The sequence below is a fragment of the Ixodes scapularis genome, unplaced genomic scaffold (genome assembly GCF_016920785.2).
Source record: "Ixodes scapularis isolate PalLabHiFi unplaced genomic scaffold, ASM1692078v2 PGA_scaffold6__148_contigs__length_123643588, whole genome shotgun sequence".
NCBI lineage: Eukaryota > Metazoa > Arthropoda > Arachnida > Ixodida > Ixodidae > Ixodes > Ixodes scapularis.
The window spans coordinates 64,545,287-64,606,234 of record NW_024609881.1 but is presented as its reverse complement, the minus strand read 5'-3'; the positions used below and the strand labels follow the sequence as shown (position 1 = coordinate 64,606,234).

Here is a 60,948-nt window from a genome sequence, read left to right as displayed (position 1 = left end):
AAACAACCCACCAGCGGCACTCGGCGGAAACGAGTCTTCAACTAAGTGTTGTAGACGATAAAATCGAGTTAGTCACCACTGCAAATTATCAATATTGAGATATATTCAGTTGCAAAATTTTACAAGCTGAAACAGCAGTTATCACGAGAAAACTCGCACGCACCTTGCGAGCATACCCCATGTTCATTGGCGGTACAGCGTTCGATGCGTGCTCCATTCACAAAAAATGTTCCGAGCACAGTCGAGAGGTTGGCGTTGAGGAAACGCCTTTTCGGTTTACGGACGCAATCCACTGCCGCCTGAAACCGGGGTCATGTGGAAAGCGATGGTTGCGACCGAGTAAGACCGAGAGAGACCAGACCGTTTTTTAAGCCTTTTGCTACTTCTTAGGACCGGATGCGCTGAAGAGCGGAGCTGGTCCTAAGAGATCACAAGAGGCTCAAAACCCGGTCTGGTCTCTCTCGGTCTTACTCGGTCGCAAGAGTGCGAACGGATGACACAGACACAGCGCTTTGTCTGTGATTTTCTTTATCCGGTCTCTCGTCCTTTGCACTGAATTAATTTGTAAGAAAAACAACGACCAAAAACATGTTTTTCAATGTATCGTCGGGACACATGTCGGTGTCTTTTCGTTTTGCTTTGTTTTACTTTTTTAACTGAGACCAACCGTAACAACCCAAGCACTCGAGTTCACATAAAAATAATAAAAAAATATTAACATTTTTTATCAATATATTTTATGGCGACAGGTAGCTATGCGGTTTGGTTTTTTTTTACTTCGTTTATTCTTGATTTTAGGCGCGTTTGCAAAAATAAGGCAAACATTTTGCGAAAGTTGGTTTGCTTATATTGAGCATATTTTTGATAAAACTTGTAAACAAATTTCTTTCAATGATATTACCACCTCTGCATGCAAAAATACACCATTTGCGTTGAAATGACTATTTTCTACTATACAAAGTGTTTAATTTTATTTCAGACAGCTTCATAAAAAAAATAAAAAAATGTGAAAGGTAGAATAATGCAGTCTGTGAAAATGAGGTTTATGTCCAGGGGAACGTAATATAGAGAGCTAATCGTCACGATAAATGGAATAAATAACTAAAAACATGTTATTTACTTTTAACTAGTCAAAATAAACATGGTTTCCATTAGAAACTTGCGGAGCGACATCTAAAACTTGGAACCATATGTTTATTTTCTTAAAAAGTGAATCATTTTGGGTTATTCAATTTATCGTAACGATTAGCTCATTAGTTTACTTTGCACGCCTTTTTTTTACATAAATTTGTTCGAATTTAAATCAAACACACTGTAAAATAATTTCGTACTACGAAGTGGTTATCTCGTGTATGAAATAACAATTGAGTACAACCTTGTCCGACCGACGGAAGTCTATTTTTCAGCCGGCCGGCAGAGTAACATTTCAACTTGTATTCTCCGAATCCTTCACCCCAAGGACTCAGACTTTGGAGTCAAGACTACGGAGCCCGCGGTCCGCACGCGGACTGCGACTCACTGGGACGCGGTCCGAGTGGCAACCGTCTGCGAGCTCTCATTCCCATGTCTCGAGCTCCAGAATTGGGACATGCGCCATAATAATTTCATGTCGCCAGTTCATTTCCGCTCGAAAAGTAGCTCTGCTCTTATAACGTATTCATACAGTTTTTTTTCTCTTCTGTTTCCATTTGCCTCGTGCTTTGTTTTAATTTTTGCTTCCCATCTGTTTATTAAGTTAGTCACCTGTGTAATTTTTGTTTTTGTCTACATCTACATAGGCTGCAAGCTTGAGCCCTCGGCTGCACGAACTCGTTCGGGAGTCTGCAGGAGCAGCTGCCAAAGATAAAGCAACGAGCTTAGGATTCTCGTCTTCGGAAAATATCACTATACTGAAATTATAAGTACTTTCTCAGACTGCTGCTATCAACAATCATTAGGAGAGCAAGAACTGTTGAATGAAGATTATTAAAAAAACGTTCAGCCTTTCCACTTTCGTGAAGAAGGAAGACCAGCGGAGCTGTATTCGATACACTGTGTGCTTCTTCTTCGTCGTCGTTTGTTTTTCGCGCCGCTTCCTACGATGAATTCCCACCAACACGCCCAACCATCCATTCTTGTATTATAGGTGGAAAGGTTGGCGCCATCTACGAGCGACGGCGAAACCATACTGGTCGTATGCTTGCCGCCGTCGCTTATAGATGGCGGTAGCTGTCCAGGCAGGTTTGTGTCGACATGCCGGACACGATCCTGGGGAATCTAGCCATTAACAGCTCCACTGTAAAAATGCCAGCAAGTCGGCGGTGCCGAGCAATTTCAGTTTTTTTATCACATCAGGTAAGAGCCCAAAATAGTCTCTTAAACAAATCGGAGCTAAAGATGTCACTGGCAATTCTGTGCGTTTACAGAAGTCAGAGAGCACGAGGTCCCTTTTCTAACCGGACCGCAAGTTTGTCTGCTTCTTGGAGAGGAACTGCGATGATGTCGGAACACCAAGAGCTGTTATTGGCTGATTGAAAAAAAAAAAAAAAATATATATATATATAGTGGATAGGCATCAAGGCATCTAGCATTTAGGTCTACCCGCTATCCTTTCAATCAGAGCCAATCAGAGCTCGGCGTCGTTCTGACGTCACCGCAACCCCGTGCGCGAGAAGCAGACGACTTGCTCAGACGCAGCCGTCGCTGCCGGCTGATGGGACAAAATCAAGCACAGGTTAGAAGTTCAGGGCGAGGGAAAGAAAGGCTGGGGAGGGAAAGCAGATAGATTGCTGAAGAGGAGAGGAGGAAACATCCCCCTCGCGCAAGCATTCCGCCTGCTTCCTCCTCCCCAGCCTTCATTTCCCTCGCCCTTCAGCACAGAAACATGACGAACACCATGAGGGTGCCCTTTTCGACGCTGTTTGACTGGTGCCTTCAGCTCGTAGCGTCTGCTGCGTCTGAACTTAAGGTGAAATACCTGTTGGTGAGCGCGTCGGTAATGCTGTAATTTTAGAATTTTTTCATAAGGACAGGGGACGGGACAACACATCCTTCACCCGCCTTACTTTGGCCCTCAGTGTTTTTGGGGTGGCCTCCCTGGTCCCCACACTGAAATGAATTTGTGACACCTGCTTTCTCTTAATTATAAGAACCTAAAAAAAGAAAAAAATTAACTAACCTTTGCACAACGTTTGCCTCATTTTCCAAGCGCACCTGAAATCATTAATTAGGGGAAAAAATGCATGCCGTATCGCCACGTGTCGTCACATCAAACATTATTCAAAACAATGTATTATTTATTTATTTATTTTATTTAGTAATACTGTGAACTAGGGCTCCGGATGTTACAGGAATCTGAGTTAAAAAGAACAACACAAAACGACACCGGCACGTGGCAGGACGGTCGATTGAAAAACACGTACTCCGTAAAATCACAAGCAATATAACCATAATATCAGGCTTCGTTTCGCCCTGCAATGAACAATAGGGATGCTTCTCAAGAGCGTGTTCTGTAATAATAATAATAATAAAACGAAATACCCAACGCCTTTTTAAAGTGCTACGCGGAGTGGGTTTCTCAATATCTCTTTATTATCTTCAGTGCTAGTTTAGAAAAATGCAAAGCACCATTAGATTGGTTATCAGCGAGGGTCGTGCCGGTTTGCATATCTGGAGATAAACATTCAGTTGAAAATGATCGGCCCATTTCGCTCACGTGTGCATGTTGCAAACTACTAGAGCATATTTTTTTAAAAAAGAGTTGTTTTAGAACACTCCAATGCCGTTCTTTCAGTCCAGCATGGGTTTCAAAAGTCCCTGTCCACTGTGATCCAGCTCACTGAAACATTGCATGACAATTCACCACGTCTGTGAATAGTAGAGGGCAGATCGATGCAATGTGCCTAGATTTGTCGAAAGCTTTCGACCGAGCACCCCATCCTGAGCTTAGAAATAAATTACTGAAACTAGGGATAAATCAAAAAGTTGCCTTGTGGATCAAGGCCTACCTTACAAATACAAGGTGTCACGAAAGAAAATTTACACGGTCTTTTTTACCGCAAAAATAAACTAGGCATCGCCGAACGCTCATTCTCCGCAAAAAGGTAGCACTAGAGGTCACAACCAGATGCTTAAGTTTCAGCCCGATCCGATAACTTAATCAAAAGTTATAAGCGATTTTCTAAAAATTTCAATGGCGGCCGACAGAGTTTTCAAACACATGGGGCTCTATGGCACCAGAAACCGAAAACGGGCAAAAACGGGCTAAATTTTCCAATTGAAATTTTCAGAAAATCACTTATAACTTTTGATTAAGTTAGCGGATGCTTTTGTTTGGGCGGAGAATGAGCGTTCGGCGATGCCTATGTTTATTTTTGCCGTAAAAAAGACCGTGTAAATTTTCTTTTGTGACACCCTGTAGAAAACAATTTGTAGGAATAAGCAAATCAAACTCAGGTTATGTCAGCGTTCCCAAAACAGACCCCTGCGGAACGCAGGGGTCTGTTTTGGGACCCATTTTATTCTTGTGCTATATAAACGATATAGCAGAAAAGGTAGGACCCCCTGTTACGGTGCGCCTGTTCGCAGATGATCGCTTGCTGTATTGGGTTATTTCTTGCCACGATGGTCAAGTCCGGCTAAAATCGGCACTGCCGACGGTAGAAAACTGATGTAAGGAGTCACAAATGAAAATTAACTCAACTAAAACTGTATTCTGTTATAACTAATAAAAAGCAAAACATTGTTCCATTCGTATACAAACCTGAAATCCACCCCTTAGTTCAAGTTCACGAGTTTAAATATCTTGGCATTATGTCATCGGACTTAAACTGGAAAACGCACGTTGACAATGTGTGCTATATACTGCTAGGAGGAAAATCTGTTTTCTTAAGTGCAATCTCAAGCTCGCTCCCCCCGAAACAAGACTAACTGCTTATAAGGCACTAATATGGCCAACTCTAGCATACGCTTCTATAATTTGAGATCCTTTTAGAGCCTACCAGATAACTAAACTTGAAAAAAATACGAAGAATGGCAGCCAGATTTATATTGTCGAAATATCAAAGAAGAGAATCGGTGCAGGAAATGCTTAACGACTTAAACCTTCTACAGCTGTGTGACCGTAGGAAAGTAGCTCGCCTAAAATCCTTTCATATGCTAAAAAATGGTCTTTTTAATGTTAATACTGACCCTCACATAGTTAACTACTTTGAACTTTATTGTTTCTGTCCAGGGCAGATGAGGAGGAAAAAAAAGCAGAAAAAAAGACTGTTGTCGCTTGACAGAGTTTCTCCTCATTACCAGCAACAAGATAAACTATTTTACATAATAGTGACCCGTAAAACAAGGTTAACATAGGAGAAAAACAAACAACATTAAACTGAAAAAAAAAAAGATCTGACATACATCACGGACATTTCTTGCAGGCCATCAAGGATGGCACTAATAAGACTAGAGAAAGAATGAACGAATATCCTTTCTGCTAAAACTCATCAAATCCGTGCCAAATCTATGTGTACTATTTATAACATTAGGCAGCGAGTACTCGCTCGAGAACAGGCCGTAGCCTGTTCTCGAGCGAGGCGTTGACCATGCGTCAACACAACGGCCTGCATATGCAGGTACCCTCCGCTTCATATTGGCGATTTATAGAAAAACAAGTTGATTTTGCCTTGCAGACGTTTGATAGGATAGAAGTTTATAATTGTAATTCTCTGTAATGGGAACTATATGAAGGTTTTTAAAAAGTTAATGTGTGAGCGTTGAACTCCGCATTGCACATAATTCGGATTATTCTCTTCTGGAGAACATGCAAGTGATGCAAATTTGTAACCGTTGTACTACCCCAAACAAGGAAGCAGTAATTATAGCAAGAATAAAAGAGGGAAAAGAAGGTTTAAGAGCGAAAGGGGTGATATATGACGGGGTTTAAAAATAATGCCCACAGCTTTTGAAAGTCTGCCAGCATTGTACTTCGGCGTCCCAGCACATGTACTCATTAATAAGGCAAATAATTATACATACAAAATTAATACTCCTTTTTTTCCGAGAACTATATCAGACTGGAACCTCCTACCTCAAGAATTAACAACAGCAAATACTCTAATCTTTTTTTTTTGTTTTTTGAAAAAGGCCTATTGAACCTTTTTGATCCTGTTCGCTAGTGTTTCATATTCGCGTAAAATCATTAGATCTTTTTTTTTTTTTGGTGTGATGATATTCTGTGTATCCTTGTTTTGTGACTTTTAGAAGATTTATGAATTCAGTGTCCAGTGCTGTGTATTTCTACAAATGTATCAAACACCTGTCTCGCTTGTAGGGACATTTTTCGTGTATTCACGTATGTCTTTACGTGTATGTTTTAAACTGGTTCTTTAAATGATTAAAACTGGCTCAACTTTCCACTTTGATGTTTTAAACTGTATTTGCCATAGTGTCCGTATTTTGTTTATTTTATTAAATGTATTCTTATGCGTTGTACACTCCTGTAACTACCTCAACAGGCTAACAATATGCACAAATAAGAAATAAATAAAGAAATAAATAACAATATTCATTGCGTGTTCAGGAACAGTCAGTAGCCTTTTTGTTAAAAAGGAAAACACTTAGACAACGAATAAACAAGAGAGGGAAATCAAGGCGTAAAGAGGCATAAAAAGCGACACGAAGACAAGACGACCAAATACGTTAAGGCAAACATTAAAGGGATGCTGCAACGAAATTTCGGAGCTTACTGTTTGGTCTATTCGTGATCAAGGGAGCGGCATCACATCGAAAATACCAATATATTGTTAAAAAAGTCACGAAAAGGAATTTTAAAACGAATTAAACGCTTAGCAAAGAGCACTTGGTGGATGTCGCTAACGCCTCGTATGTAGTGCCCGTCTTGGAACCTTGACAGGTAGTGACGATAACTGTCTCGCCCCCGGTAGCACGAGAGACGAGGGGAAGGAGGAACTCCCTTCTCCCTGAGGCTCTCTTTTGTTTATCCCAGACGTCGTTATTGTCCCTCACAAGATTATAGCCCGTCACTCAAAGTTCGTATAAAAGCAGCTTTGGGGTTAATTGCGGAGGGCCGATCGCTGGTGTGCTTCGGCCACTTCGTTGGCTGGAACGGCTAGGACATCCTCTCGACGTCAGCCTCGCCGCAGCTTTGCATGTCCCGAGACAATCTACGTCACGATTGCGGCGGATGTCACGTGCTCTCCGCTGGCTGCTCTACGAGTGCTTGCCAGAGTGTGGCTTTTATAACGAAAAATACAGCAATAGAGGCTCAAAATACAAACATGCGATTGTCATATGCAGATATTGTGGATCATATACAGCCTATTTCTGAATATAACGGGTATATTTAAAATTTTGTTGACATATCCCTTTAACGCAGATAAAAAAACATCGAGTCAATCCACAGAAGTACATTCACCAATTCGGTCCAAGAACAACCGTGGCAAAAAATAAAATCAAGAGCACCATCATCACGAAAATAATACGCGGAGAAGGGGAACAAGGAGGACAGAGGACAAACACAAATCTCCAAAACACAGCTAGGTGACTGGTGCGCGACCGAAAAAAAATCCGCGTGGTCTTGGTATGGAACCAGGGACCTCTCCATTTCCAGTGGAGCGCTTTACCAGAAGAGTTAGACGTCAGTAGAGCAAACGGGCATTATCAGCTGCCACCAGTCTAACACCAACCAGGGTGAACGGCTTGCGTATTAAGGTTATGATTATAATGCAATTGAATGCAAAGGTGCAAGTGAGCTGGACACGAATGACGAAATAATCTCTAAAGAAGGGGAGCATGGGGGACAGAGAACAAACATAAATCTCCAAACACAGCTAGGTGTCTGGCGCGCGACCTAAAAAATCCGTCTGGTCGTGTAGGTCGTTTCGACAATTCAGCCACGACCACGTTGAATAAAGTAGGATCTAGTACGCTACTTTGCGGAATCCCGTAGTTTACTTCATGTGTTGTGCTGTCTCTTTCACTCGTAACTACAAATATTTTCCAGTTCAGCGAGAAGTTTTTGATTCAGCGTACAATGCGACCTCGGACCCTAAATTGTATGAGTCCACTCAGGACATGTGTGACTCACAGTATCAAAAACACCACGAATATAAAAAAAAAAAACGCATTGTTTAAGTTTCCAGATTTGCGCTCATGTTCAATGGTCGTAACAAAGTCAAGGATGGAGTGACCCACTGTGCAGTTTCGTGGGCGAAATCCAGTCATTTGTTCTGGTAAAACACGATTTGATTCAAACCACTATTGCAGACGTAAATGCACCATATTTTTCATATGCTTCATGACACAGCTAGTGAGACTTACCGGACAAAGTGAATCTAATGCAGCTCCAGTTTTTCTACACTTGAGTAAAGGAACGACCTTTGCCAGTTTCCATGAATCTGGCAGAGTTTCCTTGCTCCAAATGCCATTGAATATCACAAGAAGGTTTGACTTCGTTCCTGGACCAAGACTTGCACGTGCTTCGTATGTTATTTGGTCATGACCAGGAGTTGTGCGCTTACAAACTTGTCCTTAGTGCCTCATCTAGTTCGCGAATACTGAAATCGCAGGCTAGTTGCGAGTTATTTGAGTTAATCACTAAGGCAATGCTTTTTCTGTGGCTTCACGTGATGCCTTATACTCTAAAGAGGACATCGCTGCCCCCGGTTATGTAAGCGAAACGCGAAACTCATTCGCCACTGTTATTTCCGAAGTACCTGGTGTCAGGGATAAAGCTCGGAAAGGGCTTCACTAAGTAACTGGAGATTTTGAAGAGCTCACTATATTCTCTACCATTTTGACCTGGGTGAAAGGTGAAAATGTTGCAAAAAGCTTTCTCCATCGTTGATGAAAAAGCTTTTGTAAAAGCCGCTTCATTTTAGTGCAGATTCGCTGTGCCTCTCTATAGTCCTCTGCTCTTTCTGATCTCCGGTATCGCCTTTTAGCTCTGCGGCGGATAGCTCGAAGCTTCTCGTATTCACCGTTTAACTCACAAGTTATCGGAAGAGGCACCTTTTTAGTGGCCCTGGTGAGATTTGGTGCTGATAACCCTTTCGGGAATTCTTCAACTGTCCGCGTCTGTTCGAGTTGCCTGGTGTTAAGAAAACGAAACATCTTCCAGTTTGTATAGGGTACCCGGTGACGTGGTTACTTCGGTGTTAACCGTGGATGGTCAATAAGTATTTATTGGTTAGGGGTCACTGGTACGTATGTCTATATCTGTGCCCCAGTTCATGTCATGAGTGATGATTGGAGAGCACAGTGCGAGATCAAGTGAACTGGAATAGTTTACACTTATTAGGTACGTTTGTGAGCCATAATTGAGGATGCTTATGTCGTAGGGATCAATAATATTTTTAATTAGTTTTTCTCTTGTCCCAAGGAAGGCTACCCGAAGTGTATGTTGGGCGTTATGAAGCAGAGTCTTCTGAAGAACGAGTTGAATTCATATAACTTTTGAAAACTGCGTCATTCTATTTCTAGCAACAATAGCTTTAGAATTTCTCCCTCGCAGATTTTTTTTAACAATTTAACCAATCTACGAAGCACCTTCCACCTTTTCCTCTTTATGATTTCACTTCTTCGTTATCCTTCATTCCTTTTAAAAATTTACTTGTGTCAGGTGCCGAAAACATGCAATTACTGTATGCCCCCTTGTGCAAAGCCCCTCATAGACATTGAAGGGAATAATAAACTATACTAGTTTTCACCTCAAGAAAAAAAGCAAGTTTTCCGCATTGTTCCTACGCCACGCGAAGTAGTTCTTACGAGATTCGCTTGTCGGAGGAAGAAGCGATGCTTTTTGGCGTTCGAAACGTTTACGTCTGAAGAAGATAAGGTATATATCTGATCGAAAATGTATCTTAAAGGAACCATGAAATGATTTTTCAACTTCTTTCTCCTGAGCATTAATCCTCAACTCAAAGGCAATTTGAGAAATCACGTCGTTGTGACATGCTTGGGCGCCGGTGCGATGACTCCAAGATTCCACCGTGCTTTTTAAGCACATCATGGAAGTTGTCATTCGCAAGTGATGATAAGTGCCATCACGGCACTCATTGGTCCCCATAAACACGAATCCAAATATTCATCGACTGATATTCGATTGTCGACGAGCGCATACGTCCGAGTGACGCACTCCTCGTGTCCAATGCGTGAGCTGGGGTCGTCTGACGTGCTTGGGGTACCGTGGATGTACCACCGTGAAAAGGCGAAGAGGTTTCGAAGGAAAGGAGTAACAAAATAGTTATCTATAATTTCAAAGTTTCGTACCGAAAGGCAGGCTTTTTAGTTTCTATACGACCTTTCTTTTGGCCCACTAATCGATGTGCGATTAGTGAAATCCCAATCGAAAATCATTTATCCCAGCCCAGAATTCATTACATGGCCCATTTAATTCTCCACATAAGAAAGGAAGTTAATAATGCTCCGCAAGGAGCCAGATTTTTGTTTTTTTCGTGCAGTTTTTGAGGTGGAAACGAGTATAGATGAAATAAAAAAAAATTATTCCGAGAGTTCTGCGAATGTTTCTCTGCTGTTCCACACAGGAAACGGGGTGTAAAATTCAATCAGAAAGTCACTGCGAGGTCGACCGACCCCGGGCTTGGTGACTAGCACCCGCTTTCTAGAGAGCCTAAATTTAATGAGAAGGAGCAACTCAAAACAATGGAGATTTGTCGCTAGTGCGCATGCGCTGGTTGTCGCGTGGCGAGAAGGAAAGCGGGCAGACAGGCGGAGGCGCTTGCATAGGACGCAGACGATACACGATTTTAGGTGCCCTCTTCGCAGCACGCGTTGCAAACGCGGTCCCTAAACCACGTGACCCTGATCGAAGAGCTGAATACAAGCACTCCTGTAATGTAGGCGCACTATACCGCTTTTCAGAGAAAGCAGCGTTCCAGATGTTCAGCTCCGTAACCCTGCATAAATTTCCTCCCGTAGCGCCTCGGATGTTCGTTCGATGGGATCAGCTTTGTTCGAAAACAAGCTCACTGACCTTAAGCACCTAGCAGAGTATTTAACGCGTGTAGCTTGCAAGGGTTCCTACACACCGACTGCGCCCCACAGAGCAAAAGCCATGAAGATCCTTCTGTTCACCGTTGCGCTATGTCTGAGCTTGAGCTGCCTGACCGAAGCCATAAACCGTAAGTGTTAAGTCTTGTTATACGAATGTGATGTTCGGAGATATACTGAAGGAAGGTATAATAATTAAAATCAGCGGCCAAAAAACAAACGAACAAAGAAACAAACACTAGGGATGTCTTTTTAACACATGCCATTTTAGCATTGTCGGTTTATGCTGTACATATATCGTAGCATGACACTTAATGTTACACCGTACCCTATAATATATCCTTATGCCTAAAATGTTAGCATATTTGTTTATTGAAATCGCTTGCTCAATACCTAAAACACTCAGTGACACGAAAACACCAACGTGCTGCCTCTTTTGAGGTATGTCTGTACATAATGTAAAATTATTGCTTGGCTAACCAAGTCAATCGCATGTTTAGGGGGATGATAGGGTAAACGAACCAAAAAATATTTAATTTTAGTATTGAAAAATTTTATGCAGTCTGAGGAACAAAACTGGGAGGCGTCGAGCTCGAACGACCGCCCTCAGCCACTTAATATGGCGCCAAATTCCGCGCCCCTGTTATTTAAAACTGGTCGACGCACATGTTTGTTTATATTAATTAACATTTTAATTAATTTATTTATTAATGCCTTGAAGTACCTACCGCAGGGAAAGTAAGGAACGACACAGGACGAAAAGGAACAAGAAAAAAGGCTTCGGGGTGGATGAAAAGAAAGCAACAAAAGTCATGCATTCTGCTGGAGCCTTTTGAACATTTGTCACAAATGTGAAGACATAAAACTGTGTTTTTTAACATTTTTGAATTTCTTTTTTTTTTTAATTTTGATGTACCTTTACGTAGAAACTACTTATCCGAATACACTAAAATTTACAGCTTATAGTAAATTATCTTGCCAAGAGTTCGAACCTAAGTGTTCCTAGAATTCACTACATTATAATGTTAAAAAAATTAAAATAAAAAAAGTTCCCCTCTTATGACAACTAAGAACAATATTTTGTTTTCTTGCTTGCCGCATGTTCAAACTTATTTTTATAGGTTCAGTTTAAAGCCAGAAACACGTACAAGATACTTACAAAATTAATTGAGTATCGTATCGTTTGTTGATGAGAAAAGAAAAGTACAAGAACTGAAACTCAACCTAAAATTTGAAACCCACTAACTAAAAATATAAAAAAAACTTAAAAAAAAAGAAGCATCAAAAAATTAATCCAAAGGGCGTAACCATTCAAAACGTAAAATTTCTCAATAAAATATGGAGCAGTTTTTTGTGGTACAAAATTAATGCCAAAGTGACCCGTTAACCCTACCATCCCCGACTTAATAGAATAACACAGCTCATTTGTTGTTTTTATCATTCGATAACCACATCAAGCAGTAGTGGGGTAGTTGACTGTTCGGAGAGCAAGTCGTCTGGTTCTTGCGCAGGGGTTCCGGTAACGTCAGAACGACGCCGCGTTCTGATTGGCTTCGATTGGACGCATAGTGAGCAGTCCTCACTGATAGATGCCTTGAGGTCTACCCACTATATTTTTCTTTTCAGTCGACCAATAAGAGTTTGGCGTTCTGACGTCATCGCAACCTCTGGGCAAGAAGCAGACGAACTTGCGCTCCGCTTAAAAAAAAGCAAGGCGTGGTGATCCTGTGCATCTCATTATATGGCTCCGCAGCCAATCAGATTGCGGCATTAGACGATAGGAGCACCGAAGAACCAATCACAATGCAAGAAGCGGGAACGTAATAGGCCCCACCCTGCTGTCATGAGACCATGCTGTAGTGTCGCCTACTGGCGGAAGGCAGCGCCACCTACGCGGAGGACACTTTGAAAGGAAGGCGAAGCCTAGAAGAGAAGACATGGAACTAGCGGACAAGACAGCGCGTAATTCATTTAAAAATGTTCATCCATTAAAATGCTGGGAGGAAAAAACAATAAATACTGAATAGCCAAAAAAAAAAACTGCTGTCGATATTTTATGGCAACGTGTAGAGTTGAATGTTTTAATTATTGGCTTTGCACTCTATTAAAGGAGTCATGAAACGCTTTTTCAACTTTTTTTTTGTTTAGCTTTCCTCCTCAACTCATAAATCGCGCATTGTACCAAACAGTTCAAGAAGTCGGAAAGGGGGGAGTCCCCTCTTGCTCGGAATCTCGCTTGTGTAGCCCGGACACAGCCATTGTCCCCCTAGAAGATTAGCCCGTCGCTCAAAATTCCGACTAGTTGCTTTCCCCACCCCGTTCACCCCGAAGCTGACAGTGCTGTGGAAGCTACGTGCTCGTTGGGCCAGCCACACATTTTCCACGTGATCACGCTCTCTCGCGCATACCGACCCGCAGAGAATGAGGTCAGGTGATGAAAGGGAGGCGGCTGATTGGTCCGGTAAGCGCGTAGCTTCCACCGCAATGTCAGCTTAGGGATGAAGGGATTAAGTGAGGTCCGGTGTCGTGTGACGTGCGCTTGGACCCTGGTGACGCGCTGCGGGGGCCCGGTTATGGTGGCTAGTAGCCCGGTGACGCGCTGCGGGGTCCGCGGATGTATCACAGTGAAAAGGCGGAGAGTTTACGAAGGGAAGGAGGTACGAAATAGTCCGCTATGTTTTGCACATTTTTGTAGCGAAAGTCAGGCTTCTGACTTTCTACCTTTGTTCTTTTGGCCCACTGAACGATGTGCTATTAGTAAAATCCCAATATAAATTGATTTACTCCAGCCCAAAATTCGTTTCATGGGTCCTTTAAGATACCATACTTTGAAAGAATTAGTTCGAAGTGGGATGGGCGTTTTAGTAAATAGCGAACACTTAAGTGGAATATACACATAGTCTTCGGATGATGCTAATGCTATAGCAGCTACTCCTAAATGTTAAGGTAAAGGCAGGTGGTACTCTTACTACATTTGTTTTCAGAATCTGTTACATTGCCAACATTTTATTATGAACGTGTATGATAAAATTTACAAAATAATCTCGACAGACCCTCCAGTACGAGCTCAGGACAAAAACACAGAAAAAAGCAGACTGTCGTGAATACCAAAAAAAAAAGAAAAAAAAGTACACAAATTATATATAATATAGAGACAAAAACAGCTCATAAATTTGCCAGCCAACATAAACGAAAGCTGAAACCGGGTTGAACAGAGCCTGTACAAGAGGTCTCCAGAACAACCAACACCACTAGCAAACAAAAGCACCCGCAAGCCTGAGTAAAAATGCATAAAAGCACCCATAACGCGCTAAAGATATGAAACTGCAGAAGTGAATGTACACAAAGCACTGAGCAGTGATAAGTTGAAGACGATCTGTGTGTGTATGCCAGTTTTTAAACATTTAGTTGTGTCTGTCTTCTGTCCCTTCTAATTTATCCTCAAGTTTCGTTCCCAGCCTCAGGATTTTCACGTCATGATTAATACGCACCAGTTTGCATACACTTGAAACATTTTTTCGCTAATAGTTTTTTTTAATTTTCATTAAAATAGGAAATGTTCCTACTGTCTAAAATGTGGCCACCACTTGCAAGGACCCTGTAGAAAACAAATTCACCAGAAAATTTTTATTTTCACTGAAAACGCAACAAACAGGAGACAGTCCCACTTGAAAACACTTTACATCTAGAAAAACAATTGGGATATTTTAAGGGGCCACAAAATATGTTTTCACTTTGATCAGCTAGTGCTTAGACGATAGAGCTCATCATGTTCACGGAGAATTTTGCAGGTGCTAGCTTTTAATTACACTCACTATTTTGCAAATTAGAAACAACAACAATAACAACAACACAAACATGGATCCTCTAACCTTCCTTTCCTGCTCGACCGATTTTTGTTTTTTCTTGGGAACATAAGGTCACCTGAGCACGATGTGCCAAATGCAGTTCGAAGGCTACCAACAAACATTTGAGTAATACCTTGTGGATACAGCGTGCTTTCTGCTGATGTGCTTTCTATCGTTAACTTGCCTCCGAACTTCGACGTTTTAAAAATAATCCTGCATACCACAGCATCCACCTACTTCCTTCTGAGGTTACATTTTTATGTTATAACATTCCATCTTGAAACAATGGTGCCACGAGTGATTACATATGATTATTTTCTTATATAGTTCACGACAATCCCAAACCGAGCCACTTGGATTCACAAAGCCCCTGCTTGCCAGGGCAAGGCCCTCGGCAAGCTGGAAGGAAGAACCACGCTGTCCTGGCCCAGTGGCTTCACCAAGGTAAAAACTGCCCGTCTCTTCGGTATATCCAAGATGGACATTAACTGTATACATTTATACGATTAATGTCTCGTTATTACAGATTTCAATAGCTTCACAATAGCTTCACCCTTGTTGGTGTTAGACTGGTGGCGGCTGATAAAACCCGTTTGCTCTACTGATGTCTAACCCCTGGTTAGCTCAATTGGTAGAGCGCTCCACCTGTAATGGAGAGGTCCGGGGTTCGATACCCGGACCAGGCGGAATTTTTCGGTCGCGCACCAGTCACCTAGCTGTGTTTGGAGATTTGTGTTTGTCCTTTTTCCCTCTTGTTCCCCTTCTCCAGGAAGTACTCTGGAGCTTCTGGTAGACTTTTTTCTTAAGTTGCCCGTTAAGGCTGGTTTACACACGTGAGACATTTCGACCAAGTGGCTTACAAGTTACAACCTCTGGGGACCTCTTTCGGCGAGAGAACACACGTCATCTATCAGCTGGCCATGGAGCCCTTGGCATTTCCCTACTTTTCTATTTTTGTTTCGTGCATTACGTTTCTTTTTTCTTTTTTTTTTGCCTGAGAAATTGTTGACAATGTTGTAAACGGCCATTTCTAGGAAGTACATTTGACCTCTCAACTACTGCAAAAAAATTAAAACGAAAACATTCGCTTTATGGAAATGCAGTTCCAGGGTCACCTCATAAATGGCGCCAGCGTGCCAGTGTGTTTTTCCGTCTTAAGAAAGGCAAGAACTCGGTCGAAGCAATCGCAAGTGTGTGAGCGGGCCTTCATGTTAGAAACAAATGTTCGAAAGGTCACAAAGGCAATGTTGTTTACAGCAGGATTTGAAATGTTTCAGTTTCAACTCGCGACGTTCTTTGGTGTGTGTGTGTGTGTGGGACCATACCTGTTTTGCCGTATGTGTATACTTCTCGTCAAAATATTTATGTTCGTTATGCTGATATAATTAAAAACTCTAGAATATGCACAAAAGTTGAGGAGAATTTTTTTCAATTCCCGGTTTTCCTACATCGCTGGTTCGTGCGTATGCTATCTATCGAGCCGGCAGCCGTTACATGCATGGAGTGGAACGGGACCAAGGTATGGACCCCTAGCAACATACAGTCTTAAATCTTAAGCCGGGGTCACACTGCTTATACATTGTACAAAATGCAGTCTGCATACAGATTCGAACACGAGTCTCCGCGAGAGCCGCGCTTCGAATGCCGCGTGGCAATGAGTTCAAGAAGAAAACTTGGCACGCGGCATTGGAACCATGGATATTGCGGTTCGCAGACTGTCTTTGTATGATATATCATCACCTCTGGTACTTATATTCACTCACTGTTTAAAAACCGCAGGGAGTTGCTTTCCGTGCTCTCACTCCTTGTAAAAGAACTTGTGGTTGGGCTAGTCGGTGTTGACTGTATTGAACCATGGTTAAAAGCGCTAAAAAAAGACGTACACAAGATAGAAGACAAACACGGGCACTTCACTCCTTGCTTCGTGATGGCTCTCTCCCATGTTCTTATCGACTAATGCCAGAAGCCTACTGACTGCGGATGAATAGTAAGATGCTCAGCGGTGATCGCCACGCCATATGTTCCTTAAGGTGTCAGTCATTTGAGCCAGACTCCTAAATACGCGAAAAGCTTTCGTAAGTACTATTTACAATTTCCGTCTTGCTTACAGGGCTTCTGCGTGTTCCGGGAATTATGAGAATAATCAACGCCTTTGTCCGAGCGGAGCAACAAAACCAAAAAGGTAAAGAGCCACGTCATCGGAGAGTCATATTGTTTGCTCTGTTGCCCGGCTTCAGAGTGGGACACTGCCCAGTTTTCCAGTTTAAATAAGCATAGTGTTTTCCTCAATATCGATCATACAAAGATTCAGAAGGAACAGGGACGAACATGAATTGCGAAATTCAGCGGCATCTGGTGGTTCAAACTCTGTTTTCATGAAAGCGTATTTTACCGGGCATAACCTGCGAACGTCAATGGAAGGTAAGATCTTCGATCACACGCGTAATTCTATCTTCGTTCGTTTCGGTTTCGATGGTGTGAACATAGGAACTGACCAGTAGAAAGCGGTGACCCACAAGACCCTCGATTAAATTTTCGCCACAAACTTGTGCCAATCAATCGTTTGGCACATAGGCTAACTTGTGCCAAGCGATTGATTGGTCCACTCCAAAACAAACGCTTACACAGACCTTGTATCTAAGTCGTGCGTCATGTTGTACTGACGTCTTGGACGTAGAGGCCTCATATACCCTCCATTTGGAAGTATCTTCAACTCCTTCCTTGATTAGCCTCAAAAAGGCCGCCATTATAGTTTGGCACAGATGCCATACATTGCGACGATAATAGTGATCAAAACTCCATTGCAGGAATCTGTTTTCTGCTCACAGGCAGTCCCCATACCCGGTGAGGGCAAAAGATGACTCGTTTGTGGAAAGCGTGTCGGTCTTTATTATATATACTTTAGATGAAATCAGGGCGAATGCTTATATAAACTTTCTATAAATATTCGAGATCAATCAGGCGAGAAGAAAGAAAGCAAGAAAATATTAAAGAAATGGCAGTTGACCACGGGCCATCTATCATGTTGGCTACGCGGGCAATTATATTACGCTATTTTATTATTAGCAGTTTAACTCTGAAAACACTTGTCGTTATTGCACACTTCAACGTTAAACATTTCGAAATGAATCTGCAAGTTCAAATGGGGCTGATATCAAGTAACTCAAACCTGGCTGTTTGGGAAATTTGTATCGTATTGCTTTGAGATCCGCTTCTAGTGCTTTCATCGATAAAAAAAAAAAAATATATATATATATATATATATATATATATATATATATATATATATATATATAGACGCTTTGCAGCAGCTGTGCATAGACGCCGCCATACCTGACCTTCAGTTTCTGTTTCCACTTATTCCATTTATTTCACTTCATCATTACCATAGCAGGCCAGGTTATTGCCATATTAGATTCAACTGTGTCCTTTTCTAAAGCATCGGCCTTTGTAGAGGATCGCCAAATACCGTTTCAGTTTCTCGGCATCTCGGTAAAGCAAGAGAAGGTCAGCAATGGCGGCTGTAATTTGGCGCGTGTGTAAAGCGTCCATATATTTCAGTCACTAAAGGCACCTTGTGTTGCGTGATGGAAACATCATCTTAACTTCACCCTACCATATCATCCCGGCCGAGACGTCAAACTCGTTATTTCCTCGCAGGATGCTGCGTAAATATGACTCTTCCCAACGCCTATGGAATCGACTCGGTGAGTTCACTGCCATGTAATATATCTACTGCATATCATCATTGGTGACTTATTCTGTTTTCGTTTTATTATTTATTTCCAGCTTAAGAAACGTAGAGCGTGACCAATTGGGAGCGTTCCATTTCTTGAAGAATTATTCCCTATTATATGACAGCGGATATCTTACTATCTTCCCAGATATGCGAATCATAGCGAGTGCTCAGTTTTTTCATGTTTTTAAATCTACGTGTCTCTCTTTATCTTTATTAGTGCTTCCATGACGTTGGTCGGGACCTATGCGACGTGTCAGCGGCGGTAAGTGTTTTCGCTTCGGTTGTTTTTATTGCGTTCCTGAATCTTTTTTTTTTTATGGGAATCAGACTGCGCAGTTTATAACAACCTAACACGGTTTTTTTCACGTCAGCGTAAGCTCTGAGGCGGTATATATTTTTTTTTTTTTTTTGCATCCAACACATTCAGCTCCGTAATGTCTTCATTGCTTCTGCAAAAAAAAAAAAAGTTTTTTTTTTAAAGAAGGAACAGAGTAATGGGGGCAAAGATCATAAGTCCTTTGGTGTTTCTTATTGGTTTTTAAGTTGAACAGAAACTCAATGCACACATAGAGCGTATTCAACATCTAGTATCAACAACGTGTCTTGTGCGGGAACATTCTTCTTTAGTCACAATATCACAAAAAAGCAGCCAATGTCGATAGATTGTTTATTATGTTTGAGTTTATTTTCAAGTGTGGAGTGAATTGGTTTTTCGTCTCGTATTTCAATCTTAACTAAACGCGAATTTATAATCAGAATCTGACGCAAGGAAGTCTGGACCGTTTCCCATTTTCATACTAATTTTGCACTTCAATTCATTGTTCATAATTTGCCCACATTGCTTAAAAACTTCGTTTCCGACCACTTTGATATTCACTGTTTAATTAAAAGCAGTGTACGCGTATCTTGTTTAGGTGATAGTGTTCTTGTTTTATTTTATTGTGTTCTTCATGTACAGGGCCGCCGGACCTTCAAGCTTTCTATTGGAAGCTTTTTTGTCCGGTGTCCAAGTGAAATATTTGTTCTGATAAAGTTAAAAATTCAAAATTCGAGGAAAACGGTTCTATAAAATTTAATGAACATCTAACATTTTTATCGTTGTCTTTGTTATCTCTGTTTATATTTACACCAGCACCGCATAGCGGTTGAGTTTAAAGGCAATTAAAATCTGCATTCTTCTTTCATGAATATCTCTTCTTTCATGAATATTGAAAGCGTGGGTGACGTAAAGTTTTACAGGGGACCAAAAACTGTGCCTCATGAGACATGAAGTGTCGGTCGAAGGATATAGAGAGGATTAGAAGAAAAAAAATGGCACGAGGTGTAAAAACTTTGCAACAACCAGCTTTACACAAAATAATAAGAAAAGGAAGTTTGTATATACACATGTTTATTTTGTTTTACTTCGCAGGGCCTGTCGTCGCTGGTGATGGTGAGTTCGACGTTTTCTGAAAGACATAGTTTTAGCACAGGGAGCCACATTTTGGGCCCCTCGCTTAGGGCGCTGCACTGCACAGGCACAAAACTTCTCTGCCTTCGCAGAATTTTTGCGCACAGGGAAACCTTGTCTTAAAGCTCTCTACTAACTGTCTACGCCACTAAAATAGCTGTTTAGTTTTAAGGCGTCACTTGTACTTCCGTGGGCCTCCAGGGTATGTTTATCCAATACCCTAAGCCCTACAATTTGCCACAATGATAATTGTTTGTGCTGCTGAAACAGAAAAGGCCGGCAATAGAGTAGCTATTTTCCGCGTCCAAATGACCACTTCTTCAAATGACAAAAAATGAGATGCGAATATTTTTGCTCGTTTATGGGGAGTGGACAGTGAACCTTGCCACTGTAGAATGAAAAGAAAAAAAAAAAAAGAAAATCGGCGCCTGCAGATAGAAATCTCAAGCATTCACCGAATATGTACATTTAATCTGGAAAATTTACAAGGTGTAGCTCTCTTTCTACGAAAATTGAGACCGTCAATTCTTGTCAGGGTCAACGGCGGACGGGTTCGCAGACGACCAAGTTAGCGATGGTTTTAACTTGTGGCGCCACCTCACAGTAAGCGCAAGAAGCAGACAAAGCAAATCAAACCAAATCAAATTGCTTTATTTTGCCACAAACTGTACATATGTGACAAGGGCGTGAAAAAAAAAAGCTGCATGTTCGCCTTTTGACAGGTTACAACCTCCTCTGTTCTAGCCACGATGGGGGCCATCATAGCTAGAGCCGAGAAGGTATAAAATAAATTTACATATGCATATGTACGTGCATATAAACAAGAACGAAATACAGGGCCGCAAAACTTTTTCACCCTTTTTTTAAGAACAAATAATTTGTGCTGAAAAGGCAAGATATACACCGGAGACGCGGAGAGGAGGGGGGCCAGGATTCTGAGAACTCTCTTGGGCTACGTGTCCCAGGGGGAGTTCAGGGGGAGTTCAGGGGGAGTTCAGGGGGAGCTCAGGACTTCTAGGCTAGCGCTCCTCTCCGACACCCCGAGCCTGCCGTGCAGCATCTTTCCTCATCGGATTCCCAATTACCATCAGAAGCATCGTCGCCAACGGGAGGCCTTTGAAAATCGCCCAGACTTCCAGCTGCGGGCAGCGCATGAGCAGGCAACCTGAATGTTAGGATGCATATACTCCTGTGGGGGCTCTCGATTTTTAATACACGTCCATTCCTTCCTTCCTTACTCTTTTTTTAAGTCAGGGTAGTTAGGCAAAATCTAGGAAGGTGGTCAGTGATATCACATGAGAGGGCCCCAGTTGTAGTGCCTGCATCATGTATATTTGTTATACGTGAGTCGAGTGACGACGCGGAATTTGAAGAGATCCTGGTGGGCATCGTAGGATCATCGCATTTGAGCCCCCATAGGCTGCTATAACATTTGATAGTTATGTGGCTGTAGTAATATTCAAATTCATGTCAATGTTTATATATCACCTATCATTATAAATGGGAGTTGACAAGAAACAAAGAAAATATGCCGGGTTACAAGGAAATCAAAGAACTCGCACTTCTCTCCTGTAGTAGGCCTAAACACATCTAAGGCCGTCCTTTCCAGGCATTCTACAACCAAAGTAACAAAAAAAAAAAAAAAAGAAACTCTCGAGCAGCGTGGTAGATGATGTTGTGCTTAAAATGGCAATGCCTCTTCCTCGTTTTTGAGTCCGCGTTAAAACTCACATTTGAAGCCTTCAAAATTCGGTTCTCCGTCACTTTTTGTAAGCCATGTTTCGGTGAACATGGTCACGTCATTTTTGTCAATAGTCAATGTTATATCTACACCGGCAGTCCAAATTATACAACCGATAGGTACGGATATTTAAAGCGTTTAATTGTATTGTTTGGAAGAGAAGTGGCGCGTACATATAGAGTCCTTCGTTTTCGGGTAGAACCTGATATATCCCGATATTTACACGCCGAACATGTTTCTTGAAAAACGTGTTGAACCCAAGTTTTTGTCCGGAATCCGGAAGTTGAATACCGTACCATTTGGGATTGGTGTTCTCCGAAAATATTCTCTAGGAAACAAAGGGTTGGTAGAAATTGTGCGCGAGATATAGCCCTTGGAAACGCGAACCTAGATTTTCATTTATATTTTAGTTGACCTCACTTTCAAATTTTAACGTTCATTTTCTCGAGCTACATTTATCCAATTCATACGAAACTCTATATGCATAACCCATGTATCATTAGAATGACAAAACATATGTATTTATATAAATAAACTCTACAGGTTCCAAAATAAAAAACATTTTAAAAATAGCTTCACTTTTCTGCGTTATAAAAACGTTTGTGTGTCAACTAAAGCAAATATTGAGACATTAAAGTGCAAAGAATATCTTGATATTGCATTCGAGGAAAATTACATATCGATAGGTTGCACGCCTACTTCATTATAGGACATCAAACTTTTCCCATTGAGTTATGACAAGTCACTGTTTCGTGATAGCAAACACAGATGGCGCCCTCTGCCCAGGAATGGTTTTTAATTGTGTTTGTCGACGCGCGCCGCTCTGAGCGGTACATGAAAGACCAAAATGGCAGACGTCTGAAGGCTCGCGCGGAGCGCGGGCTAGCGATATCAGAACAACAAACGTGACGCTGCATGTGACAGATGCATACGCCCGTACGTTCCGCAGTGCATCGGTAGTTTTTCGATTTGAAAGAGACGCCGAAACAGGCTTTTGCAGCCTCTGATTTTGCCGCGGTGAGGATATTTTGAAAAATATTCCGTCTTTTCTTTCCCCTAAAGGCGAACAACGTATATTATATTATTATTATTATTATTATTATTTCACAGAACAGGGATTATGCCTTAACTTAGGCACACGAACGTCTATGAGAGTTTGGTGTTCAATACGCAATGAATATGAATACTATGCCCTCTCCAACCATAATCTCGCGGAAATTTAATGGATGTATCTGAAGGAGAGGGTTGTGCGACGATACCATGGGCTGCAATAACTCTCACTTTGCATAAGCATACTCACTAAAGTCACACACCAGGCCACTGACTCGGAAGCTTCTTTGATGGGGTGATTTCAAAGACAAAAACGGACCATTTTTGTCAAATGAAGACACTGACAAAAATGGTTCGCTTTTATCCTTGACCTGTTGGAATCCATCCTTCGTCAGGAATGACGCCTTCGTCAGGAATGACGAAGGCCGGACTCCGGCCGAAACGTACAAATAAACCCGTCTGTTGTTGCTGTTTCACCCAAGGTTCTCCATCTCATTATATATAACGTCTTCAGTAGATTTGTTCTGTATTGTTCTCGATATATCTAATGTTGTACAAGGTATTTAATAATTTGTAACTTTGATATTTAATTTATATGCTGTCCTCTTCCAAAGATGAACCGTAAGGGGAGGTGGAGGTCCCCAGAGCAGCTTTTTCCTCTACCTCCCCTCCCTCCCCCCTCCCTTTTTTTTTTTTGGGGGGGGGGGGGGGGAGGGGGAAAACAAAAAAGTGATTCCTTATCGCAAAAAATAAGATTTTGTTTTTGTTATTTTTTTTAGAAAAAAGACATTTTATCACAATAGACAGAAACGCTTAGAAGTGGCTCTAAACATATTCACGGGTAGAGGCCTTGATTTGAAATCTACTTGCTTTCTATTGCAGTGCGTTATTGACAAAATGGCGGCTTTCGGTTTCAACGGTTACCTGTTTACAAACTTCTACCCAACAATCGCCGAGTTATTCAAACGCACTGGTCAAAACTGTGAGTATAATTTCTGCTGTTTCAGTTTCACAACCACAGCTGTTAATGCAACCTCCCTGGGAACCTCCCCTGGAATTGCTTCTCGCTGTAGCAGTTTTCGCAGAGAACCCATTCCGCACGATCAACATACATTCAGCACCTACGTCTTTGCACGTATTGCGTTTTTTTTTTTTTTTTTCTTTACGTATCGGCAGTATGGAGCATAAAAAAGCATCAAAATCCGATACAACGGTACGATGCCAATGTGTTTTGACGGCCGGAGGCATGTTGGACTGCTCTTCATTTGTAGTTCGCAGACATCTCTCCAGACGGCGCTTGTCTCTCGAAAGGTTTTCTACAGCGTGAATGGTAAAACAAAATGGCTAGGTGGCGTAAGCTACCACCCGTTCCAGTGGGTTCAGCCGGATTCATCCATCCACCCATCCACCCGTTGATGAGCGCATGACGGCTTGGGCGGAAAGGGGGGTTTCGACGGAACCGCAGGTTGGAAGATCGCCACTTTACTTTAAAAAGGTACTGAACCGAAATTTGGATTTCGCAAAGTAAGGCCACAGAAACGTTCAACGGGACGCTACAAACTCCAAAACATCACCCATACATCGATATCTCAGAGGGATGGATGCACTTTTGAAAAAGAAGGGCGCGATCAAGCGAGGTCTTTGACGTCATTGTCCTCCAGGAGAATTCGAGAATGAGGGGAAGCAGCCTCGCTTCTGTCCTCCTCGCTTCACTTCACCAGCTCGACCAACACCTCCTTGAAATAAGGCCGGAGCGCTTTTCTCGTGACGTCGCTAAGGAAGGCCACCGGGGGCGCGCGTCGAAGCGAAGGCAACGCGCGTGGATCGACCGTCGTAACGTAGTTTGTGTCACATACGCGTGTCTTATTAGCTAAAATGAAAGCTGCACATAGCAACGGGTCTAAGAAACACTTTATTACACGGGCAAAACATTACACTGCTAAATAATCGGTATGAAATGGCACGAGGTATGCGTAGAAGACGTCTATAGAAAAATGTGATTGTATTAAGTCGAAAACATTGGGTCACGCAATTATTGCTGTAGGAATGCATATTTTATACAGAAATACTTCGACAAAATGGCGAGACACGCAGTGATTGGACACAGAAATACAGATCAGTTAAGAATAAGGTAGACGTAGCCAACGCGGACACGCCTCGACAAATGTCACTTACGACCATGCAAGCTATGTTATCGCGTGCAGTCACTGAATTCAAATTAATGTATATTCGATCGAATGACAATATGGGGTTGACAAATCAGCTTGCGACGCTCGTATAATCACTCAAAACAGCGAGCTGATCAGATCCCGTATCATTTAATCAAAATATATTAACTTTTCCGCGTGGCAGGGATACTAAACTTACTATTTACAGTCAACTAATTTACTTCTCCCTGTGGGCTCGAGCTGCTTAAGAGCAAAATATAACCAATTTTGCATACAATAATACTATTACCTTAATAAGTTAAGATTCTAGTATAAACGCGGCAAAGGCAATAAAATAACATTAGTATAAATAAACACATAAGCACAAACAACGCACTTTCAATAATCACAGAAACTTGTTATTTACCTTCCAGTAAAAACTAGAATATTACCCCGCATATTTACAAATGTCGACGCAATAGCAAACGGATAACGACGAAGAACAAAATTCCATTCTATCACGCGATTTAAAAAAAAATCGACTGCAGCACTTCACTTGCGTCTTACATGACCAAGAAAGCCCATAAATAAAATGTTTCTCACCAGTCGATCGCATCCATTCGTCCCACAAAATCCATCACGAAAACAGTTGAACACGAACTTCAAGAAGTCTCTCTCTGTCGAGAGAGAGGTCATCGACCAGAGCCATCGTTGACTAGTTGCCACACACGTCACTCAAACCGTAGCAGGACTTGTTTCACGAATCCATGTAAATGCTGTAGTATCAAGCGAACACAAAAAAAAACTACCCGAGACTGCGGTGACGACAAAAAAACGACGGGTAGGAGGATCGAAAGAACCACACACACACACACACACACACACACACACACACACACACACACACACACACACACACACACACACACACACACACACACACACACACACACACACACACACACACACACACACACACACACACACACACACACACACACACACACACACACACACACACACACACACACACACACACACACACACACACACACACACACACACACACACACACACACACACACACACACACACACACACACACACACACACACACACACACACACACACACACACACACACACACACACACACACACACACACACACACACACACACACACACACACACACACACACACACACACACACACACACACACACACACACACACACACACACACACACACACACACACACACACACACACACACACACACACACACACACACACACACACACACACACACACACACACACACACACACACACACACACACACACACACACACACACACACACACACACACACACACACACACACACACACACACACACACACACACACACACACACACACACACACACACACACACACACACACACACACACACACACACACACACACACACACACACACACACACACACACACACACACACACACACACACACACACACACACACACACACACACACACACACACACACACACACACACACACACACACACACACACACACACACACACACACACACACACACACACACACACGAGAGCAGTGGCAGCAGTGTGGGAGGAGAGGCTTTACATTGTCAACCCATCTCTTGCTCGTGTGCGCTCCCTGCGGCGATGACTGGATTTTTTTTCGGTTCCCTTCCCTTCTGAAATGTCTCAGCGTTCCCATTCAGGCAAGCAGCAGCTCACACACAACGTAAACTTACCAGAATCGGAGCCCGTATGAGGGAAGATGTCGCCTCGGAAATTCGGAGCCGGTTCATTCGAAAAGTGTAGGGAGCTGCGGGAACGCGCGTAGTCCCGCGGTTACGGGGATAATCATAAATATAAATTTGGTACTTTCAACCTTGATAACCCGTTCTATATTACGTTTATATTATATATATAATCAATTGTACAAGACTGCGCTTTTAAAACGTATATTAATGCCGGATAATCGAGCACGAACACCCCCGCGCCGCTCGAGAAGAAACATTTTTTTCACGTCGATAGCGGAAATGTTCTCACGTAGTTGCGCCATGGCCTTCCTTCCTCCGACATTGTGACGTAACCACTCGGAGCGCTACGGCCTTATTTCTAGGAAGTGTTGGCTCGACGGGACGTAGCGAGGAGAAGAGGGAATGGGAATCGTGACGGGTGCCTTGTCTCGTCGGCCTCGTCGGCCGTGTTCAATCGCGCACTTCTTTTCCAGAAATACGGCGATCTGTTAGAGATATCGCTGTGTGAGTGATGTTTTTGGGTTTTACAGACTCATACCTATCCAGCCTTGTTTTGTGAGCTCTTAATTTCGTTTCAGTATCCCTTTAACGCAATCTATTGAGGTAGTCCGAAAAGGGGAAAGGAGTTTAATATGTTGTTTCCCGGACATCGCAAAAGCCTACGACAACGTGCCACATGACCAGCTCCTCGGCCAACTCAAAGAGCTGAACGTGCGACCAGAGTGGGTCACCCTCATCCACCGTCCGTGCAATAGCAACACGATTAAGACATGGCTGGATGGAACCAACCCTGAGGAGGTCCTGGTAACGAGAAGTCTCCGTCAGGAATGCCAATTATTTCCGCTTTTGTACATGTTGCATGTAGCTCGGCTAGAGAAGGAACTCGTCCGGTGCGGGCTGGGCTTTTCGTTGGTCCACCTGGAAGCTGGGGGAAAAATCGACTGTATAAGGCCGGGATTGACATATGCAGACGACATAGTGCTTACAGCAGAATCAGTGAACGACATGCAGCTTTTATTAGACATCTGCGTAGAAGAAGCAGCGGGGCTTTTTTTGCAATTCAATGTCAACAAGTCGGCAGGAGTAGTACTCGCAGGTTTCTCAAACATAACACTGGGCGACCTTAGACCATGTGAAGACCACATATGCCAGTCCTCAGCGAGTACAAATACTTGGGCACCATCCTGTCAAACCCAGACGACTACTTGAAAGATCACCACGCTCACCTTCGCAAGCAGTCACTCGAGGAGCCATCATTCTCAGAAAACGAAGCCTCTGGAGTTGCAATAGGTTCATTGTGTCTAGGGGTGTGTGAAAGGTGGTGGTGGTGCCTGGATGAACCTTTGCTAACGCTTTGCTATGCGCCCCAGGAGATGTCCAAGCTCAGGGCAAAGAGAGGTTGGCCGCCAGGCGCTTGGCTGCCACGGGAGTGCACCAAATGAAGCCGTGCAGGGTGACCTGGGCCGGTCCTGTTTTGAGACTCGGGAAGCGAACAACAAAATTATGTTGAACGGACGGCGTCGACATACGAACACCTGCCGTTAGGCCAGTAGGGTGTTCCGATACACCCACCTCACAGCACTACAAACCCGCTGGAAAAGACGCTTAAATCAGCCCCAATAACGCAAACATGGTTTCTTTGCTGACCCCGTACAAGCATTGACGGCACAGGAACTGGACTCGGAGATCCGGCAGATGGTCCGAGATCATGAGACACAACAGTGACTCCAGGTGGCACACACCAGAGCCGTATATCTAGAGAGTTTGGTCAATGGGAGGCGCGGGCAGAGCCAGGGCGTGCACCAGATTCGGAAAGAGGGCTTGGCATGCTCTCTTGACCAACCAGAAGCCGAAAAGAATCCCCGAGCGGTGGTAGCGAGAAACCGTTCTGATCAAAGGCCTATGTTCGTAAATTGTTTTAATGAGCGCGTAAGAGTGAAGTTTAGTAACTCTTTGTGGTTGAAAATAGGGTGCACGTGTTATTTTGATCATGATCATGTAGAAAGATGTAAGACACGAATGCGCCGCTCAACTCTGTTTTGCTCGGACAGATTGTGACCGCTCGGACGGCAGATTCCCGGCCCTCGGCGCTTGGCGTACGGATTATGTCGATCGTTCCGCTAGTCGCACTCTTCCACCATCATTTTGGATGAGCGTGATTGAAACATCACGTGTACCATATTTTCAGTCATCGAGAGTTACTCTAATGCAGTTATCAGGTTTGTTTCTCGCGACCATTGCCAGGGTATTATTTCCGGCTTCTGTTTGGTCACATTCGAATTTCTGCAGACGCCCTGGAACACGCCCAGCCCGCTTTCGGCCAATGACGCCTCCTCATTTGTCTCCTATACCTCCCAACGAATGACCAAACTCTCTACATATATGGCTCTGGCACACACCAAGTCGACGGTGGATGTCTACGTGACATACAAGCAGAGCATCGCCCCAGGGACTCGGCTTTACGATAACAGCCTTGGCAGCGGATTGCTTTTTGAGGCACGAGCCGGGGCCCTGCGGACCCTGTCCTACAGGCGGCACTTTGACGCAACTGTGACCGTGAGTGTGTGCCGGGCGTGTGGGGCCCACGATGAAATAATAGCACATATTGTACTTGAATGCACGGCCCTAGTGCTGATCCTTCACAGTTCAGTGGCCCCTATCCTCAGAGCCCTCTGGCGCTCGCTCATGCTTTGGGCTTCAGTGAGTGCACTCACGAACGACATCAAGCCACCGATACAGGACGTGACGGATAAAGCCAACAGCCCTAACGCACAGTGGACAAACTGGGTTCAAACTGGTTGGCTCTTAAGACCTCAAGGCAACGTGTGGAGGACTGGTGGAGAAAAGTACATCTCAGGGGTAACTAAGCTCCCAATGGACCCCGAGGCTTGGTGCACGAATACAGGTCGAACGTGCCCGTCACAAAGGGAAGAGCCGTAACCTCATCATCATCATCATCATCAGGTAAAATAGCGCTGTACATCCTCCGTTCTCAAGGAAAAGGCAGATCCCTGTGGTAATAAAAGATCCATTGCGCGTTCATGCGCCTCAAAAACTCTCAGTGAGGTCATCAGCTACGTCATCAACACGTAATCACGATTGATGATGTAACTGATAACGATTACGGCGATTGGGCAGAAACGACCAATTGAACGGATTGTTCTCATGTTGGGCCCCACAGTGACTACGCTGGACTACCTCGCCTCGTACTGTCTGGATGGCTCCAGCGCCCTTCAGGTGTTTTGTGAAATCGACCCGAGCATCGAAGACTCTGCCTGCGGCACGCCCATTGTGTTCCAGGTACCTGCACCTCAACCTGACGAAAGCATGGTAAAGTACCGCCTGATTATTTTCTGGCATATGTTCTCGCAGGAACAACAACAAAAACAATAACAACAACAAATCAAATCTTCAGGAGAAGATACATGATGAGATGATATCTCTTCATATCACATTATCCCATTGATGAGGGATACTATTATTATCTATAGTAATTACGAACGATCTGATATTCTAACTGAAATTCTTTGGTGTGATTATTTGGGTATTCTTAGTTTAATAATAAATATGACAACGAAGTGCGCACAGATGCGCACTGACTAGAAGAAATGATGTCTACGAAAAAAAAAGTTCATTGCGGTCAGTTCGCAGATATAATAAGGAGGTTAAGAATTGCATTGGTGGAAGACGCTGACAATTAATGTAAAATATATAATATTTTAACTCATTCTGTAACATCTAATCTGCTAAATCTGATGAATGTGCTGTTTTCTATCCTACGTTAATTGTTCAGCATCTCTTATTTTGGAGACACGCAGATATAGAGAAACAAATACTGTGTTTTTGTTTAGGCTTTACAGATTTCATCGTTAAAAAAGAAGTCACGAAAGCTACATTAATGCGGTTTGTACAAGTGAGCTATACGGCCATGGTTGCAACTTGCAACTGCGTGAACAGTAGACGGAAAACCCAAGCGGGCGCGTTTCCGGAGGCCTGCGCCTGTTGCAGGCCTTCGCACGCGCTTCAAGTCCCTCCAAACTTTACTGATTTAGAGGATTTCCATGACGCTCAGTCAGCAAGTTTGTAATTCTAAACCTATATTTATCTTCGTGAATGGAAAAGTTAATGAACGATTCTTAGGTTATTTTCCGACTTAATGCGACGATTGGCCCTCTCTAATATGTCCCCCTTGCCGTATAAGTCGGTATCGTCCCAATCCGGCTGAAGCCTCAAATCGGCTATTGCCTCAATTCGGCTGGAAGTTTCAATTCGGCTGCACTTTCCAGTTCGGCTACATCCTCAATTCGGATAGAAGCTTCAATTCGGCTAGAAGTTTCAATTTGGCTCGACGCTTCAGTTTGGCTAAAAGTTTCAATTCGACTGGACGCTTCAGTTGGAACTGGAACGTGCAGCCGAATCGAAACTTCCAGCCGAATTGAGGTTTCAGCCGGATTGGGACGTAACCGTATAAGTCGCCTGCTCAAACCGCGTTTTGGCAGACTTTCATGTTTCTTTTTTTTTGTTTTTTTTGTTTAAGAAACTTATAAAGCCGAAAAAAAGAAAGGAAGAAAAAAATTGCATATCGAAATCTCGAGCTTAATGCGTTCAATTAACACAGCTCTGGCACGCACTCGCTACGGTTGCACCCTTTATTTATTTCTTAAAATGGTTTCACCTTGCTTTCAATCTATTGACTTTCAGTGCGAGCCGAATGAAGCCTGCCAAGGCGTTCCACCTACGGATGTAAGTTATTTCTTCCGCAATGGTGGAGTTAGGTTACGACTATAGTCGCGGATAAAGTAAGAACGGCAGAGCGTGCCTTTCGAACGCCGGGCCTCCAGCATGCTCCCATGCATGCCTTCCGCCGTGCTTTGGCTGCGCGTGTGTGCTCAACGTTCACGAGACATGGAAGCATTGTCGAAGGTAGCAGCAGTTGCGCTGGAGACGGGACAACCGAAGCACCCCACCTTGCCGTTCTTGTCTTATCAGTGACTATAGTGTGCCTAGATTTGAGAGCGCTCCCAACTGCTCGACCGGAATCACGTGGTTTACGGGCCGCGTTTGTTACACGAGCTGCGAGGAGTCAAAAGCGATGATCGTCTGCAAGCGTCCCTGGATGGATGGATGGGTGTTAATCAGAGCCGTGTATTTAGAGAGTTTGGTCAATAAAAGGCGCGGTCAGAGCCAGCGCGCGCACCAGACACGAAAGAGGGCTTGGCGTGCTCTCTTGACCAACCAGGAGCCGAAAAAAATCCCCTAGCGGTGGTAGCGAGAAACAGTTCTGATCGAAGGTATATGTTCGTATGTGGTTTGAATAAGCGCGCAAGAGTGCAGTGTAACAACTCTTCGTGGTTGAATATAGGATGCACGTGATGTTTTGATCATGATCATGCAGAAAGATGTAAGAAACGAATGCGCCGCTCAACTCCGTTTTGCTCGGACAGAGTGTGACCGCTCGGACGGGAGATTCCCGGCCCTCGGCGCTTGGCGTAAGGATTATGTCAATCGTTCCGATAGTCGCACTCTTCCACCATCATTTTGGATGAGCGTGATTGAAACATCACGTGTGCCATATTTTCAGTCACCGAGAGTTACTCCGATGCAGTTATCAGGTTTGTTTCTTGCGACCACCGCCAGGGTATTATTTCCGACTTCTGGTTGGTCACATTCGAATTTGTGAAGACGCCCTGGAACACACCCAGCCCGCTTTTGGCCAATAGCGCCTCCTCATTTGTCTCCTATACTTCCCAACGAATGGCCAAACTCTCTACATATACGGCTCTGGTGTTAATGGCCATACACTTTGTAACGGGCGGTAGCTTGCGCCACCTAGCCTATACCTGCTCAACCCTTCCACCCCCTATTCTACCCGCCACGCGATAGCCCACGCATGTGCATTAGCAACCAATCTGCATGGGAAGGTTTTCGCAAAAGCACTCAGTGGTATTGGTTGCTTTATCGCACAAATATATAGGGAGTCTAAAGTCACCAGGCTCAATCTAAAATAGACCGTAAAAATCGGCGTCTGCACGTAGCAACCTAAACTTTTCGGCAAAGGTGTATATCACAGGTCGGTTTTTACTTGTAAAATTAGAAAGCGTAGCTTCCGTCTTGTAAAAAAATAGGGCCAAGAAACGTGCCAGGGTCAACGGCGGGCGGCGACGCAGACGACCAAGTCGAGCTGCGGCGTGTGTATGGCGCTCGTATTGATAGATGACGCTACATCTTTATCGAGACTGCTCGCGACCACCGTGGTTTATTAAAATGAACAACATATTTTCGTAATGTTCCTCTGATTTAAATACAAATGCAAACAATAAAATTGAAACTTACAGTTAAAAAAAAACGCGTTTGCATAACGACGGCGCTTTTGCTGCCAACGGATTTCGTTGCGTGTCGTCTGGTTTCTTTCGCTGGTCGGCTACACCTTCGGACGCTGCTCCCGACGCCATCTATCAATACGAGCGCCAAACACACCCTGCAACTCGACTTGGTCGTATGCGTCGCCGCCCGCCGTTCACCCTAGCAAGTTTCTTGGCCCTATTTTTTTTTTACAGAAAGGGAGCTACGCTTTGTAATTCTACACAAAAAAAAAAAAAAAAAAAAAAAACGACCTGTGAAATACATCTTTGACGAAAAGTCTAGATTTCTTCGTGCAGGCGCCGATTTTTGCGGTCCAATTTAGATCGAGCCTGGTGAATTGAGACACCCTATATATATCGTCAAGACAAGAAATTATATATTGTGAACGCTTGTGAGACTTATATCAGTGAAAAACACCCGTCATCAAGAAAGCGAATATTGTTTTCTCTCTTTATGACAAGTTCGTTTCATTGAAATAGATACTACAGGGGACCACAATGTCACATTTTTGTTTTGACGACATTAGGCTTGGGCGGACGTCCGCTCATTGAGAAATTTCGTTTTTCTGAGTTATCGCTTGATTCAGGTGACTTCATTTTGTTTTTTTTCAAATCTTCGCGTTCCATCCCGACCGCTAGCGTCGTATTCTCACGGAGCTTGAGCTCTCTGCGATGTATTGCCTTATCTACACGGGCCGAAAAACACGGTTCTCTTTTCTTGAGAACTCCCCGTACTTCGTGTCACTTATACGATCCAGACGCAGGTGACGCTACGAACTCATTGGACCATGCGTCAGACAGCGTTAAAAATACAAGTCATCGGGCCTTTTCTGTACATTATTGGTTCAGCGATAATAGAACACGTAAACAAAAACGTGACGAACACCATATCGGTGCGCTGTTGACGGTATCATCGGACCGTCAACGTGCATGCTTATTATGTTCACGGTTCCTGATTGGTCCTTCGACGTTCCTATTGGCTAACGCTGTAAGCTGATTGGCTGCGGAGAGATCAGATTATGCCCATGGACTCGCCCCGCGTACCTTAACAGTGATAATCGAAATACTTTGAACGATAGCCGCACCAAGATGGTTTCAGGTAGTTATATGTAAAGAGGCGTTTGGTCTTTTATGAACGGCTGATATATCCTAACGTACATTTTTGGCCTGAGGAGAAAGAGCACACTCTACACAAATAATTTACGATGAGTTGGGGGGCTTTCAAGTAACTAATAGGCGTAATTTTCAACCTTGAACCGAACATAAAAGATGACCAATGTTCGATTTTGCGTCAAACACCTTTTACATATGTTCATGTTGTTTTTCGTGTTTTTTTTTTTTCTTTTCTAGCCGACCTTTAGCCGACTTCTCTCGGACGAATTCGTGGTAAGATTTTCTTTTAGACGATGAAGGATGTCTCTGATTTCCCGTCATTCTTAATATCTCTTTCGTGTTCTCCGTCTTTTTTATTTCTTTTTTTTTTTGGCTGTTTGTTTGAGAAACTAACTTTCAGGGCGCCGAAAATACACAAGGACAAGATACAAGAAAGGAGACGTGAACAAGGCGCACTCGCAACTAGCGTTTATGAAAAAACCACTCTCTTATATACTCATGGAAAACAACACACTCATACTACACAGTCATACTACACAGTCATACTACACAGTCATACTACGTCCGGTGTAGCCCCCTTCGTAGAAAAGTGTGCTCTTTTGCCGATAGTGACACAGACGTGTCACTAATGCAGTCCTTGCCCTTTTCTTTTATTTCGAAGGCCTCGTGCAGCTCCCTCGATATCCGATCGGCGTATCTGGCCAAAAACCTCGTGTCACTAAATGACGGTGTGCAGGAGCAACGGCTGCAGTGTGTGGCGAGGTGTCCCGACGGGGTAGCCCGTGTAGCCGCAGCATGTTCGCGGGCGCGATCATTAAAGCATCTGCCCGTTTGGCCAATGTACGATGCTCCGCATGACATGGGGATTTCGTATATGACGCCCGTAGCACATTCCGTGTACCTGTTGCGGTGCTTCGTATTGCAAGGATCTGCTGACTCACGGGGATTGTTGATTCTGCGACACAGTCTCGATAGTTTGTTTGGTGCGGAGAACACAATAGGCACATCGTACCTATCAGCAACCTTTTTAAGATTGTGGGTTAGTGAGTGTACATAGGGGATTACCACCGGCCTCACTGCTGCTCTTTCACGGGGCTGCCTCCGTGTGCCTTTGAACTTTTTTATTAGGGTGTCCGCTACATCCACCAGAACTCTCTGCGGGTAGCCCGCTACCCGCAGAGAGTTCTGGCGGCTGCAGCGGGCTACCCGCAGAGAGTTCTGGTGGATGTAGCGGACACCCTAATAAAAAAGTTCAAAGGCACACGGAGGCAGCCCCGTGAAAGAGCAGCAGTGAGGCCGGTGGTAATCCCCTATGTACACTCACTAACCCACAATCTTAAAAAGGTTGCTGATAGGTACGATGTGCCTATTGTGTTCTCCGCACCAAACAAACTATCGAGACTGTGTCGCAGAATCAACAATCTCCGTGAGTCAGCAGATCCTTGCAATACGAAGCACCGCAACAGGTACACGGAATGTGCTACGGGCGTCATATACGAAATCCCCATGTCATGCGGAGCATCGTACATTGGCCAAACGGGCAGATGCTTTAATGATCGCGCCCGCGAACATGCTGCGGCTGCACGGGCTACCCCGTCGGGACACCTCGCCACGCACTGCAGCCGTTGCTCCTGCACACCGTCATTTAGTGACACGAGGTTTTTGGCCAGATACGCCGATCGGATATCGAGGGAGCTGCACGAGCCCTTCGAAATAAAAGAAAAGGGTAAGGACTGCATTAGTGACACGTCTGTGTCACTATCGGCAAAAGAGCACACTTTTCTACGAAGGGGGCTACACCGGACGTAGTATGACTGTGTTGTATGACTGTGTAGTATGACTGTGTAGTATGACTGTGTAGTATGACTTTGTAGTATGACTGTGTTGTTTTCCATGAGTATATAAGAGAGTGGTTTTTTCATAAACGCTAGTTGCGAGTGCGCCTTGTTCACGTCTCCTTTCTTGTATCTTGTCCTTGTGTATTTTCGGCGCCCTGAAAGTTATCATGAACCAACTAGCCCAGATTGCCATTCTAATGTTTGAGAAACGTTTGCTATCAGCGACCGACAAAGCGAGTCTCGCACAGCGAATGCGCCGCAATCCTGCGCTTTTTGCAGCGTGTGACTGGTTTAGCCGGGTATATATCAACCCCCACAAAGACGCCAAATGCCATCGGACAATGCGCATTTGGTGCTGCTTGATTAGCCCCATCTGGTCGTAAAGCACGGCAAAACTTTATAAAGTGAAAGGGAGTGTACGGCGAGCAAGTTTGTCTCATCCTTGCCCATGCACCTCCGGCGTTTGTTTACAAGCCAAGCGCGTACTCTTGTTTCCCTTCTACCTCAACAATGACGGCGCCTGCTTGGCTAAAAACACAAAAAAAGCGTCATCGCGCTTTCTTTTTTTTAAACCGAGCATTAACGCGATTGACTTTTCTGGGATCGTCGGGCCACTTTGAGGGTATGTTTACGACCGTTCGTCCTCCCCGATAAATTTAGCGGAGAAAATAACGTCACACGGCTTGATGTCACCTGACCCATAATACACAAATGCAGTTTCCCCCCTAGATTTAGCGGGGAATTTGACGTCATGCGACCTTAGCACTAATTCACTTCCCCATCTAAATTTAGCGGGAAAATGGCGTCACGTGACTTTCTGTCACGTCACCCATACAGAAATTTAGTTCGTCTGTTAAATTTAGGGAAACAATTGATACCACATGACCTACGCAAAAATTCTGTTTCCCAGCTAGATTTCGCAGGAAGTCAGCGTCACCTGACCTCGACACCAATCCAGTCTCTCCGCTATATTTAGCGGGGAAAACGACGTCACATGACTTGATGTCACGGCCTCAACAAATATTCAGTTTCCCCGCTAAATTTAGCGGAGAAAATTACGTCATATGACTTGATGTCACGTGATCCCACACTCAAATTCAGTTTATCCGCTAAATTTAGCAGGAAAATTTACGTCCGACCTGCCACGGTTTTTTAAGTTATGTCTGCCGCTAATCGCTTAATTAACAGCAACACAGCTGGTTCTGCCCGCAATTTTTATGATGCCGTTTGATTGCCGTGCCCCTCTTTGCCATCCGACGTGCCAGATCGAGGCGCATTTTGGTACACTTGCCCGCCGTATATTCTCAAGTTTCACGTACTCTCGGGGACGCGCTACACATCTGCTCACCATACCCACGCGCGGAGAGGAGGTGGCAGATTGGCACGGCGGGCACGAATCAATCAATCAATCAATCATTCATTTATCCAATCAATCAATCAATCAATTCACACCGCGGTACCACCATCGCTGAAAGTTGCGAACACCTTTTGCGTCGCTTGGCGCTCTGATGTGTCCTCACATTCTCACCTCTTCCTCCGGCAGTCTCTCTACTCATTCTAGTCTATTTGAATGGGTCTACCCGTGAGTGACATTCAATGCTTGTCTTTGGGTCTTTCATTCTGTTGTAGTGTCTGGTCAATCTTCAGCCGATGACGACAAGTATGATAGTGTACAATGACGTGGGTGCTACCTCAGCCAACTGCTGAACCAGACGGATTATACGAGATACCCGGTGACAGACCAGGTGGAAACTGTCCATTCTCAGCTGCTAGCTGCAACTGTCTGTGAGTACCGCACAGGACACCCTCACTTAAGTACAGAGTGTTTGGGAGAAAACGGTGCCATGTTTGTTTGTTTTTTCATTCACACCGCAACTCAGAAAGCTATGTCCCCCCGCCCAGGTGTGAAGTCACGGCCTGGGACGAGCTGAGAAAGGTTTTAAATCTTAGCTTTACCTGATTCAAAAGTTATAAACGAGTTTTGGAGGATTTCTGTGGGCAAAAGACACCCGTTCCTTGTAGCGGACTTCGTTCAACTCCTTTTATTTATTTATTGTGCCCTCAGGGCCCGAAGGCATTACAGAGTGGGAGAGCGTAGGCAGGGAAAATATAGCAAGTCAGCAATACTAAAACAAATAAAAAGTGAACAAACATGTCAAAAATCAGTGCAAAAATTGACCATCAATTTCTCGTGGAACATTTCCGGAAATGGCTAATATTTTTTTACATCTGTTGAATGTAAGTTTTAAAACTTCGACACCTGCCGTGGTTCGAATTGCTGGGGTACATTTAGTCGGAGCGTTTAAAGATACGTAGGTTATTATTGAACAAATACCCAATCCAGTTTTCTCCCAAACACTCGGTACAGCAAAAGTATAAAAAACTTGGTATAGTAAAAAACAAGAAAAAAAAGTTACAGTAAAAGAAAGACTTAATAAAAAGGAGTACCTGGTTGTAATATTATAAACTTAGATTTTTTTATTTTTCACTTCTTATTAGTTATCAAACTTTATTCAAAAATTTGCCTTAAAGGGGCACTGACACATCAAAATCATATTTTTTTTATTATCCGAAACGATTGAAAACGATGCCGGGACATTACCCACAAAATTTGAGATTTGGGAATTCAGTATTCGTGAAGTAAAAAAACAATTTCCAAATGCCGAATTCGAAGTTCCCGCGCGATCGGCGCCGGTGCCTTGACGTCAAAAATTGAGGAGACCTGAGAGTCGACTTCCTTTCACCACTCCCTGCTGTTGCCATGGTGACCCAAAGCGAGGAGGAAAGGAGTGAGCGGCGGCGCGGACCGGTTTTGAGCGGTGTCGCCTGTTTTCCGTTGGAGGATACAAATCCAGGAGACGACACCACAACGAACTCCCGATTTTTGGTATTTCAAAAAGAAGGGCCGTAGTGCGTTCGCAATTGCGTTAAAAAACATGTTTTAGGATTGCCGTAATTAAATGTTCTAGAGATGTCGCCTACAAAGCTTCTAAATTTCCTGATTTTTGACGTCACCGATCAAAAATAGCGAGGAGGCGAGAGGCGGGAAAATCAAACGCCCAAAATAAAAAGGCGCGCGCGCGCGCGGGAAAATTTTTTTTCGCGATGCGGTTTTTTTTGCGTGTCTATGACTGCAACTTGCATCGTTTTAGACAATAAAAATAAATACGACCTTTGGGGTGTCAGTGCCCCTTTAATTAAAATCTGTCTGGGTTTTCAGAGCAAACATTGCTGATAGTGATTTGTTAGATGCACTCTAAATATGCCGGAAACTTTTATTTCGTTATGAAAGTCATTCATAACGGTCAGAAGTACGATAGGTGCAATGGCTAGACCCCAAAAAACTAATCGATCTGACCACCATGTCTTAGATGTGACACCGAGCACGACGTTGGCATGTAAGTCGCCATGATTATTGACACACCGCAAAACTCAGTTTTAGATGAAAACGACTTTTCTACATCCTCATTGTCCTAGCTGTATCTTTAGAATGCATGGATCGGCTTAGCGAGTGCCCCGTGGACGGCTGTATTTTAGAATGCGAACGGCTGTATTTCAGAATGTATATACATTCTGAAATACAGCCGTTCGTATATCTTTCTACGGGGCACTCGCACTCGAAGCGCGGCACGCAGCCGCGCTTCGAGAGCTAGTCTGGCCACCGTGAATGGCAACAGCTTTGTTTAGGCGCCAGTCTGGAAACCGTGGGTACGCGCCTCAGCAATGCTTGGTTATCAGGCGATTTGCCCACACCAGCAGCAAGATGGCGGGGCCCAGAGGCCATACTAGCAAACGTCTATAACGTGAACATGCTGGTATACACTCTAGGAATCTGGTGCGTCTATACTTTCCCGCAAAGAACTTGAAGGAGCCAAACGCTGCAATATGCGAAGGGATGTGACACAATATGCGAATAACGAGGTTGGAAATGTGCTTATATAAAATAAAGGAAAAAAAAAGAGGATAGTCTGCGTTGTGACTCTGAGAATGATGTAAGCACGTGAAACATGATGCTAACAAGTCAAGTCGCAGACTTTGACTTTAGGTCTAATCATATTTCCAGTCTCGCCTTTCGCTTAGATCCCTCCGTATATAGGCTCCCAAGGGCGAAAGTCGGCGCACCCGATTGTCTATAAAGGAAAACAAGCGGTGAAATATCTAGGCCGCACCAGAGGATCTTTTCGGGGTTGGGGATGGTCTCATATTGTTTGGGTTGAATCCCCGCTTTTGTTTGGATTCATTTCAGGCACTGTGTAAAGAAGACCAACACTCGGATGCCGGGCTTCAAGAGCTACGCTTTTCTCAATAAACTTCAACTAGAAATACGTGAATACATATACATAAAGACCATTCGCTCAACTTGTTTTTTTCTGGATGACGGGGGACTTAAAGGCGTGTTCACACTTGCGACTCGCAGCAGCCGCGCGACCGGCGAGCGACACGCATCAGGAATCCACCAGCAGCGTTCAGACTGCGGGCGATAGGCGAGTCGCTAACGGCGAGTCACTTCTCGGAAGCTCTCGGCAACCACAGTCGATTCCGTCCTTCCCAGCTCGGGTTCCCGATTTGCTGCTTTCCCATTTTCGCCGTCCCGCAGCTAGACATGTGTCGTTGTTGCCATATGAAGAAATGAAAGCCATTTACAACTCCCTGTAACGCCGAATCGGAGCGCAGCTCTTGAGGAGGAGGAGGGGAGGGTACTGAGGGGAACGGTACTGAGGGGTCACGTGACCTCGGGGAGGGCGTCACGTGACCTCGCGGTTACGCCGACGGCGACGGCGACGCCGCTCAAGCCGGAAACGGGCCCCTAAGAGCTGCGCTCTAAAAAAAAAAAAAAGACTTGTTACGTTTATTTTGGTTCTGTGGAACCATCCAATGAAGCACAGATCGCTACAACGGCGTGCACTCGTTCCAGCTACCGCGGCGCAGTACGTACATCTGTCGAGCCAAGAGTGGCACGGATTTGCTCCCAGGCCGAGTTTTCTTTCTTTTTTTTTCGAACGCTCGTTCAAATCGTGGTGCTGCTTTTCTAAAAAAAGGGTGTATTCAGCGCTTATCAGAGTCGCCGCAGAGACCTCCATGGCTCTGTATTCATGGCCGCTACCGCGAACCGAGGCGTTGGACGGACTTGTTCGTTGCTTCTCACGCAGAAGTGCGTGCCAGACGTAAACAAACGGGAGGCGCACTACACGTCGCTAACGAGGAGTTGCTGATTGGTTCAGCCGCCGGGCGACTCGGCGACCGGTCCGAAAAATTGGTCTAAAAACGACTACCCTTTTTAAAAAATAAAAAAAAAAAAACTGTCGCGCTACAGTTTCGATTTCAAGTGTGAACGCGCTTTTCCTTCACAAGCTCTCAGTTTTCGACAGGTCGCCTCGATACATCCTTTAATTTTGTTTGATTTTACGCCCATGGCAAAACAATCAGGAAGTCTGTCCCCCTGTCGTTCGCACGCCATTGGAGTTAGATAAGCGGCGCTATGCCGAAGTCTAATAAAGAGAACGGCTAAGTTTTAACTCTGGAGAAGCAGCCCAGGCAGCACAAAATTTTGGCCCGACACTGGCCAATGCCTGATTTTTGCTCGGCACCTGCCTGGCCAGCCCGGCCACTGGAAAGCAGCTGGCCAAAGGTCCCCAAAAGATCACTATTAAGTCCCCGGCCACAGAGTCTTAGTTTTTCCATTGGCAACCAATCACCAAATTATGTTCGGGAAGGGCTTGGCCACCAAGTCTTTGTTTCCTCCCTGGTCACCCGCCTCAAAAAGGTGACCAGCACTCATCCGGCCAATGTTCACCGGCATGAACTTGGTCAATGAAGACAAAAAAGTGCCCGGTAGAAGGCAGAGTACTGATCACTCTTTTCATCCCCGGCCACCAGTCCTAAAAATATCCTCAGCACCTGTCCGGTCAATGTTGACTGGCAGCAACCTGGTCAACGAAGACAAAAAAGTCTCCGGTAGAAGCCTGGGACTCACTACTCTTTTCATCCCCGGCCACCAGTCCTAAAAATATCCTCAGCACCTGTCCGGTCAATGTTGACTGGCAGCAACCTGGTCAACGAAGACAAAAAAGTGTCCGGTAGAAGCCTGGGATTCACTACTCTTTTCATCCCCGGCCACCAGTCCTAAAAACATCCTCAGCACCTGTTCGGTCAATGTTGACTGGCAGCAACCTGGTCAACGAAGACAAAAAAGTGTCCGGTAGAAGCCTGGGACTCATTACACTTTTCATCCCCGGCCACCAGTCCTAAAAACATCCTCAGCATCTGTCTGGTCAATGTTGACTGGCAGCAACCTGGTCAACGAAGACAAAAAAGTGTCCGGTAGAGGCCTGGGACTCACTACTCTTTTCATCCCCGGCCACCAGTCCTAAAAATGTCCTCAGCACCTTTCCGGCCAATGTTGACCGGCAGCAACTTGGTCAACGTAGACAAAAAAGTGTTCAGTAGAAGCCTGGCTACTGACCACACTTTTTATCCCCGGCCACCAGTCCTAAAAACATCCTCAGCACATGTCCGACCAGTGTTGACTGGCAGTAACTTATTCAATGATGAAAAAAACTGTCTGGTAGAAGACTGGGTACTGACCACTCCTTTTATCCCAGGCCACCAATCCGAAAGATGGTCACCCTATTTGGCTTGTTTCAAATTGGTCAACAAAAGAAAAAAGGTGTCCCATAGAACATGGGTATGGGGAGTGCTGCTTTTATTCAGGACCACCAATCCTCTCTGGCATTACATTGCCCATTACAATACAGTATACAAGCCACAGGCTTGGTAAGCAATGACTTCCGCTTGTTCTGCAAATATTAAGTCTGGTCGTCACATGTAGGTGGCTACATGTTTGCCCAGGCCAGGTAAGACTGGGAGCAGGTTAACACTTGAGGAATCCAGGCCGTGGCGCGTTCCATACTATAAAATTGGCTCAGAAAACTTCATTTGGATAAAAATTATATTTTATTATTTGAACACAAATTATATGTACAAAATGCGAAAACATTAAAAAATGACTGTGCCTTTAACAGAGCAGTGAATTCTGGACTTGTTGTACACAACAAAAATGAACCAGAATATGAAAAAAAGCTTTCTCTGGTATTCTTTTGCCAATTACAAAATTCTTCATAACAACAACTTTTCTTTAGTCACAGATTTCTGGCCAAGATAAAACAAGAAAACCTGAAAACAAACACACAATAAGCACATGTATTTCATAACCAAAACCTGGCTGGCAGTATTGCTATATCAAATATAACAGAAAAGTTCTATCACTTAAAAACCAAATTATATAAGCTACAGTCACAAAATATTGGGTGAAATCACGGTCAGAAGTCGGGTCTCTCTCCACCTGAGGAAACCTCAAGGTGACTGGTAGCAGTAAGGACGTCGTCAAATGGCTACAAAAGAATAATGGCAGCGCGTGCAGAGCAAAAAACAAACAAACAAACAAAAAAAAAAAAGCTCTCCTAACTAAGCCATGGTGAAAAATATTGGGTGAAAAAATGGAGGAAAACACATATCCGACTCTTCGAGACAACGAAAGAACGTTATCGAACGAATCACACTTCCCGCCGTGGTAGGCCGACGTTGTCACAATCACGAGACCTCCACTCGTCGTCGAAAACACGCCGCTAGCTTTTTGAGGGGAACGAACGGCACAATCGTACTATACACAGTGCGACGGCTTTGTCCCGATCACGATATCTCTACACGTCGTCGAAAACGCACCGCTTCTTCTTCCACGGCACGATCGAGCACCAGTTGCACAATCCTGCGCACCTTCTTTCAACTACGTCCGACAGGCGTTGCGTAGTCTCGCTTTGCCCAGCTCGAACACTCACCGCGACGCCGCGCAGTTGACGATGCGATGCAGTTCTCACAAACGCTCTCCCGTGCACGAAAAACACAAAACGGGTCCATATCACAAGAGCGAATGACATTTTAGCGAACGGCGACATTTGAGCGAATGGTCGTTTTAGCGAATAACGGGGGCGCGCGTTAACCCATCCGTCGCGCTGCGCTTTACGCCGCTTCGCGGCGACAGTCTGCGGCAACTCATTACAAAAATATGAACTCATTTGGCCCACCCGAAAACGCCGCTTCGCGGCGTCCGACTATTCGCTAAAGTGTCATTCGGTGAAACGTGGGCGTTCGCTAAAACGTCATTCGATCAAGTGAGTGCCTCCCGATTTCCACTGACCCGTCACATAGGGTTACGTAACTTTGGCTACGGAGGCCAAATAAAACGAGATGCGGTGCTTCTTCTTGGCTCCGTAAGGTCCAGAAACATACACCGATCTATCTTAGGTCCGGTCCAAGGTCAATTGTCCGGTCTTCGGCATACCTTTTCCGATTTTCCAACGAGAAAAACTAAAAGAAAAGAAAAAAAGGCGCGCTGCTCATTCCCGCTCATCGAGCAAACAGATGAAGCAGGTGAACCGGAAGTGATCTCGTCCCAGCAAGTTCCGCCAGTTCCGCCATTACTTGTTTATGCATACCCATAGAGATCAGTGCTGTACACCGACTGCGTAGGGTGAACACGAAAACTGGCGACTCTCTTGCATAAAAGAGAAGTGACGGGTGCTTTAATTAAAATATATTCATGTTCGTCCTAATCCCCGAAAATCTGACTAGATTCCCTGCGCGGTGATAGTTGTGCGCCAGGTGGCGCGAACTACCTCCCATTGCAAAAAGAGAACTTATAATTTTATTATTCACCCATCCACTCGATCGTGTCGCGCTGATGCCGGTGCAATGGCCGGTGCAGCTGGCTGATGGTGGACTCATCAGGCCTAGTTCAACTTCAAGCGGTTCAAGGCGTTCAAGGTTCGACGATTTGAGAAGCTTTGTTATCGGTTTGTGCACATTTCAAGCCACCCAAGATAGCACGCGGCGGCGTCCAGAGACAAGAGGCCATGAATACGCTGATCAAGGAGTAAGTCCATTTTCTACTCGGTGTTTTGTTTTGCCAAAGCCGCCTGTATACTCTGTGCCTGGCAGACGGAGGGGAGAACAATAGCGGGCGCCGTCGAAAAAGTCGCGCGCCACCGCCGCGCTCGATCGTGGGGGCGCCACCAACGTTGCCGCCGTAGCAGACGACGAGAAAGACGCAACGCGTTTAGAAGCGCTGGCAAGCCATGCCAAAATGTTTAAAACACGAGTTTTAGCTCCCTCGGGCATACGGCGAGTGTAGCTACACGATCTGCACGCGCTCGCCTTGCGTGTAAGAAAGATTCGAAGTAAATAAAAAAAAAAGGGTTCCAACGAACGCGCGTGCAACATTCTATTTCATCTAGAACTTTTCTTTAAAAAATTACTGCTGATGACGCCAGCACGTGCTGCACGTGTACCTACAGTCCTCGCACGCACCTTTACCTCGTTTCACCTTACGTGCGAGCGAAGGCAAAGCTGGAAGCGCGAGCACGGAAGCTCCGTGCGTTCAGGCTTTGTTCGAGCCCGCAAGCTTGGGAGAAACACACAACCGCGCTGGTCTCGCGCTTCTAGCTTTGGCTTCGCTCGCAGACAAATTGAAACGAAGTTTAGAAGCTTGGGTAATATAGCACAGCATCCTTTTGAGCCGCGTTCTTTCCGTTTAGTTCTGAGCAAGGCTCTTGTGTAAGCTCTGCGTTTTTACAACCGCAAAAATAAGCCAGAACGAAACGAAGTCGAAGCGTGCCGCTATCTTCGGGTGCCGTCAAGTAATGAAATTTGAAGTTAAAAAGTGAGAGCATGCAGCCCTTGCGTGCTCTCACTTGTGCGATAGTTAATACTTGTTGAGAGAAACTACATGACAGGTCATTTTCGGAATTTTCGCGCACCAAGATCACGAAGTTTAAGCAGTGCGCATGACGCAATGCTTCTTTGAACTACGCGCACATGCGTCTATAAGTGAATTTATTTATTTAAAATACCGGTAATAATTGTGCACATGTTAGTTAGAACTCTCTTAAATAGAACAATATCAGTAATATTAGGTATTGAGGCGGGAAGGTGGTTCCAATCCAATGATGTTTGGGGAATAAAAGAATATTGAAACAACTGAGTTTTAAAATTTGGCATACCGACTTTATGACTATGATCAATGCGAGCAGAGATATAGAATGGTGGGATAATTAGTTTACGACGAAAGTCAGCATTTTGATGAAATATTTTATGGAAAAGACACAAGCGAAAGATTTTACGGTGATGCGTTAGTGATGGCAGACCTAAATAGGTTTTTATGCTTAAAATAAGTATAAAACAAATGTAGTTCTGAATTCCTCTAGCATTCCCTTTTTGGTTTTCTTTGAATACTTGTTACAGAAAACAGAAGTGTATGAATCGGTAGTTGGGATATTTTAAACTGCTCTATTTATTCCTCAATTACTGCATGGGTTTGAATCCAATAGTTCATAATTCAAAATGCAATGTTTTATTTTGGTTGGCTCGAGCAGTATGTTTTCAGTGGACGTAGAAACGCAGAACGGGCATCAGATTGTAACTCTTGGCCAACACGAAAAGCAGCAGAGCGGAGAACGATCGGGAAGAGAAAACAACAGGTTTTTCTAGGCGTGAGCACAAAACTTTCCGACGGGAAGAACCGACGCAACACGCAGCTCCACACACGCCGCTGCCGAACGACGCCGATCCCCAACGTGCGTGACGCCGTCTCGCGGCTGACACGGGCGATAGGAAAGGAGGGGTTGAGTGAGGGAAAGGAGGAAACACGACGGCCTCGAGGCGCGCTTCTGACAGGCACAGAGTATACAGGCGGCTTTGGTTTTGCAAAGTGATTGGAACACAATGGGCATAGGGTTAGTAGTAACGGCTCAGTTGACAAGCTCTGCATTAGCGGTGCGTCGGAAAGGCGGCCCCGTCCGTTCGTGCGAGCGTGATGACGCTGTCGTCGCAGCCCGCTTGGTTCGCAAGGTCGGGGAAGCTCGGGCCACTGGCTTGTCATTGCAAAATCAGGCGGTCGGCGGCATGTCAGCGGCATGTTAGCGGCATGTTAGCGGCTCTTGTGCACTTTATAGATTCTGCTGATTGTATGATGGTTAATGGGAAGTGGGGATTTTGCCGGCAACCGTCATGACAAACGTACGAAGAAAAACTGTCGTGAACGCCGAACTGGCATGTTGTTTCTTGTATAACACGAATTGTAAGAGTAGAAATATCCGAGCCGGCAGTGGCTCAGTGGTAGAGTGTCCGCTTCTCACGCAGAAGTTCCGGGTTCGATCCCCAGTGGGTATACTTTTTTTTTTTTTTTGTCAAGTTTTTTGCGATATTTGCACATTTTCTTTTAGACAATTATCGCTGAAAATGAATATATATTTTATTATTTGTTTCCACCGATAATTGATTTTTTTTTTATACTTAATGTTTTAGTGATAGTGCTCTTTTTTATAATTGATTTTTTAGTGGTAATTAATAGCTTTTTGCGATATTTACACATTTTATTTTTGACAATTATCGCTGAAAATAAATATATTTTATTTTTTATTTAAACCGATAATTGATTTTTTTTAATAATTAATATTTTAGTGATAATGTTTTTTTTTTATAATTGATTTTTTACTGGTAATTGATTATATCATATGCGTGAATGACGTTTTAGCGAACAACGCCATTTGAGTGAATAACGGAGGCGCGTCTTAACCCACTCCCCAGCACTGCACTCGCGCCGCTTTTCGGCGGCAGTCTGCAGCTGCTCGTTACAAAAATGTTAGCTTTCGATTGTTTCGATCTCGCCCAGAAGTTCGTTCATTTCTAACTTTCAATGAAAAAACGGTTAAAGTGCAAGCGAGCTGGTGTAAGTTATACATGACGATTGAAAACCTGAGTCTGTGGTTGGAAAACGGAAAAACGTGATGTAGAAAGTATGGTTCCTGGATCGCGTCTACGACTGGTGTGTTTAGCGTCCTATCCCGCCCATACATCAAAAGTGATCCCGAAGTGGCGACAGATGACGTCACAGAAGCCGGAGTGTCATGCTGTTGACTGTCGCGATCCTGGCGGTTGGCCATAGAAATGCTGGCGAAAAGCACAAGTGAACGCGAGTGTCGCTGTCGTCACGGCGTCCCAACTTGCAGCTGCTGTAGCTTCCGTGGACTGTCACAGTGGAGAGCGACCTGCAGCAGAACAAGCGTCGCCACATACACCACAACTATTGGGACGCCACCAGGTTCGCGACCAGCGACAGCATGACACTTTTCTGACGTGATCAGGCGGAAATCGAGGGACCACTTTTTTGGACACGGTAAACACACCAGTCGGAGACGCGTTCCAGGCACCATAGTAGAAAGACAAAGTGACAGAGAGCATCTCTTCCATTTTTTAACCACAGTCTCAGGTTTTCAATCATCATGTCTAACTTTCGATTGGTGTTTCTCGTGCAGAAGTTCATTTGCGTTACAACAAAGCAGCTGAGTAGTTGGGCAGTGAAGTTTCGACAGGGGCCTTTGCTTGGCACGTAGCCAGGATTTTTTTTTTTTTTTTTGGGGGGGGGGGGGGGGGAGGGGAGGGGAGGAGGAGGAGCAGGAGAGGAGGAGCGCGCCCGCCCATGACAAAATGCTGTATGAGGGGGGGGGGGGGGGAGGTCCCAGGAAAATGGAAGATTGCGGGGGGGCCCCATGGTCCCCCCCCCCCCCCCCCTGGCTAGGTGCCTGGTCTTTGCACCCCAGCCTTGCTGTGTCAACATTAACAGGGGCTGACAGTGAAGTGGCTAAAGACTTCTTATTTTGGCTTGAAATAGATAGCAGAAGCATCACGACATCAATTGAACAACATCATCATGAACCTATGCCCTAAACAGACCTCTTGCTTCGCTCCTAAGTGTAGCGTATTCACTGTTCAGTCTGTGGTCGCGTCTCGTGAGTGACAGTGAGCTCCTTTTTCAAATCGTGCGGCGAAAAGATGTCACGCGCTGCGGGTCAAGTGCAGACGTTTTGCGTCTCGCTGAAAGTTAGACGTGCCTGTTTTGCTAGATGTATTTATTTTGAATCTCTGCTACAGTTTTTTGTGAGTTTAGTGCATTATGCTTGTATCAGAAACCTGCATTTGTAAGTACCTTTTTTAAAAATTTGTTTAGCGGATTTCTCCATCCCAAAATAAACAAATCTGGCAGTGGTTTGTTAGTGGTTGCTGGCGGGGCCCCCAACATTGCCCAAGCTGTCTAAAATAGGTTCTAATATTCTGGTAGAATGCATATTCCACACTTTTTCTCTATAGCTACCACGTCATGCACTTTAGATGAAGAGAGCGCATACGTCGTCTCGGAGTGTTGGCTGGTGAGGAAGCTAGAGCAAGTCGTCTCCTACTGGCCACCTTACAAGCAAAAGCAGCAGGTCCTCAATGCAATTTTAGAGAAAGAACAGATTACACTGACTTGGTCGAATCACCCAGTGAAGATTCTTCACTCCTACATTAGGTTGGCGATTTTTTTTTTTTTTTTTGAATTGAGCGTATAATTGAGATGATCGTTTCTCATGCAGCCACACTGCAGCACGCTTCAGACCATCTGGTCGCAGCTGCCTGAGCACCCAATTTGGACTGACGGACCGTATGTAGCCCCAGGACAGGAAAGGGCGAGGAGGCCTGCTGGCCATATGGACAGCGACTCTTCGGACGATGCCTCAAGAGAAAGAGTGTGTCCCGGTATAAGGCTGTTCATTATAAATTATTATTCAATGTGAATCAAAACTTGCATGAATAACTTTAGCTCCTTATGCAATTGTAAAATTGCTAAATAGTTATAGTCAGTAACAGGTCAGTAACAAAGGGCAAGGGAAACGAAGGCTGGATAGGAGAAAGCAGACTGAAGGTAGAAGAGGTTTTTGTCCTCTCACCTTCAACACCCCATCTGTTTTCTCCTTTCCCACCTTCGTTTTCCTCGCTCTTTGATCTTGATTTATCACTGAGTGTAGGTCAGTCTGGTTAGTGCACGCACACTGTAAAATTCAGTAGTTAAAATTGAAAGAATGAAAGCACGAAAGATGTATACAGACAGCTGAGAGCTGTCAGTTAGTAACATTTAATTCTGGATGGAAAATTTTGTGCAGTGCCCGAAACAACCAACAGTGGTTCAGCCTTGAGCGAGCCTCCCCTCCGAGCAACATGGAACTGTCCGAATCATGTACTGCGCCCCTTTCGGCCACCGCCTCGGCCATGCGCTCTGAGTGGGTATTTCATATTGCTGCAGACTGTACCACATCAGTTAGAATTGCTTGTCCTTGAAACCTTGCAAGCCAGTCCCCTAGTTACCTTAGTTACACGTACACTTTCAACTATCGTTGAGTCTACGACATTTATCAGCCTCAACTTTGACTGAACTCAACTCAACTCTCTAGAACCCAGTTAAAGCTAGCACGAAACTGGTTCTTGTGGCGTGTGATCAGTCTAATTTTTATAGTAATTTACTCGGAGACACACGTTTTATTTATTTTAAGTAGATCATACTATATGTTTGATACCTTGTTGCTTTTTAGCGGCATTTACACGAGTACGAAAGCAGATTCAGGGCTAGGTTGCGCATATTTTAGGCTAGGTGGTGCAAGCTACTGCCCGCTATGATGGGTGCCCCACTACTATTTGTCTATTTATGCAGCAGGTTCCTCCGCCATTTTTGCTCGTTTGGAATCTTGCCGGCTAGCCGGGATGCTATTATTAGCAGCTCGGACGCCTAAATTTATTCCTTCCCGAGAATTTTGCTGCTACGATTCTTTCTAGACGCCTCCCCCTGCATTTCGAAACAGTAAGTGCTTACAAACAATGGTTGCTGGCAGCGGTCCCGCGAACAGGTGCCAATTTACCTCCGTTGGGGAAGTTCGTTCGGTTGAACTGAGGTGGGGGAGCTCAGTCGAACTCAACTGTCATTAGCGGCTCAATGACGGTCTCTCAGCTCAATGGCAGCTGAGAGCGCCCGTGTAACTGGGTACTAGTGCACTAGCTGTCCAACGAAGCTTCCAGACAAAAATGTCCCCAGCCTGCGCCCAGGGTAGTTCTCTCAGCCATGAAGTGAACAGGTGTTGACCATGGGGTCCCCAAGAAATGTCAGTAGTCTATAATGCCTTGTTGGTGGTCTTTGATTTCTGACTTTGTTGGGCTCAATCTTTCATACTTTCAAATATTATATACATAATCTATTTTCACTTACGTGGTACAATCGACACGGCGAGGACTCGAATCCAATCACGAAGCCTGTGATTGGATCCGAGTCCTCGACGAACTATGACAGAGCGCTCATTTGCAATATGACCTAAGTTCACGCCGAACGCTGACGCAACTGCCGTGTCCATTACATGCTCAGAGTATGTGAGCAAGCAATGGTGGCCGGGTGTTGGTACAAACTTTTGAAAAGGCTCTAAAAACAAATTTATGAAAGCTTTTATTTCAGACGACCATGCGATTGAGCTTTTTGTTCGCTGTTCTAGATAGCTCGGAAAATGGCACTCTGAAATAAGAAATAAAAAAAGTGCCAAACTTGTTCACCATACCTCTAACACAAGAACATTTGGGAACATGGTGCTTAGATATGCTGTAGCTTTGTGTTAAGCAATATGGCCTATTCTAGGCTCTAGGCCTGAGGCCACAGATGTGGCCTCAATCCAAACATTTTTGTCATCAGAGTTGTGCATTCTTGCGGTAGGATATTACAAAAGCAGTCTGCATGAATTGAGCGTCAGTCCTGCATTCCTTTTAATGGATTGCCAGAGAAGTGTCAGAAATGTGGGTAAGAGTTCATAAGTCCTACCTTTGTTTCAGGGAGCCATTGCAAAGGCTACACTGTAAAAAACACTGCTTACATACCTATAGTTTTTGTAGCATTGTTTTCTGTATCTACAAAACAGTTTCACTCTTTCTGATTCGGTCTAAGCATCTCTCTTTTTTCGTGTTTGAATGTCTTCTACTTCAGGTTTAATCCTGCCAGCTTATCATGTATCAGGTTAGTTCGGGCTCATTATGAAATATCTCAACTAATATAGCAGGTCCCACTTTTAGAACACATTCAATTTTGCTCTTGGTTTTATCTCTTGTGCACTCCTGCTTACTTGAGGCCGTCTTTTTTTTCTGCTCCCTACAGGGCTGAAGAGAGCCGCGTCTACCACAACCTGGATGCAGGGAACTTCTCCGAAGGGGTGAGAACATTTATGACATCTTGGCTTGTTAAAGAGCACGTAAACAGAGGATCGGGATTGGCTGAAGTGTGATGTCGTTGCTTGCTTTTTAATAATTTCTGCAACTCTGCATGCACCACCAAAGATAGGTAATTTTGTAATTTCACGGCATCCAGTCTACAGATAGCAGTCGATGCGGAATGCTAGCCGTGGCTAGCTACTAGTTCAAACTTTTCTTGGAGGAAGCAACATTAGTAACCTCATATTAATGCCTTGAAATTTCAGCAGGATGCCCATGGTGCTATCGTTTTATCTATGCATGTTTGATAAACAACATTTTCATCAGTGCACATTTTATCAACACTCATTACGCAACCTTAACTGTTGCGATGTTTGATTGGCACCGTGATAGCAAGTTACAATTCCAAACATGCCGCACTTTGTGCAGTCACCAATTGCTTTGCAAGGGGAAAATAAATCTATTCTTGGGCTTGAACTTGCAGTGAGCCTTTTTAGAAAGCTATGCTAGCAATCAAAAGGGCGGATATGGGGTGCTGTTGGCCGAGCTTCGATCCTAAAGAGGTCTGGCGATATTCATGTTAACAAAAATCAATTTCAAGGCTGTCATGAAAAGGAAGCAATCTATGAAATGTGGCAAGATGTGTTGCTGAAACAGACAGTCTTCATCGACAAAGCAATTTGTCGGTGAGACATTCTTTGATGAACTGATTGCCACCACGGGGTCTAGACATCTGAAATCTCAAGGCCTGCATGCTTCAAATTTGACAGTGCATAGGTAGGCCACTGCAGTGCACAAATTGAACACGAGTGCCGCATCTGCATTCGGCAGGGTCCTTGGTAGAGTTAGAAAGGGTTGCAAAGTGAACAACTTTCGAACATTGCCATGGTTTGAATTTACAAAGTTGCTTTCGATGTTGATAAAAGTAGAGTTCAACAGTTTCCTCTTTCTTTTTTGCAATTTTGATTCTAAAAATATTTGAAGATTTGAAATTTCTTGGTTTAGGTTAGCATTATTCGAAGATTAAGAGTTTTGTTCCAAGTATAAGTTTGTAAAGTTAGAAGTCTTCAAATCGCACGAGGGTCCCAGTTTGTTTCGAGTGATTTCTTAATTTTCTGATGTGTGAGCTCTGTTTAACTGAGTTTAAACAAAGCTTGCGGAAAACAGAGATGGGTACAGCTGTTGCTACCACCAGATAGCTTGCTGCATTTGCTGGGCAGGTCGGCACTCGGCCACTTAGCTTGCCTCTTTGAGCTGTGAGTCAGTCTCCTGCGACAGCAATTGTTATCTGCACAGTTCAAGCGTGGTTCAAGCGTTGAAGCAGTTGCTATGTGTTCTGAACATGTAGGTACCGATTGAATCCTGTTTCGTTCGAAGTTCCTCAGATCAAAAGTTTAAGCTTCGTCAAACTTTTGGACTTCACGGGTTTGAAGTTCGACAAATCTGTAGAGAAATAATGACTAAAATAGTCGAATTTTTTTACATGATAGGTTCAGTGTTATATTTGTTAGTGCCAAAGTTAGAAAGGTTTAGCATCTTTGAATTCTTCAGACCTCAGGTTTGGAAAATGTTTGCTTCATCTCTAGTTCTTGGTCTGATCAGTGAGAACACGAGCCCCAGCCGAATGCTGATGCAGCACTCGTGGTCTGTCTGCTTTGTGCTGGCCTATGTGTCAGCATATTTGAAGCAGGTCAAAATGCTTTGGCGGGGGGGGGGGAAAGAAGAGAGGAGGTGCCTGCAAAACTAGAATTTCTGAGTGAGTAATGACGTGGCAATGACTTAGTAACCAATTTTCTGCATCTTATTCCCACAAGTGAGAAGCTAAGACTAATTGGTGTGTGGTAGAGTAGAACCGGATTTGGGAGGCACAAAAGGGGGCCCTGATAAGAGGCGAGCTTCTTCTTGCCCTCCTCCCTGGTGGTCATCGTAGCGCTTTTTGAATGACGTCGCGTGCTACCCATGTGTAGATTGAACTACCAAGAGCGCCGTTTTGCTCTGCAAGCTGGCTTTCACTCAATGCAGACAAGCCCTTGAGGGAAAGCCAGCTTGCAGAGCTGGCTTTCCCCCAGTGCGCCTGCTGGCAATGAGGCCGCTTGAAATAAAAAAGCCAGCTTGTAGAGCAAGCTGGCTTTTCTCTTTTAAGAGGCCGTGTCGACCACCCGGAAGAGAAGAAAAAATTCTCTTCTGTAAAGGGTGTGGGGAGAGGGTGAGCGGGTGAGACCTTGAAAAATGAAGAAACGGCTACTGACTATCCGCGTGACGCGTCCCTCATGACATACAGACGCTCCTTTGAGAGCAAACAACTTTCCTAAATGTGGCGTTCTTGTTTGTTGTCAAAATCATTAGAACTTTTATAGACACACACGCCTCCCTGACGTCACGCAGCTGCGGTGGTGCTGTCGACGGCACTGCGCATGCGCAGAAGCCTCAGTTCACTCGAATTCGGTTGCTGCGCGTGCGCAGTGCCCACACCTGGTGTGGGCAAACGCGGGCTTGTTAGTAAACGTTGTGTCGGTCTATATCGAATTACTGAGTATGTCAGACTGGTAGAGAGTTTTTGCGAGTTCAATAAACGTTGTTGACTGTAATTTTATGTCTAAACTCAATGCTTTTTATTTTCTCAGCTGCCAGCAAGGCGAAGTATACGGACTTGAGCGAGGCGACGGTTCAAGATATCGCAAAGAGATGGCTGTGGTCATTTGTCGACCGTGATGGTGGGCGAAGCAAGAAGCAGGATGAAGAAATGGAAAAGGTTAAATAAAAATAGTCCCAGAAAATCCTCAGCCTTTTTTGTTTTAACAATACAAACCAGTTCTCAGTGAGTTTGTGCATCCCGACATTTGATCTCAAGTGGTTGATCTTAACTGATACAGCATCCACAGCTACTGCAAAGTGTGCAGGCAAAATGTCAGGCACAGGCTCTTGTTCTGCAGTGCATCCATGAGTTAATTGCAAGGCTAACACCTAACTGCAAGTCGCTCACTAATGTGCGACCTCGGCTGTAGGGCCAGCACCCAATCGCAAAGGTACGGCCTATGATTAGTTGCGAGGGATCGGCCTGTGTCCAGCTGCATGTCATCGGCCTGTGCCCGGTCAAACTTCTTCGCCTAGCACCTGACATCTAATGCACGGCTAATGCCCAGTTGCTTAACTCCGGCCTGCCTCTGATCACAGGACACCGGCCGATGCCCTGTTGCTAAACTTCGGCTTGCTTTCGGCCACACGGCATTGGCCAGTGCCCAGATGCTAACCTTCAGCCTGTGTCCTGACACAAGTCTTCGGCCGGCCTCCATTTGCTAAACTCCGGCCAGCTTTCAATCGCAGGTGATTGGCCAATGTCCTGTTGCACAACTTCGGCTTGCTTTCGGCTACATGGCATTGGCCAGTGCACGGATGCTAACCTTTGGCCTCTGTCCATACCAAAGTCTTTGGCCGGTCTTTATTTGCTAGCCTTCGGCTTGTGTCCTGCTACAGGTCATCGGCCAGCCTCCAACAGCCAGTCCCCTCAAGTCTTTGGCCAAGGCCCACAGCCATGTTCGGGCATAGTAGTTTGACCAGCCTTAGGCCGGAGGAAATGTGACTGGCCAAAATGCTTCAGCCATTGCCCGGCCGTTCATTTTGTGCTGCCTGGGAGACGCCCACTGCGGTAGACTAATGTATGGGTGATTTCAGATAAGATCGACCAAAGGATGGCTAGTCGACATTTTCCAATCAACTGATGTTTTTATATGTTATTTTCTAGTGTCTGGTATGAACGAATCCAAACTTAGTTTTGACTAGAAAAATACTTGGGGACAGGAAAAATCGTAAGGCATGAGGTGGTGGACAGTTGCATTAACGCGCACTGATGGAGGGGGCCCGTTTGAGAGTGAATAACTAAAGCGATAACATTAGGAGAACTCTAATATGTTTTAGGCGCAAACTATGGGTATAGCTTGCGTGTAATATAAAGTAATCATATTTATTTAAAATGTATTTATTTTTCTAAAAATTGACAAACATGCCTGCTCGAACGACAAATGGCAACCTTTGGAGGTCTGTATCTCATGAAATAATTTAATCATTATGATATAATTTGCAGATATTATTCTAATAATATATAGCTAATATTTAAAAAACAACTAAGGTATCTGTGTGATACAATAGTTAGGATATATTTAGTCAAACATGGAAAAAAAATCAAACAAAGAAAAATTCCGATACGAATAAAAAAAAAACACCACCCTCGATTTTTTTTTTAAATTTAGGTAACCTGTTATACTCTATTTCGGCATTCATTTCCATTAAAAACATGTTGCATCATTTTATTGAGAAAGAAGATACAACTCCTCAAATTAGGGTCCTTTATCAAAGCCTACACTTAGCAGTGTTTTATACAAGAACTGACTCTGAGTTCCAGTTTCATGAAACCAACACGCATCTTTTATATATTTTTATTCAGATGAGGCCAATTATAACTAAAGAAATCGTTCACACACTTAAATTAAGAAGAAACTACTGTGTACAAAGAGGTATCATATTACGGACTAGTGATCCGAGAAAAGATCATGCAGCCATCGGCCACTAGGAACTTTGTTTACTTTATTCTCCTGCGACACTATATGCTATTCCCTCTTCCGCTCTACCTTCATCTCTCTCTCTCTCTCTTTCATATATATCCCTGATATATATCCAGAACAGAAACATGTTCAAGCATTCCCTTTCTGCGTGGTAGTGTTCTGTGGCTAGCAAAAATCATTTCCTCGCTAAGCTCACGATTATGGCAAAATAGTTGCCGGAAACCGCAGACGACACTCGTCGCTAGTTCTGGCAAAACGGCCGATACAATCTTTTTTTCGCATTTCCCCGCTCGCTGTCAAGGACAAGGGGGTTCGCTTCAACCAGCAAAACATGGCCGCCGACGCCTGTTTACTGAGCAGTCATGCCTGTCGCCGTCTCACTCGCTGGCGTCACGGGCGATAATATCAGGCACAAAGGGGCACACCAACCGGCAGCATTATCCCCAAATACTCGAGCCTCGCGTAAATACATAGAGTGTAAACGCTGTCGCCATGTTATCGTAGTAAGACCGCCCCCCCCCCCCCCTCCCCCAACGGGGGACTGCAGTACGCGACGGTGTACTAACACAACGGCGACGATATCGACATCGCGGGCTCCGAATTTTCCCATAGTTCTACTCCACGGGCATTTCTCGAAACGCTTGATATTGTGTACGCCCGCCTGGAAGGATTTCAGGCGCGTAGTTAAGATAAGGCGGTTCTCCGCGGCAAAAGAAAGCAATTTCACAAAAGCTTAAAAGCGGCGGCGACGCGTGTGCGGTGAACGCTTGTAGTTTTGGTGTAGACAGGGTGTGTGTGTTCTCGTTGTTGACACCAGCCGGCGATAAGGCACTGCAGGCGGTAGCTCAGTACAGCAAGGGCTAATCCGAGTGACCATCAACGTAACCCCACCGCCAACCCCTCGCGAACCGGTCGCCGACATGGCTCAGGCTGTGTCATGAACCACGTGGTAGAAGCTCGGGTGCTTTCATATCAGCGCGTGGAGGGACGACAGTGCGATTCCGGAAAGTCTTTTTCGAAGGCCGCTGACCACAATTTTTCGTCTGGAGACTTTCCCTCTTTCTTCCTTTGACGTGGATCAAGCTTTGACGACAGCCTCAGTTGTGACCTCTCTTTTCAAATGTACGTTTGCAGTGAGTGAGCTCCTCAGCCTCGGACTTGTCACTTGTGCACCCAGTAGTTCTTTCACTTGGCAATTATATGCCATCAGTTGGGGTTTAATTTCTATTATTTATGTATAAATTATGAAGACGTCCTGGAGCTCCGAACGAGTGTTTTGTGCAGATTACTTTTGCAAACACAAAAAGACTATACCAAAGCAGCGGAATTTTCGAAGTGTTGGCGAGTTGGACCTAAACTCGTTGAAGCAAATTCTTCCGCCTGACTGTTCCACCAAAGTGAGTGCGACGGACTACCTGTGCTACCATTGCTTCATGCAAAACACTAAGGAGATCTCGATGCGAAGCTCAGAGCAGTGCCCTGACATATTTGTGCCAGCTGAAGAAGCAATTGAAGATCTAAATCGCAGCATACTACCTACAGATGTGTCGCCGCTGAGACAACCAAGCGTCGTAAGAAGTCGGGACAGGCCTGCCTATGTCAAGAGAAAGCAGACAGAACTGGAGCAGGTTGCTGTCAAGAATATACGCTCAAGGCTACGTATTGCGTACGACAGGGACGCACCATCGGGGTCGTCCGAACCAACATGCTCCACATGCACTGAGTGGGTGGACAACTTTCGGCAGGCTTTTGAAACCGCCACCTCTCTCCGGGAACGTTGTCAACTGCTTACACTCCTGCCGTCAACACTGACGAAGAATGAGGTTCAAAAGATGATTCCACAGGCCTCAATGTACCCCATCAGTAAATCCCGAAAACTCAAGGAAAAGCATGGCGTGTGGTATGAGCCGGATCCTTACACGAGGTGCAAGGTGAGCCCTGAGAACCTGTCTGCTGCCCTAGACTACTTCACGAAAGACGAGCTACAATGTTCGCGCCAAAGTCCCAACCAGAAGGACGTCATCACTGTCATGCTCAACGGAGAGAAAACGTTCGTGCCAAAGCGCTTCATGACACGCTCAATACGAGAGGCCTTCCGTATATACAAAGACAAGCATCCCGATTCCGGCGTTGGGCTAACGAAATTTTATTCGTTGCGCCCTAGATGGGTCCAATGTATTCCACACCAGGAAGTGCGCGTTTGTGTGCGCTGCGCCAATTATTATCTTTGTATTGCCGCTCTAGAGAACGTTACAGGCTCAACATTCAACACTGGTGAAATGAACTCGGCATTTCTGTGCGACCCAGCAACAGAACTGTGCCTTCAAGGAGACTGTGATCACTGCCCAAAAGGCCAGTTTCTTACACTCCAGGAACTTGATATCACGGAGGATGAAGAGATTGTGCTTGCAACATGGGAGTCCGGCGACCTTGTGAAAAAAACTTTGGAACCTGAGACTTTCCTAAAAGTCATCCAAGTGACGGTTGGAAGTTGGGTACTTCACAACCATATCCGGCAAACGCAAGGTAAAGCGATCTACGATGAAAAACAGTGCATGCAACGCGGGAGCATTGTCTTTCATTTTGACTTTGCTGAAAACTGGACCATCGTGCTTCCTGACGAAGTGCAAGCATATCAGGAAAAAAAAACAAGTTTCGATATTTACATGTGTAGTGACGACAAGAAAATCTACAAACAGCTTTGCCATCATCAGTGAGGACCTGTGTCACGATGCCGCTCACGCTTGCTTGGCTCTAGAAAAAGTGAAGAAGTGGGTTGAAGACAACGTTGCGGTATACTCGTACGTGACGTACGTAAGTGACGGCGCCGCCAGTCATTTCAAGAATCGCTACCAGCTTCACCAATTTGCAAAGGACGATTGCCCACAAGCCCAGTGGTTATTTTCTGCATCTGGACATGGGAAAAATGCATGTGACGGAGTTGGCGGACTCGTGAAGCACCAGGCCACGCTGAACAACCTGAGAGAACGTTCAGTAAGCGCAATTCAGACGGCCAGGACAATGGTGAGCCTTCTATAAAAGAAACTGAAAGGCGTGCATCTTGTATATCTGGACGAAAATGAGGTTGTTCGGTATCGTGAACAAAAAAAAAGAAGAGTGGCTGACGGTGCGCGCCTTCCCTGGCATTCAGTCTTGGCACGCGTGGCGGCTCAGCAAGTCATCAACAGAAGGGACCTGTGACGTATATGTAGCACGGACAGTCGGATCTGCTGGGAAGCAACTTTATTAAATGGGTACAGCGAGGAAAACCTTAGCGTAAAGTGCCGAATTTGATTTCCCAAGGGCTGCTCATTTTGAATGCAGGGACATCTTATTTATCACATTTTTCTTCACGGGGTATTTAACCTACTGTTTTTGTTGGTGGTTACTAATAACTTTTATCTGATCACTATAAAAAAAATCCCAAAATGTTATCCTCGAGCAGGATAAAATATATCGGCTTGCCACGATTCATTCATACACCGAGAGCATCGAAGCTGCTCCAGTTAGGCACTATGGCATCCGTCACCTGAAATTGTTTGTAATCGTAAATACACAGCCAACCTAAATATCTTACTATTATATCTTTGTTTTTGTGTGTGGAAGTAAAGTTATTTATTCTACTCCAGATGTAAAATATACCGGAAGGTACAACTTCACACTGCATCATCTTTTCTCAAATCATTAGTCTCTAATATGATACCACTTTGTACGCTTATGTAAAATGCTGTATATAGTTTCTCCTCTCTTTTACTGTGTGACCGATCGCTCTTTTTATCAATGACCTCATCTGAATAAATGTATATAAAAGATTTGTGCAAGTTTCATGAAGCTGGAACTCAGAGTCACTTCTTGTATAGGACACGGCTAAGTGTAGGCTTTGAAAAAGGACCCTACTTTGGGGAGTTGTTTCTTCTTTCACAGTGCAATGATGCAACATGTTTTTAATAGAAATGAATGCCGAAATAGAGTATAACAGGGTACCCAAATTTTAAAAAAATCGAAGGTGGTGTTTTTTTTTTATTCGCATTGGAATTTTTCTTTGTTTGATTTTTTCCCATGTTTGCCTAAATATATTGTAACTATTGTGTCACTCAGATAACTTATTTATTTTTTCAATAATAGCCATATATTAGTAAAATAATGTCTGCAAGTTATGTAATAAGGATTAAATTATTTCATGAGATACAGATTTCCAAAATTT

The 60,948-nt window shown here is 44.4% G+C and overlaps 1 protein-coding gene across 1 annotated transcript; it reads left to right on the top strand.

Moving 5' to 3' along the window:
- The first annotated feature begins 11,062 nt into the window (after nucleotides 1-11,062).
- LOC120841415 lies at nucleotides 11,063-37,788 on the top strand. Its single transcript, XM_042294791.1, has 12 exons — nucleotides 11,063-11,129; nucleotides 15,174-15,290; nucleotides 16,267-16,365; nucleotides 16,957-17,028; nucleotides 18,507-18,553; nucleotides 18,803-18,847; nucleotides 19,997-20,017; nucleotides 23,709-23,808; nucleotides 29,950-30,098; nucleotides 31,470-31,511; nucleotides 34,481-34,516; nucleotides 37,711-37,788. Exons 1-12 carry the CDS (start codon nucleotides 11,063-11,065, stop codon nucleotides 37,786-37,788), a joined length of 873 nt encoding a protein of 290 aa, XP_042150725.1.
- Nucleotides 37,789-60,948: the final 23,160 nt, after the last annotated feature.

Coding starts and splice junctions, on each gene's coding strand:
- LOC120841415 (XM_042294791.1), top strand. CDS start 11,063: ATGAAGATCCTTCTGTTCACCGTTGCGCTATGTCTGAGCTTGAGCTGC. Junction 17,029..18,506: donor GGAGCAACAAAACCAAAAAG/GTAAAGAGCCAC, acceptor ATTTCCTCGCAG/GATGCTGCGTAAATATGACT. Junction 31,512..34,480: donor AAGGCGTTCCACCTACGGAT/GTAAGTTATTTC, acceptor TTTCTTTTCTAG/CCGACCTTTAGCCGACTTCT.